Consider the following 59126-nt stretch of genomic DNA (forward strand, 5'->3'; position numbering starts at 1 on the left):
GGAAAGATAGATCAGCCATGATTGAGGGGCGAAGTGGACTCAATAGGCTGAATGGCCTAATTCTGCTCCAATGACTTATGAAGTTTTCGACCTTGATTAGACTATGTCCACAGTTCTGATCTCTGCATTATTAATGGTTACAGGCTCAGGCAGACATGCTCAAAATATTCTCAAAAATGTTGGTGACTTGGGAATAAATATTTATTACACAAGGCTGAACAGGCTGAGGTGCATTTATTTTGAAAAGAGAAGGTTGGAGCAGGGATAGATCAAGTGAAAATATTTTCAAGTGTAGTATAGAAAATATGAGTCATAAATATAATACATCCTTTTATAAATGTTCAGCTAAAGTTGAGCTGAAAGATACAGCGTGGAAACAGGCCCTTCGGCCCACCAAGTCCACGCCGACCATCGATCACCCGTTCATACCAGTTCTACGTGATCCCACTTTCACATCCACTCCCTGCATGCTAGGTGCAGTTGACAGAGAGCCAATTAACCAACAAACCTGCATGTCTTTAGGATGTGGGAGGAAATCAGAGCACCCGGAGGAAACACAATTTTTACTGAAGCCAATTTACCGACAAACCTACAAATCTGTGCATCTTTGGAGTACGGGAGGAAACCAGAGCACCCGGAGGAAACCCATGTGGTCGCAGGCAGAACCTGCAAACTCCGTACAGACAGCACCCGTAGTGAGGATCGAACCCAGGTCTCTGGCGCTTTGAGTCACCAAGTACTAGAACATTCAGAAGACACTTTATACTTTGTGCAGAACACACAATTGTAAGGAGTGAATGAAACAAATAGCACAGATAAAGAAAAGGACACAAAGTGCTGGAGTAACTCAGCGGGTCAGGCAGCACCTCTGGAGAACATGATTTTCAGTCTGAAGAAGGGTTCCGACCCAAAGCGTCACCTATCCATGTTCTCCAGGGATACTGCCTGACCCGCTGAGTTACTCCAGCACTTTGTGTCCTTTTGTGTAAACCCGCACCTACAGTTCCTTGTCTCTACAGCACAGATAAAACACCTGGTTAAGCAACGATGTACTTACTGATAGATGAAGGGAAATGAGTGGATGTTTCTGAGCAACTTTGGCCTATTGGTCCCTCTCTGTGTTATAGACCTAAAGGAACTCTGCATAATGGTTGACAGCTCTGATATGCGTTAACGTGATGTTGTGGGTGGCACGGTGGCACAGCGGTAGAGTTTCTGTCTTACAGCGCCAGAGAACCGGGTTCAATCCTGACTATGGGTGCTGTCTGTATGGAGTTTGTACGTTCTTCCTGTGACCGTGTGGGCTTTCTCCAGGTGCTCTGGTTTCCTCCCACACTCCAAAAACGTACAGATATGTAGGTTAATTGGCTTTTGTGAAATTGTATATTTTCAGTGTGTAGGATAGTGCTGGTGTACAGGATGGTCGCTGGTCGGCAGGGACTCAGGGGGCCAAATGGCCTGTTTCCGCACTGAATCTCTTAAGTCTAAAGTCTAATAAACAATGTTCGTAGCTTGGATTCTAATGGCTTGTTCTTTCTCTTCACAGCGACGAGGTATGTCTTGGATGTCTGACCTGCGGCAAATTGGTTGACTGCATGATAATATTAAGGCTGGTGTTAATGCAATTTAACTCATGGTTCAAAGATCTCATTCACTGTGTGACCTCACACTCTGCATTCCAACATCACACTAACAAAGCTTTCACTGGGATGTTTAGTCAGCATGGTTTTGTACACAGGAGGTCATGTCTCGCAAATCTGAATGATTATTTTGAAGACGTGACCAAAAAGGTTGATGAGGGTAGAGCTATAGATGTTGTGTACATGGACTTCAGTAAGGCATTCGACAAGGTTCCGCATGGTAGGCTGCTCTGGAAGGTTAGATCACATGGGATCCAAGGAGAGATAGCTGAATGGATAGCAAATTGGCTCCACGGAAGGAAGCAGAGGGTGATGGTGGAAGGTTGCTTCCCAGACTGGAGGCCTGTGATTAGTGGTGTGCCTCAGGGTTCAGTGCTGGGCCCGTTACTGTTTGTCATCTACATCAATGATTTGGATGAGAAAATACAGGGCGAGATTAGCAAGTTTGCTGATAATACAAAAGTTAGTGGTTTTGCAGATAGTGAAGATGGTTGTGAACGATTGCAGCAGGATCTGGATCGATTGGCCAGGTGGGCAGAGGAATGATTGATGGAAATTAATACAGAGAAGTGTGAGGTGTTGCATTTTGGGACATCGAACAAGGGCAGGACCTACACAGAAAATGGTAGGCCCCTGGGTAGTGTTGGAGAGCAGAGGGATCTAGGAGTACAAGTGCATGGTTCCTTGAAGGTCGAGTCGCAGGTCGATAAGGTGGTCAAAAAGACTTTTGGCACTTTGGCCTTCATCAGTCACAGTATTGAGTATAGAAGTTGGGAGGTCATTTTGCAGTTAAGATGTTGGTGAGACTGCATTTAGAATATTGTGTTCAGTTTTGGGCACCATGTTATAGGAAAGATATTGTCAAGCTTAAAAGGGTTCAGAAAAGATTTGCGAGGATGTTGCCAGGACTAGAGGATGTGAGCTATAGGGAGAGGTTGAGTAGGCTGGGTCTCTATTCCATGGAGCGCAGGAGGATGAGGGAAGATCTGAAAGAGGTATACAAAATCATGAGAGGAATAGTTCGGGTAGATGCACAGTCTTTTGCCCAGAGTAGGGGAATCGAGGACCAGAGGACATAGGTTTCGAGGTGAAGAGGAAAAGATTTAATAGGACTTAGAGGGGTAACTTTTTCATAGAAAGGGTGGTGGGTGTATGGAACAAGCTGCCAGATGAGGTAGTTGAGGCTGGGACTATCCCATCATCTAAGAAACAGTTAGACAGGTACATGGATAGGACAGGTTTGGAGGGATATGGACCAAGCGCAGGCAAGTGGGACTAGTGTAGCTGGGACATTGTTGGCCAGTGTGGGCAAGTTGGGCCGAAGGGCCTGTTTCCACACTGTATCACTCTATGACTCTATGACTATGACTAACCCTATGTTAGGTGTGTGAAATATTCCTGCACATCCCCTGGCATGGCTAATATGACCCAGAGTTATGTGAGGGGTGAGCATCGTAACTGTCTGCGCCCTTGGCAAATGATCCACATCCTACTGGGTGTAGACTCTACCTGGAACTACAAATTAGGAGGGTAAAGACATACGTTTTCCACTGGAGACAGTTTAAACACATGTGCAATAACAATATCACAACAGCAATATGCCTAAAAACATTGTACATAGAACAGTACAGCACGGGAACAGGCCCTTCAGCCCACAATGTCCATGTCAAACATGACGCCACGTTAAATTAATCTCCTCCGCTTGCATGTGATCCATATCCCTCCATTCCTTGCATATCCATGTGGCTCTCTTAAATGCCACTACTGTACCTGCATTGGATGTCAAAGTGTTTCAGATAGGGCTATGTAAACAAAAAAGTGCTGGAGTAACTCAGTAGGTCAGGCAGCATCTCTGAAGAACGTGGATAGGTACAACTCCTTTGGTTTAGTTTATATTAGAGACACAGCATGGGAACAGGCCCTCTGGTCTGCCGAATCCACGCTGACCAGAGATCACCCGTTCACACTAGTTCTATGTTATCCCACTTTCTCATCAAAATCCCTACACACTGGGGGCAATTTACAGCAGCCAAGCTGCACGTCTTTGGGATGTCGAGGGAAACCGGAGCACCCGGTGGAAACCCACGCGGTCACAAGGCAGAACCCGTAGTGAGGATCGAATCCAGGTCTCTGGCACTTTGAGTCACCGTGTAATAGACCATTCAGGAGACACTTTGCACCGTGCAGAACACACAATTGTAAGGAGTGAATGAAACAAATAGCACAGGTAAAGAAAAGGACACAAAGTGCTGGAGTAACTCAGCGGGTCAGGCAGCACCTCCAGACAACATGATTTTCAGTCTGAAGAAGGGTCCCGACCCGAAACGTCACTTATCCACGTCCCGCGCGGTCACAGGGAGAACATGCAAACTCCACGCACACAGCACCCGAGGTCGGGATCGAACCTGGGACTCAGGCACGATGAAGCAGCAACTCTACCAGCTGCACCATTATGCCACCCGAAAGCTACAGCATAGACACAGGCCCTTCGGCCCGCAGAGTCCTTGCTGATCATCGATTACCCGTTTACACTAGTTTTATGTTACCCGACTTTCTCTTCCACTCCTTACACATGAAGAGAAATTTACAGAGGGCCAATTGACCTACGAATCCGCACGTCTTTGGGATAAGGGAGGAAACCAGAGGAACCAACTCTGGACTTTAAAATACTACTCGAGCATGTGGATCCGTTGGGCCCAAACCTCTCCTGCATTGGTGCTGCGCCCTCTCCTCCCCTCTTCCCCCTTCCTCCTCTCCTCTCCCTCACTCCCGCCTCCCCCTCCCCCTACCTCCTCCCTTCCTCCCTCCCCCATCCCGCCTCCCCTCCCCCTCCTCCCTCCACCCCCTCCCTCCTACCCCCTCCCCTCCCTCCCCTTCCCCTCCCCCCCACTCCATCCCCCTCAACCTCCCTTATCCTCCTCCTCCTCCCCTCCCTAGGAGATAGATTTAAACTTTTAAAATGTGAATAAATTAAAAAATATAACACCGATTTCAATTAAACCTCTTCCATTAGCACCAAAGGGACGACGGTGAGTAAGGTGGGCCTAAAATTGTCGTGCTGTCGTGTACCGTTTTGGCTGTAGTTCAGGAACAAACAAACAAACAAACAAACAAACAAACGAGAGTTTTAGTATATAGATGGGATGGGATTTTGGACCCAGCTTTGCTCTAACTGCTGATTTAGAAGTTACTGCACAATGGCAGCATGTCCTTCTGCTCATGCAGTGATTTACACTAATCTGACTAATTTAACTTGCCTTCCGATCCATCCTCATGTTCTCTGTTTATTTATTACTGCAGAAAAAATCGAAGATGACGTCATCTCGCAGGATGCACCTGAAGGTAACCTGTCCAATTGATTGCTAAGTCTCCCCTTGTCCGCCGTGACGATTCCCCCTGTAACTGAAGGCTTTATCGCACCTGTCTTGCAGAGCTTACTGCTTTCACTTGCCAAAACTGCAATCGAGAAGGAGGAATCAGATCGGATAATGGAGAAGGAGAGGTACATGGCAGAACATTGCACACCACTGCAGATTCACGGTTCCATGGCAGACTTACAGGTTACTTCAATCTCATTTTCTTTAAACAAAATCTAGCTTTGGTAGATCTTGGGAGTCCACACAGATCGTACAAGTATAACATCAGGTGAGAAATTACAGAGAGTTTGATGTAGGCCAGTCCAGTTGAGCTTAATTTAGAGATACAGCGTGGAAAAAAGGCCCTTCGGCCCACCGAGTCCACGCCAACAAGCGATCACCACACATTAACAGTATCCTACACGCACTCGGAACAATTTACAATTTTGCCGAGCCAATTCACCTAAAAAACTTGCATGACTTTGGAGTGTGGGAGGAAACTGGAGCTCCCAGAGAAAACCCACACAGGTCACAGGGAGAATGTATAAATGCCGTGTGGACAGCACCTGTAGTCAGGATTGAACTCGGGTCTTTGGCATTGTAAGGTAGCATCTCTACTGCTGCGCCACCGTGCCACCCCCAGCCCATCGCACAGACCAGACTCCCCGCCATTGACATCATCTATACCTCATGTTGCCTCGATAAAGCAGCCAACCTGGGTTCACAAGTCATAGGAGCAGAATAAGTCTACTCTGCCATTCTATTGTGGCTGTTCCATCTTTCCCTCTCATCCCCATTCTTCTGCCTTCTCCCCATAACCTTTGACATCCTTATTGATCAGGACCCCATCAGTCTCGCCTTAAAAATGCACAAAGCCTTGGCCTCCACAGTCGTCAGTGGCAATGAATTCCACAGATTAATCAAAGGCTTGTCCCAGCCCCGGTCATTCTTTCTTCTCCCTGCTCCCGTCAGGCAGAAGCTAGAGAAGCTTGAAAGCGCGCACCACCAGACTCAGCAACAGCTTCCTCTCTTCTGTTATCACTCACCCATTTACACTATTCCCACACGATCCCCATTTTATTCTCCCCATAGTCTCATCGTCCCCCTCCTCAGATTTTACCACTCATTTTCACACGAGTGATAATTTACAGTGGTGTACTAACTCAACAACCATATACACCTTTGTACCATACCATGTACCATAAGCTCGGGTACTGTCCGATTCACCTCTACCTCATTGCAGACATTGGACTTTGTCTCTAGAACAGATGCGCTACACTGCTGAGAACTATATTCTGCACTCTGTATCTTCCCCTTAGCTCCACCTATTGTACTTGAGTTTGGCTTGATCATATTTCTGTATGGTATGTATAGTATGATCTGATTTTACTGGATTGCTCACAAAACAAAACCTTGGTACACATGACAATAATAAACCTGAGCCTAAACATTATTTGATTTGAGCGGATAGCATGCAAATAAATGATTCTTCACTGTACTTCGGTGCACGTGACAATAATAAAACTAAATGGCGCAGCGGTAGAGTCGCTGCCTTACAGCCCTTACAGCGCCAGAGTTCATTCCCGACTGCGGGTGCTGTCTGTACGGAGTTTGTACGTTCTCCCCGTGACCATGTGGGTTTTCTCTGCGATCTTCGGTTTCCTCCCACATTCCAAAGACGTACAGGTTTGTAGGTTAATTGGCTTGGTATAAATGTCAACTATCCCTAATGTGTGTAGGATAGTGTTAGTGTGTGGGGATCACTGGTTGGTGCGGACTCGGTGGGCCGAAGGGTCTGTTTCTGCGCTGTATCTCTAAACTCAGCTAAAAACTAAACTTAAACATTATTGATTTGATTGAACAGCATGCAAATAAAAGACTTTTTTCGCTATACTTTGGTACATGTGACAATAATAAACTGAAACCAAAGTGAAAGATTTTAGTTTGGTTGCAAAGATCAATGTGGAAGGAGATTATAGCTTTGGAAATAATCTTTGCTATCAATGAAAATATTGCTACATTTATCAATGGTGTTTCTGGAATTTAGTAAAAAAGACAAGGCTGCCATGTTCACTTAAAGACCCCTTTCTTCTCAGGATATTACCTGACTTGTAAAATTTAATATAATTAATCATGAGCCACTAACTCCCACATAAAATGTCCATTGGAGATTTTTACTTTGACACTTCACCTGTTCTGAACTCAATTCATTGCAACTACTTATCCCACTCACCAACTTAGCCCCAGAACGTTTTGGTGTCATTGTGGGAGTATCTTCATTGTATTCTCTCCTTTCAATGGATCCCCTGTTCAGAAACACTTGCCCCCATCTCAAGAAATTGCAGCCATTTTGCAGAAACTTATTTTATCCTCCTCTTTTAGTGGGGCGCTAGTTAACTGGAGATACAGTGTGAATACATTTTCTGGTCCACTTCTGTTGGACAGGGTTTTGATTGAAAGAAACAGCATGGAAACTGGCCCTTCGACCCACCAAGCCAACGCTGACCATCGATCATCCGTTCACACTAGTTCCATGTTATCCCACTCTCTCATCCACCCTCTACACATGGGACAATTTACAGGGGGCCAGTTAACCACACGTCTTTGGGATGTGGGAAGAAAACCGGAGCACCAATGAGAAATAAAAATAGATACAAGAAAATACAGATGCTGGTTTACAAAAAAAAAGACACAAAGTGCTGGAGTAACTCAAGTGGGCCAGGCAGCATCTCTGGAGAACATGGATATGAGACGTTTCAGTTTCGGACCTATCTTCAAACTGAGGAAGGGTCATGTCCTTTTTTTTGTTGTTAAACAGCATCTGCTATTCCTCGTTTCTACCGACGAGAAATGTAATATGACAATTCTTCTTCCGCATTTTAGTTTCTAGTAGTCATTCGCCCATGCCAACATGGAGTGGAAGAATTCAAGAAAGCCGTCCCAGTCAAGCAGTTATTTCTTCCCATTTTAGGCTTGACTGGTCTTGATCCTATGGCTCCCAACCTGCCCATTAATTCCAGTAAAAATGAACGTGTACTTTAAACTGCACTCCGGTTTCAGAATGAACAAAACATAGAGTGGGTACAAGGCTAAATATTCTTACTATCTGTCTCAACAGGAGGTATGCAAAAAGCTTCAGGCGACTATCGATGTGGTTGATGAGGAGAGATATGACTTGGAAGCCAAAGTTACTAAGACAACCAAAGAGGTATGATTATCTTCCCTGAATATGTTCAACTGATCTTTCTTCCTTTATGGAATGCTATGAATAGTTTGTGGATACGACGGAATATGAGTATGGAAGTTGGGATGTTACGTAACAGTCGTACAGGACATTGGTAAGGCTGCATTTGGAGTATTGTGTTTAGTCTTGGCCACCCTATTATAGGAAGGATGTTGTGAAGCTGGAAAGGGTGCGGAGAGGATTTACGAGGATGTTACTAGGACTCGAGGGCCTGAGCTATGGGGAGAGGTTGAGCAGGCTGTGACTTATAGAGGTGCACAAGATCATGAGGATTAGATTGGGTAAATGCAGTCTTTCATTCAGAGAAGGGGAATCAAGATCCACAGGTTTAAGGTGAGAGGGGAAAAGATGTAATAGGCACCTAAGGGGTAACTTGTTTACACAAATGGTGGAACGATAGTTGAGGTAGGCACTATAAACAACATTTCAGAAACATTTGGACTGATACATGGGCCGAAAAGGTTTGGAAGGATATGGGGAAAACGCAGGCAGGTGGGACTAGTGTGGGTGGGGCAAGTTGGTCGGCATGGGAAGTTGGGCCGAAGGGCTTTGTTTCCACGCTGTATAACTCTGACTCTATGGCGCGATGAAGTCACCAAGGATGGGTTGGAATGTGAAACCTGTTTCCATAGAGAGTAACTGAAATAATCAGTGTGGCTACGTTTCATTGAGTCATACAGCATAGAAACAGGCCCTTTGGCCCAACTATTTATGCCGACCAAGATGCCCCATTTAAGAGAGTCCAATTTTCCTAAGTTCAATGAAGATGGTATGGGGATGGATGAATATTGTGTTTTACCTGAATACCTTTGTACCATCATCGATTATTTATGGGAATTAATTTAATTCGAGGTGGGGGGGGGGGGGGCTGGAGATGATACAGGAACCAAGAACTGTAGTGTAAAAAAAGACACAAAGTGCTGAAGTAACTCAGCAGGTCAGGCAGCACCTCTGGACAGCATGGGTAGGTGATGTTTCAGGTCAGGACCTCTCTTCAGGGCCTGGACAGGTTGGGAGAGTGGGTGAGGAAGTGAGAAATGGAATACAGCGCTGCAAAGTGTACGGCCATGTGCTTTGGTAGAAGGATTAAAGACGTAAACTACTTTCTCATTAGGGAGAGGGTTCAGAAATCGGAGATGCAAAGGGACTTGGTGAGACCTGGTGCAGGATTCCCAAAAGGTTAAGTTGCAGCTGGAGTCAGCAGTAAGGAAGGCAAATGCAATGCGATGATTCATTTTGTGTGGACTAAAATATAAAAGCTAGGATGTAATGCTGAGGCTTTATAAGGTGCTGGTGAGGCCGCATTTGGAAAATTGCTCACAATTTTGGATCCGAACCTGAGGAAGGATGTGTTGAAGTTGGAGATTAGGTTAACATATATGGGATATTTGAAGGCACTGGGCCTGTACTCACTGGAGTCTAGAAGGATGAGGGGGGGCATTTCATTGAAACCTACCAGATAATGAAAGGCCTGGATAGAGTAAATGTGGAGAGGATGTTCCTGGTAATGGGAGAGTTTAGAACCAGAGGGCATAACCTCAGAACAAAAGGACATACCTTTAGAATGCAGATGAGGAGGATTTTTTTAGCCAGAGTGTGGTGAATCTGTGGAATTCATTGCCACATTCAGCTGTGAAGGCAAAGTCATTGGGTATTTTTAAAGTGGAGATTGACAGACTTTTGATTAGTACGGGTGTCAGGGGTTATGGGGAGAAGTCAGGAGAATGGGGTTGAGAGGGAAATATAAATCAGCCACGATTGAATGGCGGAGTAGACTTGATGGGCCGAATACCCTAATTCTGTTCGTCTGTTTTATGATCGTATAGTCAGATTGTAGTGTAATGTTGAAAATACACAAAATGCTGGAGTAACTCAGCTGGTCAGGCAGCATCACTGGGGAACATGGATAAGTGACGTTTCGGGGCAGAACCCTTCTTCAGATTGATTGCAGGGATGGGGGGGGGGCAGAGAGGGATGCAAGCGGGCAGAGAGGGACAGTAATAAAGCTTGGCTGGTCATAGCGGCACACAGGCGAGGGGGAGGCTTTGATAGGCAGATGGTTGAACTAAGGCCAGAGATGAACGCACACAAGGTGTGAAACAAAAGAATGAGAGATTTGCAAGTTGTGAAGCCAGAGGGTTGACGAGATGCGAATTGTTTAGCAGTGTAGGTTTAGGGGGAGGAGAGGGGGAGAGGAGAGGCAGTTGAGTTATAGAGTTATAGAGTGTGGAAACAGGCCCAAGCTGCCCACGCCGACCAACATGCCCCAACTGCACTAGTCCCACCTGTCTGTGTTTGGGCCATAGCCCTCAAAACCTTTCTTTTCCATGTCCTTGTCCAAAATGTTTTTTAGACATTTTGATAGTATCTGCCTCAACTACATCCTATGGCAGCTTGTTCCATACGCCCACCGCTCTTTGTGTAAAAATGTTGGTTTGGAACGTTTGCAGCCGAGATTTTCCTTTGGGTTCCGTTTAGGTGTAGATGTGCCAACCCTTGAATGTGTCAATGTTGCAGATCGATGACCTGAATCTGAAAGTCTTTGACCTGAAGGGCAAGTTTAAGAGGCCACCCCTGAAGAGAGTGCGCATGTCGGCCGACGCCATGTTGCGTGCGCTGCTGGGTTCCAAGCACAAGGTGTCCATGGATCTGAGAGCCAACCTGAAGCAGGTGAAGAAAGAGGACACTGAGAAGGAGAAGGTAAATCATCCCCAGTGGAATGCATGGCTGGACCTTGCAGTGCTCTCTCTCATCTCACTATCTGTTATCAGGCAACCGAATTGTCCTCCCACTAGCTGTTTCATGTTCACAGGTTCTAGGAGCAGAAGTAGGCCATCCGGCCCATCAACTCCACCATTCAATCATGGCTGATCTATCTTTTCAGCTCAATCCCATTCTCCTGACTTCACCCCACTATCCCTGACGCCCGTACTAATCAAGAATCTGTCATCTCCGCCTTAAAAATACCCATTGACTTGGCCTCCACAGCTGTCTGCAGCAATGAATTCCAAAGGCTCACCGCCCTCTGACTGAAGAAGTTCCTCCTCACCTCATCTGGTAGCCCAGAATACCAACTGTTCCATACAGTATAACACTACACACAACAGTGGCCAAGTTAGCACACCAATGCCTCTACCTCCTCAGAGGGCTCAGGAAGGTTGGCATGTTCCCCAACAATACTCACCAACTTCGACAGACATGCCATGGAAAACATCTTATCGTGATGCATCACAGCTTGGTTTGGGAACAGATCCATCAACGACCGTGTGAAATAGCAGAGTTGTGGACGTAGCCCAGACCATCACTCAAACCAACCTCCCTTCCATCGACTCCATTTACACTTCACGCTGTCTCGGCAAGGCCACCAGCATAATCAAGGACCAGTCTCACCCGGTCACTCCCACTTCTTCCCTCTCCCCTCAGGCAAGAGGTACAGAAGCTTGAAAATGTATACAGCGTAAAAAACGTTTCACTGCACCCCGCTACACGTGTTTTCATGCTGCATGACTTTTTGACTCAGTGACTATGACCTGATAATTCTCTGAAGATCACGTTAGAGATACAGCACGGAAACAGGCCCTTCGGCCCGCCGGGTCCGCTCTGACCAGCGATCACCCCGTACACTAGCACTATCCTACACACTGGAGACTATTTACAGAAGCCAATTAACCTACAAACTTGCACATCTTTGGAGTGTGGGAGTAAACTGGAGGGCCCTGTGGAAACCCACACGGCCACGGGGAGAACATACAAACTCCACACAGACAGCACCCGTAGTCAGGATCGAACCCGGGTCTCCGATGCTGTAGGGCAGCAATAATTATGGACAGGATAGGTTCAGAGGGATATTGGCCAAACAGGGGCAGGTGGGACATGATGATTTGCGTGGGCAAGGTGGGCTGAAGGGCCTGTTTCCATGCTCGATGACCATGACTCTATGACTCTATGGCTCTCTGACGCTATGACTCTACAGCTGCATGACTGTGCCACCCACATGATGTGCTGCCACACGACATTTTAATCAGCCACGAGGAAATCTGTTCAAATAACTCAATGAGGGCTCTCTTCAACAACCCCCCCCCCCCCCCCCCCCTTACTCCCTCTTGCCAATCCTGGACCCAACTCTGCCATGGGGAATGATCAGCTAGTGATCAATACTGCCATGGGGAATGATCAGCTAGTGATCAATACCTCCTTGTTCTCCAGGCTGTCATTGGGACACCTCCATTGTTGCTTCCAAACCTACCACTGGACTTCTATGCTAACACTAAGGCAGGACCGTAAGATTGCTACCTGTAGGAAGGAAGTGCAGATGCTGGTTTACACTGAAGATAGACACAAAGTGCTGGAGTAACTCAATGGGTCAGGCAGCTTGTCTGGAGAAAAGGAATAGGTGATGTTTCAGGTCGAGATCCTTCTTCAGACTGAGATTCAGTGGAGAGGGAAACTAGAGGTATGAAAAGGTTCAGAACAAATCAGCGCCGGCACCGATGACCCAGGAAAGGTGCCAGCTCCGATTTGTTTTGAACCTGTTCGTATCTCTCATCTCCCTCTCCCTGGGTCTCAGTCTGAAGAAGGGTCCCGTCCCAAAAACATCACCCCATCCTTTTTCTCCAGAGATGCTGCCTGACTCGCTGAGTTACTCCAGCATTTTGTGTGTATCTTCTGAGAGAGTGCTAAGAACCACACAGTGCTACCTTGAAGTGAAGTTTCACCCTGATGTCCAGGTTAATGTTTAGCCCTCAGTAAATTACCAGGAGATTATCACAAGACTATGGCGCACAATTTTAGCACTAAACGTTATTCCTTCTGCCTTGCATCTGTGCACTGTGGACTGCACCATGATACATCTGATTCAATGGTGCTCTTTGTTGTGTGTCCAAAGTCAGATCATGGGTGAGATAATTTGTCGTAACACCACAGACAAAGAAAGGCTGTATTACTGGAGGGTTCCATCGTAAAACAGTTCTTGCTGGAGGCAGAGGTCCAGTAACATAGTGGTCGATTCATGTATTAAAGACAGAGCTCTGTACCACTAATTCAGAGACACAAGTTCAAGTCCCACCACAACACTTGGAGAATTTAAATTGGAGTCACTAAATGAAATTTGGTCATTTAAAAAATCTAAAACTGCTCTCTTTATGCCAGCGATCACCCCATACCTGAGCACTAGCCTACACACTAGGGACAATTTACAATCTCACCAAGCCAATTAACCTACAAACCCCCACGTCTTTGGAGTGTGGGAGGAAACCGGAGCACCCGGAGAAAACCCACGTGGTCACAGGGAGAATGTGCAAACTCCTTACAGACAGCAGCCACAGTCAGGATCGAACCCGGGTCTCTGGCGCTGTGAGGCAGCAACTCTACCACTGCGCCACTGCGCCGCCCCAACCATGAAAGTACTGGATTGTTGTAAGACCCCATGAAATCCACCGATGTCCTTGAGTTAACAAATTTGCTGCTCTTAAACCGTCTCAGCTTTATGTGAGGACTCTACCTCCACCAACATGGCCGACTCCCACTGCCTCCTCGGTTCTGGGGCATTTAGGGATGGACAATAGATACTGGCATTGGTCATGACACGAATAAGCGCATATGGCATCGACCCAGCTGTTTGGGAGAGCTGAGGAGGTGTGAAGTGTAGATGGAGTCTTCTACTTATGGAAGCATGCGCTGTCAAAGGTCATGTCATCGCTTCATGGCATCTCATTCTATAATGTATACAAACCGCTCTTTCCTCAGGACCTGCGGGATGTCGGAGACTGGCGTAAGAATATTGAGGAGAAGGCTGGAATGGAAGGCAGGAAGAAGATGTTTGAGGGTGCTGAATAAAAGATCACTCCATAAAACCAAATGCTGTATTGCAGTTCATGTTTGTAATAAAATACATGTAGGTCAGCTTTGTGCCCAGCTGCGTTGGAAATAATCTGTGCCGATTTAGTTAGTTCCGGCTAGGTTAGATGAATATTAGGCCTGTTAGAATGAAGAGGTTAGGATTCAAATGAGCTTCATCCATTATTTTACTGCCAGGCTTCAAGCAGTGGCTTGTTGATGCAGGACAATAAACATAATCTGTCATTGATTATTGACTTGCCCTTGCTCATTTAATATCAGGAAGCACAAAATGCTGAGGGAAACAGATGGTATTAAAAGGAACAGGGCAACCAGAACATTGGTGAGCAGGTTCAATAACCGGCCTTATCCTTACTGATCAGATTGTAAGAATGTGGAATGAACAAAGCAAAGACCGAGAGAGTTTCGTAAGTTTGAGTATGTGAATCCATAGTCACATTTTATGAAGGGAGATAAATAAAGGGAAGGGGAAAAATAAAAGAGAGAAAGAAAGTGGACAAAGAGAAAGCTGAAGCTTCATCATAGAAAATGCAATGAATAAGATGGTTATGACTTTCTCTAATTAGTTTAGTTTTTAACTGCCCTGAAAACTGAGTATCCTTCTCACATTCATTGATTTTTTTAATGCTGATCAAGGCAATGATTTGCTCTTTCTATTTGGATTGCTACCATCAGCCAAAGAACCTGCCCTCAGCTAAGTTAGCGCATCATTTCCATTTAATTAACGGTGAACACTGTAAACTCAATGTTATTTTGACAGTAGATTATGGCCCATTATGTATCACCATGCAGCCCCATACATGTTAAGTCAAGTCAAGTCAAGTCAAGTCAATTTTATTTGTATAGCACATTTAAAAACAACCCACGTTGACCAAAGTGCTGTACATTTGATTAGGTTCCAATAGAAAAAAAATGAAAACATACAGTAGCACGCAAACAGTTCACAGCTCCTCCTCAATGAGCCTCAAACGCTAGGGAGTAGAAATATGTTTTGAGCCTGGACTTAAAGGAGTCGATGGAGGGGGCAGTTCTGATGGGGAGAGGGATGCTGTTCCACAGTCTAGGAGCTGCAACCGCAAAAGCGCGGTCACCCCTGAGTTTAAGCCGAGACCGCGGGATAGTGAATAGCCCCAAGTCGGCCGATCTGAGGGACCTGGAGTTAGAGAGGGGGGTTAGAAGATTTTTGATGTGGGGGGGGAGTGTCCATTTAGGGCTTTATACGTGAATAGGAGGAGCTTGAAGTTGATTCTGTACCGTACAGGGAGCCAGTGGAGAGAGGCCAGAATCGGGGTGATGTGGTCCCTTTTACGGGTACCCGTCAGGAGTCTCGCTGCGGCGTTTTGGACCAGTTGCAGGCAGGACAGGGAAGATTGGCTGATCCCAGTGTATAGGGAGTTGCAGTAGTCTAGGCGGGAGGAAATGAAAGCGTGAATGATTTTTTCTGTGTCGTTGAATTGGAGGAAAGGTTTGATTTTAGCTATGGTTCGAAGTTGGAAGAAGCTGGCTTTTACCACAGCGTTGACTTGCTTATCAAATTTTAATGCAGAGTCAAATATCATGCCGAGGTTTTTGACATGCGGTTTGACTAGGCAGGATAGGCTTCCAAGACTGCCTGTTATCAATTTGATGGAGTCAGGACTTTTGACAGGAATGGTAAAGTGTCCTTTACTTTAGAATGACATGAAGGTTCATAACAACTTTGTAGAATTACCAGCAAGAACATTTATTTTATGACCTATGTACTCCAGATCTAAAGCGAAAGTGTAAATAAATTATTGAAAGCAGGATTGAATTTTTATTTTAGTTGTGACTAGTCTGAGGCTTCATTTGGTCACATTTGTTCTGCAATTTAGTTTTAGAGATACGGCACAGAAACACAGCACCAGTTCCATGTTATCCCCCTTTTGCATTCATTCCCGACACACTGTGGCAATTTACAGAGGGCAATCAACCTACAAACCCACACATCTTTGGGAAACTGGAGCACCCAGAGATAATCCCCACATGGTCACAGGGAGAACATGCAAACTCCACTTAGACGGCACCCGAGGTCAGGATTGAACCCGGGTCTCTGGCATTGTGAGGCAGCAGCTCTACCAGCTGCACCACTGTGCCGCCATGTCTTACACGAGCAGTCAACGTAGTGGCCAGCATCCTTGTGCAGTGTTCTCACTACTGCCCCTAGTGTCCACAACCTAGGGGTGAACGGGGCGGGAGTGCTGCAAGGTGCATGTGAGTTGGATAAATGCCTCACTTCACCTCAGCAAGTAGAACAATGAAACTCTCAGAACTTCGCCTTAAACGCTCTAACCAGTAACCAACAAGCAACATCGGGATTATTTTCTGTCCGCGAACAAACGACTTCAGGAATGGATGAAGATTGAACAAAGACCTAGTCAAACAGTCACAAGGCATGGAAACAGGCCCTTCAGCCATACTTGCCCATGCCGACCAAGATGCCCCATGTTCCCCAGTCCGACTTGCCTGCTTTTGCCCCACATCCCTCTAAACCTTTCCTATCCATGTACCTGTCCAAATATCTTTTAAATGTTGTTATAGTACCCGCCTCAACTACCTCTTCTGACAGCTCATTCCATATATCCACCCTCTGAGTGAAAACATCACCCATCAGGATCCTATTAAATCTTGCCCTCTCATCGTGAACATACTGTATGTCCTCTGGTTCTTGATTCCCCTACTCTGGGTAAGAGACTCTGTGCATTCACCTTATCTATTCTCCTCATTATTTTATACGTTACCCGTAGATTGTGAGGGTAAAACAAAATACCGTGAACATCCGAGTAACAATAATAAAAAAGTATGATTTAGAGGAAGGTTATTTGCCTGAAAATATTTTCAGAAAATTTTTAGAACAAGTAAAATAGGTAAGGAAGGTTCCTGGATACAATTAACATGGTCATCCTGCAATGGAGACCACATTAACTGCCATGATTCATGTTTTTATCACACCTTTCCCCTCACCTCTTTCGACCCGCTACCTCCCCTCCATCAGTACCCCAAGCCGAAACTTAATTCTTAATTGTTACAATTTCTCATGTAAGTTATAATATTTACTTCAAAGCCAGGAGCCACAGAATAAAAGGACATACCTTTAGAAAGATGAAGAGGAATTTCTTCAGTCGAGAGCGTGGTGAGTCTGTGGAATTCATTGCCTAAAACATTGAGTATTTTTAAAATGGCGATTGATAGGTTCTTGATTATTAAGGGCATCAAAGATTATGGGGAGAAGGAAGGAGAATGGGGTTGAGAGAGAAAGATTGATCAGCCATGATTTAATGACAGAGTAGACTCGTTGGGCTGAATGGCCTAATCCTGCTTCTATGTCTTATGATCATATAAACAGGATTCTATCAGAATGGGGTCAATCAGTAAACTGTAATGTAACCAGAAGGATGGAAGAAATTTTTACGAGGCAAAAAAATCTCAGCAGCAACTGATGCAATTTCTTGCATTTAAGCAAAAAATGTCAGATGCCTGTGGAAGATGGGTCATTTCATCTTGTCACATCAGGACCAGTGTGACCTTGAGATCAATGGTCAGTGTGGATTCAGTGGGCTGAAGGGCCTGGTTCCATGCTGTAGATAGGGAGGACAGCCAGAACATTTTAGGAAAGCACAGTGGCACAGCTGGCAGAGACCCAGGGCCAGCCTAACAATGCCAGAGGCCCAGGTTTGATCCTGATCTCGGGTACTGTCTGTGTGGAGTTTGCACATTCTCTCAATGACCGCATTGGTTTCCTCCCGGTGCTCCAGTTTCCACCCATACTTCTCCAAAAGACGTGCAGGTTTGTAGGTTGATAGGACCTCTGTAAATTGCCCGCTAGGATGTAGGGAGTGGGTGAGAAAGTGGGATAACATTGAACTAGTGCGAAGGGCAGGTTGGCTTGGACTCGGTGGGCCGAAGGGCCTGTCTCCATGTTGTATCACTTAAACTTAAGTTAAATCTCCACTCTGGTATCTTCTTTTCTTGCAGCCCTCAATAAGTAGCATTAGCTACCAATAATTTATGTATCTCAATTTTAAAATGAACAATCAGTGAAATTCCAGTTACTGTTTATAGGGCCTCAAAATTTATATAATTCTTCGTAGAATTCTTTGGGTGGCACAGTTGCACAGCGGTAGAGTTGCTGCCTTACAATGCCAGCAACCCGGGTTCCATCCTGACTACGGGTGCTGTCTGCACAGAGTTTGTACGTTCTCCCCGTGACCGCGTGGGTTTTCTCCAGGTGTTCCAGTTCCCTCCCACATTCTAAAGACGTGCAGGTTTGTAGGTTAATTTTACCATGGTAAAATTGTCCCAAGTGTGTAGGATAGTGTTAGTGCACAGGGTGATTGCTGTTCGGCGCAGACTCGGGAGGCCAGATGGGCCTGTTTACGTGCCATATCTCTAAAGTCTAAAGTTTAAAGTATGGAGCAGTATATCCGAACTACAATGCCCCAACTTGGTTAGCAAGACCCTCGGCCAGTGAAAATAATTTTAACTTACATCAGTTTCCCTTAATAACTTCCCTTGGAATGTTCAGTCAAATCACCAAGAACCTTTACCATATAATCACCATAGAATGGATGCAAGCTTAAGATTGAAACTTTTGCTCGTAACTCAACATTGGGTCAAGGTCTCAATCTAATATATCTGAGCAATACAAGTACATCTGATTCTTCCAATGGAGTGGTGCCCACTGTACCTTTGTGTGTGGTCTAATGGTCTATCTATAATGGGAGAACAACATTTATTTATTTTCTTGAACTCCAGGCCTTTCAATATAAGACCAAGGACTTACACTAATCTGACTAATTTAACTTGCCTTCCGATCCATCCTCATGTTCTCTGTTTATTTATTACTGCAGAAAAAATCGAAGATGACGTCATCTCGCAGGATGCACCTGAAGGTAACCTGTCCAATTGATTGCTAAGTCTCCCCTTGTCCGCCGTGACGATTCCCCCTGTAACTGAAGGCTTTATCGCACCTGTCTTGCAGAGCTTACTGCTTTCACTTGCCAAAACTGCAATCGAGAAGGAGGAATCAGATCGGATAATGGAGAAGGAGAGGTACATGGCAGAACATTGCACACCACTGCAGATTCACGGTTCCATGGCAGACTTACAGGTTACTTCAATCTCATTTTCTTTAAACAAAATCTAGCTTTGGTAGATCTTGGGAGTCCACACAGATCGTACAAGTATAACATCAGGTGAGAAATTACAGAGAGTTTGATGTAGGCCAGTCCAGTTGAGCTTAATTTAGAGATACAGCGTGGAAAAAAGGCCCTTCGGCCCACCGAGTCCACGCCAACAAGCGATCACCACACATTAACAGTATCCTACACGCACTCGGAACAATTTACAATTTTGCCGAGCCAATTCACCTAAAAAACTTGCATGACTTTGGAGTGTGGGAGGAAACTGGAGCTCCCAGAGAAAACCCACACAGGTCACAGGGAGAATGTATAAATGCCGTGTGGACAGCACCTGTAGTCAGGATTGAACTCGGGTCTTTGGCATTGTAAGGTAGCATCTCTACTGCTGCGCCACCGTGCCACCCCCAGCCCATCGCACAGACCAGACTCCCCGCCATTGACATCATCTATACCTCATGTTGCCTCGATAAAGCAGCCAACCTGGGTTCACAAGTCATAGGAGCAGAATAAGTCTACTCTGCCATTCTATTGTGGCTGTTCCATCTTTCCCTCTCATCCCCATTCTTCTGCCTTCTCCCCATAACCTTTGACATCCTTATTGATCAGGACCCCATCAGTCTCGCCTTAAAAATGCACAAAGCCTTGGCCTCCACAGTCGTCAGTGGCAATGAATTCCACAGATTAATCAAAGGCTTGTCCCAGCCCCGGTCATTCTTTCTTCTCCCTGCTCCCGTCAGGCAGAAGCTAGAGAAGCTTGAAAGCGCGCACCACCAGACTCAGCAACAGCTTCCTCTCTTCTGTTATCACTCACCCATTTACACTATTCCCACACGATCCCCATTTTATTCTCCCCATAGTCTCATCGTCCCCCTCCTCAGATTTTACCACTCATTTTCACACGAGTGATAATTTACAGTGGTGTACTAACTCAACAACCATATACACCTTTGTACCATACCATGTACCATAAGCTCGGGTACTGTCCGATTCACCTCTACCTCATTGCAGACATTGGACTTTGTCTCTAGAACAGATGCGCTACACTGCTGAGAACTATATTCTGCACTCTGTATCTTCCCCTTAGCTCCACCTATTGTACTTGAGTTTGGCTTGATCATATTTCTGTATGGTATGTATAGTATGATCTGATTTTACTGGATTGCTCACAAAACAAAACCTTGGTACACATGACAATAATAAACCTGAGCCTAAACATTATTTGATTTGAGCGGATAGCATGCAAATAAATGATTCTTCACTGTACTTCGGTGCACGTGACAATAATAAAACTAAATGGCGCAGCGGTAGAGTCGCTGCCTTACAGCCCTTACAGCGCCAGAGTTCATTCCCGACTGCGGGTGCTGTCTGTACGGAGTTTGTACGTTCTCCCCGTGACCATGTGGGTTTTCTCTGCGATCTTCGGTTTCCTCCCACATTCCAAAGACGTACAGGTTTGTAGGTTAATTGGCTTGGTATAAATGTCAACTATCCCTAATGTGTGTAGGATAGTGTTAGTGTGTGGGGATCACTGGTTGGTGCGGACTCGGTGGGCCGAAGGGTCTGTTTCTGCGCTGTATCTCTAAACTCAGCTAAAAACTAAACTTAAACATTATTGATTTGATTGAACAGCATGCAAATAAAAGACTTTTTTCGCTATACTTTGGTACATGTGACAATAATAAACTGAAACCAAAGTGAAAGATTTTAGTTTGGTTGCAAAGATCAATGTGGAAGGAGATTATAGCTTTGGAAATAATCTTTGCTATCAATGAAAATATTGCTACATTTATCAATGGTGTTTCTGGAATTTAGTAAAAAAGACAAGGCTGCCATGTTCACTTAAAGACCCCTTTCTTCTCAGGATATTACCTGACTTGTAAAATTTAATATAATTAATCATGAGCCACTAACTCCCACATAAAATGTCCATTGGAGATTTTTACTTTGACACTTCACCTGTTCTGAACTCAATTCATTGCAACTACTTATCCCACTCACCAACTTAGCCCCAGAACGTTTTGGTGTCATTGTGGGAGTATCTTCATTGTATTCTCTCCTTTCAATGGATCCCCTGTTCAGAAACACTTGCCCCCATCTCAAGAAATTGCAGCCATTTTGCAGAAACTTATTTTATCCTCCTCTTTTAGTGGGGCGCTAGTTAACTGGAGATACAGTGTGAATACATTTTCTGGTCCACTTCTGTTGGACAGGGTTTTGATTGAAAGAAACAGCATGGAAACTGGCCCTTCGACCCACCAAGCCAACGCTGACCATCGATCATCCGTTCACACTAGTTCCATGTTATCCCACTCTCTCATCCACCCTCTACACATGGGACAATTTACAGGGGGCCAGTTAACCACACGTCTTTGGGATGTGGGAAGAAAACCGGAGCACCAATGAGAAATAAAAATAGATACAAGAAAATACAGATGCTGGTTTACAAAAAAAAAGACACAAAGTGCTGGAGTAACTCAAGTGGGCCAGGCAGCATCTCTGGAGAACATGGATATGAGACGTTTCAGTTTCGGACCTATCTTCAAACTGAGGAAGGGTCATGTCCTTTTTTTTGTTGTTAAACAGCATCTGCTATTCCTCGTTTCTACCGACGAGAAATGTAATATGACAATTCTTCTTCCGCATTTTAGTTTCTAGTAGTCATTCGCCCATGCCAACATGGAGTGGAAGAATTCAAGAAAGCCGTCCCAGTCAAGCAGTTATTTCTTCCCATTTTAGGCTTGACTGGTCTTGATCCTATGGCTCCCAACCTGCCCATTAATTCCAGTAAAAATGAACGTGTACTTTAAACTGCACTCCGGTTTCAGAATGAACAAAACATAGAGTGGGTACAAGGCTAAATATTCTTACTATCTGTCTCAACAGGAGGTATGCAAAAAGCTTCAGGCGACTATCGATGTGGTTGATGAGGAGAGATATGACTTGGAAGCCAAAGTTACTAAGACAACCAAAGAGGTATGATTATCTTCCCTGAATATGTTCAACTGATCTTTCTTCCTTTATGGAATGCTATGAATAGTTTGTGGATACGACGGAATATGAGTATGGAAGTTGGGATGTTACGTAACAGTCGTACAGGACATTGGTAAGGCTGCATTTGGAGTATTGTGTTTAGTCTTGGCCACCCTATTATAGGAAGGATGTTGTGAAGCTGGAAAGGGTGCGGAGAGGATTTACGAGGATGTTACTAGGACTCGAGGGCCTGAGCTATGGGGAGAGGTTGAGCAGGCTGTGACTTATAGAGGTGCACAAGATCATGAGGATTAGATTGGGTAAATGCAGTCTTTCATTCAGAGAAGGGGAATCAAGATCCACAGGTTTAAGGTGAGAGGGGAAAAGATGTAATAGGCACCTAAGGGGTAACTTGTTTACACAAATGGTGGAACGATAGTTGAGGTAGGCACTATAAACAACATTTCAGAAACATTTGGACTGATACATGGGCCGAAAAGGTTTGGAAGGATATGGGGAAAACGCAGGCAGGTGGGACTAGTGTGGGTGGGGCAAGTTGGTCGGCATGGGAAGTTGGGCCGAAGGGCTTTGTTTCCACGCTGTATAACTCTGACTCTATGGCGCGATGAAGTCACCAAGGATGGGTTGGAATGTGAAACCTGTTTCCATAGAGAGTAACTGAAATAATCAGTGTGGCTACGTTTCATTGAGTCATACAGCATAGAAACAGGCCCTTTGGCCCAACTATTTATGCCGACCAAGATGCCCCATTTAAGAGAGTCCAATTTTCCTAAGTTCAATGAAGATGGTATGGGGATGGATGAATATTGTGTTTTACCTGAATACCTTTGTACCATCATCGATTATTTATGGGAATTAATTTAATTCGAGGTGGGGGGGGGGGGGGCTGGAGATGATACAGGAACCAAGAACTGTAGTGTAAAAAAAGACACAAAGTGCTGAAGTAACTCAGCAGGTCAGGCAGCACCTCTGGACAGCATGGGTAGGTGATGTTTCAGGTCAGGACCTCTCTTCAGGGCCTGGACAGGTTGGGAGAGTGGGTGAGGAAGTGAGAAATGGAATACAGCGCTGCAAAGTGTACGGCCATGTGCTTTGGTAGAAGGATTAAAGACGTAAACTACTTTCTCATTAGGGAGAGGGTTCAGAAATCGGAGATGCAAAGGGACTTGGTGAGACCTGGTGCAGGATTCCCAAAAGGTTAAGTTGCAGCTGGAGTCAGCAGTAAGGAAGGCAAATGCAATGCGATGATTCATTTTGTGTGGACTAAAATATAAAAGCTAGGATGTAATGCTGAGGCTTTATAAGGTGCTGGTGAGGCCGCATTTGGAAAATTGCTCACAATTTTGGATCCGAACCTGAGGAAGGATGTGTTGAAGTTGGAGATTAGGTTAACATATATGGGATATTTGAAGGCACTGGGCCTGTACTCACTGGAGTCTAGAAGGATGAGGGGGGGCATTTCATTGAAACCTACCAGATAATGAAAGGCCTGGATAGAGTAAATGTGGAGAGGATGTTCCTGGTAATGGGAGAGTTTAGAACCAGAGGGCATAACCTCAGAACAAAAGGACATACCTTTAGAATGCAGATGAGGAGGATTTTTTTAGCCAGAGTGTGGTGAATCTGTGGAATTCATTGCCACATTCAGCTGTGAAGGCAAAGTCATTGGGTATTTTTAAAGTGGAGATTGACAGACTTTTGATTAGTACGGGTGTCAGGGGTTATGGGGAGAAGTCAGGAGAATGGGGTTGAGAGGGAAATATAAATCAGCCACGATTGAATGGCGGAGTAGACTTGATGGGCCGAATACCCTAATTCTGTTCGTCTGTTTTATGATCGTATAGTCAGATTGTAGTGTAATGTTGAAAATACACAAAATGCTGGAGTAACTCAGCTGGTCAGGCAGCATCACTGGGGAACATGGATAAGTGACGTTTCGGGGCAGAACCCTTCTTCAGATTGATTGCAGGGATGGGGGGGGGGGCAGAGAGGGATGCAAGCGGGCAGAGAGGGACAGTAATAAAGCTTGGCTGGTCATAGCGGCACACAGGCGAGGGGGAGGCTTTGATAGGCAGATGGTTGAACTAAGGCCAGAGATGAACGCACACAAGGTGTGAAACAAAAGAATGAGAGATTTGCAAGTTGTGAAGCCAGAGGGTTGACGAGATGCGAATTGTTTAGCAGTGTAGGTTTAGGGGGAGGAGAGGGGGAGAGGAGAGGCAGTTGAGTTATAGAGTTATAGAGTGTGGAAACAGGCCCAAGCTGCCCACGCCGACCAACATGCCCCAACTGCACTAGTCCCACCTGTCTGTGTTTGGGCCATAGCCCTCAAAACCTTTCTTTTCCATGTCCTTGTCCAAAATGTTTTTTAGACATTTTGATAGTATCTGCCTCAACTACATCCTATGGCAGCTTGTTCCATACGCCCACCGCTCTTTGTGTAAAAATGTTGGTTTGGAACGTTTGCAGCCGAGATTTTCCTTTGGGTTCCGTTTAGGTGTAGATGTGCCAACCCTTGAATGTGTCAATGTTGCAGATCGATGACCTGAATCTGAAAGTCTTTGACCTGAAGGGCAAGTTTAAGAGGCCACCCCTGAAGAGAGTGCGCATGTCGGCCGACGCCATGTTGCGTGCGCTGCTGGGTTCCAAGCACAAGGTGTCCATGGATCTGAGAGCCAACCTGAAGCAGGTGAAGAAAGAGGACACTGAGAAGGAGAAGGTAAATCATCCCCAGTGGAATGCATGGCTGGACCTTGCAGTGCTCTCTCTCATCTCACTATCTGTTATCAGGCAACCGAATTGTCCTCCCACTAGCTGTTTCATGTTCACAGGTTCTAGGAGCAGAAGTAGGCCATCCGGCCCATCAACTCCACCATTCAATCATGGCTGATCTATCTTTTCAGCTCAATCCCATTCTCCTGACTTCACCCCACTATCCCTGACGCCCGTACTAATCAAGAATCTGTCATCTCCGCCTTAAAAATACCCATTGACTTGGCCTCCACAGCTGTCTGCAGCAATGAATTCCAAAGGCTCACCGCCCTCTGACTGAAGAAGTTCCTCCTCACCTCATCTGGTAGCCCAGAATACCAACTGTTCCATACAGTATAACACTACACACAACAGTGGCCAAGTTAGCACACCAATGCCTCTACCTCCTCAGAGGGCTCAGGAAGGTTGGCATGTTCCCCAACAATACTCACCAACTTCGACAGACATGCCATGGAAAACATCTTATCGTGATGCATCACAGCTTGGTTTGGGAACAGATCCATCAACGACCGTGTGAAATAGCAGAGTTGTGGACGTAGCCCAGACCATCACTCAAACCAACCTCCCTTCCATCGACTCCATTTACACTTCACGCTGTCTCGGCAAGGCCACCAGCATAATCAAGGACCAGTCTCACCCGGTCACTCCCACTTCTTCCCTCTCCCCTCAGGCAAGAGGTACAGAAGCTTGAAAATGTATACAGCGTAAAAAACGTTTCACTGCACCCCGCTACACGTGTTTTCATGCTGCATGACTTTTTGACTCAGTGACTATGACCTGATAATTCTCTGAAGATCACGTTAGAGATACAGCACGGAAACAGGCCCTTCGGCCCGCCGGGTCCGCTCTGACCAGCGATCACCCCGTACACTAGCACTATCCTACACACTGGAGACTATTTACAGAAGCCAATTAACCTACAAACTTGCACATCTTTGGAGTGTGGGAGTAAACTGGAGGGCCCTGTGGAAACCCACACGGCCACGGGGAGAACATACAAACTCCACACAGACAGCACCCGTAGTCAGGATCGAACCCGGGTCTCCGATGCTGTAGGGCAGCAATAATTATGGACAGGATAGGTTCAGAGGGATATTGGCCAAACAGGGGCAGGTGGGACATGATGATTTGCGTGGGCAAGGTGGGCTGAAGGGCCTGTTTCCATGCTCGATGACCATGACTCTATGACTCTATGGCTCTCTGACGCTATGACTCTACAGCTGCATGACTGTGCCACCCACATGATGTGCTGCCACACGACATTTTAATCAGCCACGAGGAAATCTGTTCAAATAACTCAATGAGGGCTCTCTTCAACAACCCCCCCCCCCCCCCCCCCCTTACTCCCTCTTGCCAATCCTGGACCCAACTCTGCCATGGGGAATGATCAGCTAGTGATCAATACTGCCATGGGGAATGATCAGCTAGTGATCAATACCTCCTTGTTCTCCAGGCTGTCATTGGGACACCTCCATTGTTGCTTCCAAACCTACCACTGGACTTCTATGCTAACACTAAGGCAGGACCGTAAGATTGCTACCTGTAGGAAGGAAGTGCAGATGCTGGTTTACACTGAAGATAGACACAAAGTGCTGGAGTAACTCAATGGGTCAGGCAGCTTGTCTGGAGAAAAGGAATAGGTGATGTTTCAGGTCGAGATCCTTCTTCAGACTGAGATTCAGTGGAGAGGGAAACTAGAGGTATGAAAAGGTTCAGAACAAATCAGCGCCGGCACCGATGACCCAGGAAAGGTGCCAGCTCCGATTTGTTTTGAACCTGTTCGTATCTCTCATCTCCCTCTCCCTGGGTCTCAGTCTGAAGAAGGGTCCCGTCCCAAAAACATCACCCCATCCTTTTTCTCCAGAGATGCTGCCTGACTCGCTGAGTTACTCCAGCATTTTGTGTGTATCTTCTGAGAGAGTGCTAAGAACCACACAGTGCTACCTTGAAGTGAAGTTTCACCCTGATGTCCAGGTTAATGTTTAGCCCTCAGTAAATTACCAGGAGATTATCACAAGACTATGGCGCACAATTTTAGCACTAAACGTTATTCCTTCTGCCTTGCATCTGTGCACTGTGGACTGCACCATGATACATCTGATTCAATGGTGCTCTTTGTTGTGTGTCCAAAGTCAGATCATGGGTGAGATAATTTGTCGTAACACCACAGACAAAGAAAGGCTGTATTACTGGAGGGTTCCATCGTAAAACAGTTCTTGCTGGAGGCAGAGGTCCAGTAACATAGTGGTCGATTCATGTATTAAAGACAGAGCTCTGTACCACTAATTCAGAGACACAAGTTCAAGTCCCACCACAACACTTGGAGAATTTAAATTGGAGTCACTAAATGAAATTTGGTCATTTAAAAAATCTAAAACTGCTCTCTTTATGCCAGCGATCACCCCATACCTGAGCACTAGCCTACACACTAGGGACAATTTACAATCTCACCAAGCCAATTAACCTACAAACCCCCACGTCTTTGGAGTGTGGGAGGAAACCGGAGCACCCGGAGAAAACCCACGTGGTCACAGGGAGAATGTGCAAACTCCTTACAGACAGCAGCCACAGTCAGGATCGAACCCGGGTCTCTGGCGCTGTGAGGCAGCAACTCTACCACTGCGCCACTGCGCCGCCCCAACCATGAAAGTACTGGATTGTTGTAAGACCCCATGAAATCCACCGATGTCCTTGAGTTAACAAATTTGCTGCTCTTAAACCGTCTCAGCTTTATGTGAGGACTCTACCTCCACCAACATGGCCGACTCCCACTGCCTCCTCGGTTCTGGGGCATTTAGGGATGGACAATAGATACTGGCATTGGTCATGACACGAATAAGCGCATATGGCATCGACCCAGCTGTTTGGGAGAGCTGAGGAGGTGTGAAGTGTAGATGGAGTCTTCTACTTATGGAAGCATGCGCTGTCAAAGGTCATGTCATCGCTTCATGGCATCTCATTCTATAATGTATACAAACCGCTCTTTCCTCAGGACCTGCGGGATGTCGGAGACTGGCGTAAGAATATTGAGGAGAAGGCTGGAATGGAAGGCAGGAAGAAGATGTTTGAGGGTGCTGAATAAAAGATCACTCCATAAAACCAAATGCTGTATTGCAGTTCATGTTTGTAATAAAATACATGTAGGTCAGCTTTGTGCCCAGCTGCGTTGGAAATAATCTGTGCCGATTTAGTTAGTTCCGGCTAGGTTAGATGAATATTAGGCCTGTTAGAATGAAGAGGTTAGGATTCAAATGAGCTTCATCCATTATTTTACTGCCAGGCTTCAAGCAGTGGCTTGTTGATGCAGGACAATAAACATAATCTGTCATTGATTATTGACTTGCCCTTGCTCATTTAATATCAGGAAGCACAAAATGCTGAGGGAAACAGATGGTATTAAAAGGAACAGGGCAACCAGAACATTGGTGAGCAGGTTCAATAACCGGCCTTATCCTTACTGATCAGATTGTAAGAATGTGGAATGAACAAAGCAAAGACCGAGAGAGTTTCGTAAGTTTGAGTATGTGAATCCATAGTCACATTTTATGAAGGGAGATAAATAAAGGGAAGGGGAAAAATAAAAGAGAGAAAGAAAGTGGACAAAGAGAAAGCTGAAGCTTCATCATAGAAAATGCAATGAATAAGATGGTTATGACTTTCTCTAATTAGTTTAGTTTTTAACTGCCCTGAAAACTGAGTATCCTTCTCACATTCATTGATTTTTTTAATGCTGATCAAGGCAATGATTTGCTCTTTCTATTTGGATTGCTACCATCAGCCAAAGAACCTGCCCTCAGCTAAGTTAGCGCATCATTTCCATTTAATTAACGGTGAACACTGTAAACTCAATGTTATTTTGACAGTAGATTATGGCCCATTATGTATCACCATGCAGCCCCATACATGTTAAGTCAAGTCAAGTCAAGTCAAGTCAATTTTATTTGTATAGCACATTTAAAAACAACCCACGTTGACCAAAGTGCTGTACATTTGATTAGGTTCCAATAGAAAAAAAATGAAAACATACAGTAGCACGCAAACAGTTCACAGCTCCTCCTCAATGAGCCTCAAACGCTAGGGAGTAGAAATATGTTTTGAGCCTGGACTTAAAGGAGTCGATGGAGGGGGCAGTTCTGATGGGGAGAGGGATGCTGTTCCACAGTCTAGGAGCTGCAACCGCAAAAGCGCGGTCACCCCTGAGTTTAAGCCGAGACCGCGGGATAGTGAATAGCCCCAAGTCGGCCGATCTGAGGGACCTGGAGTTAGAGAGGGGGGTTAGAAGATTTTTGATGTGGGGGGGGAGTGTCCATTTAGGGCTTTATACGTGAATAGGAGGAGCTTGAAGTTGATTCTGTACCGTACAGGGAGCCAGTGGAGAGAGGCCAGAATCGGGGTGATGTGGTCCCTTTTACGGGTACCCGTCAGGAGTCTCGCTGCGGCGTTTTGGACCAGTTGCAGGCAGGACAGGGAAGATTGGCTGATCCCAGTGTATAGGGAGTTGCAGTAGTCTAGGCGGGAGGAAATGAAAGCGTGAATGATTTTTTCTGTGTCGTTGAATTGGAGGAAAGGTTTGATTTTAGCTATGGTTCGAAGTTGGAAGAAGCTGGCTTTTACCACAGCGTTGACTTGCTTATCAAATTTTAATGCAGAGTCAAATATCATGCCGAGGTTTTTGACATGCGGTTTGACTAGGCAGGATAGGCTTCCAAGACTGCCTGTTATCAATTTGATGGAGTCAGGACTTTTGACAGGAATGGTAAAGTGTCCTTTACTTTAGAATGACATGAAGGTTCATAACAACTTTGTAGAATTACCAGCAAGAACATTTATTTTATGACCTATGTACTCCAGATCTAAAGCGAAAGTGTAAATAAATTATTGAAAGCAGGATTGAATTTTTATTTTAGTTGTGACTAGTCTGAGGCTTCATTTGGTCACATTTGTTCTGCAATTTAGTTTTAGAGATACGGCACAGAAACACAGCACCAGTTCCATGTTATCCCCCTTTTGCATTCATTCCCGACACACTGTGGCAATTTACAGAGGGCAATCAACCTACAAACCCACACATCTTTGGGAAACTGGAGCACCCAGAGATAATCCCCACATGGTCACAGGGAGAACATGCAAACTCCACTTAGACGGCACCCGAGGTCAGGATTGAACCCGGGTCTCTGGCATTGTGAGGCAGCAGCTCTACCAGCTGCACCACTGTGCCGCCATGTCTTACACGAGCAGTCAACGTAGTGGCCAGCATCCTTGTGCAGTGTTCTCACTACTGCCCCTAGTGTCCACAACCTAGGGGTGAACGGGGCGGGAGTGCTGCAAGGTGCATGTGAGTTGGATAAATGCCTCACTTCACCTCAGCAAGTAGAACAATGAAACTCTCAGAACTTCGCCTTAAACGCTCTAACCAGTAACCAACAAGCAACATCGGGATTATTTTCTGTCCGCGAACAAACGACTTCAGGAATGGATGAAGATTGAACAAAGACCTAGTCAAACAGTCACAAGGCATGGAAACAGGCCCTTCAGCCATACTTGCCCATGCCGACCAAGATGCCCCATGTTCCCCAGTCCGACTTGCCTGCTTTTGCCCCACATCCCTCTAAACCTTTCCTATCCATGTACCTGTCCAAATATCTTTTAAATGTTGTTATAGTACCCGCCTCAACTACCTCTTCTGACAGCTCATTCCATATATCCACCCTCTGAGTGAAAACATCACCCATCAGGATCCTATTAAATCTTGCCCTCTCATCGTGAACATACTGTATGTCCTCTGGTTCTTGATTCCCCTACTCTGGGTAAGAGACTCTGTGCATTCACCTTATCTATTCTCCTCATTATTTTATACGTTACCCGTAGATTGTGAGGGTAAAACAAAATACCGTGAACATCCGAGTAACAATAATAAAAAAGTATGATTTAGAGGAAGGTTATTTGCCTGAAAATATTTTCAGAAAATTTTTAGAACAAGTAAAATAGGTAAGGAAGGTTCCTGGATACAATTAACATGGTCATCCTGCAATGGAGACCACATTAACTGCCATGATTCATGTTTTTATCACACCTTTCCCCTCACCTCTTTCGACCCGCTACCTCCCCTCCATCAGTACCCCAAGCCGAAACTTAATTCTTAATTGTTACAATTTCTCATGTAAGTTATAATATTTACTTCAAAGCCAGGAGCCACAGAATAAAAGGACATACCTTTAGAAAGATGAAGAGGAATTTCTTCAGTCGAGAGCGTGGTGAGTCTGTGGAATTCATTGCCTAAAACATTGAGTATTTTTAAAATGGCGATTGATAGGTTCTTGATTATTAAGGGCATCAAAGATTATGGGGAGAAGGAAGGAGAATGGGGTTGAGAGAGAAAGATTGATCAGCCATGATTTAATGACAGAGTAGACTCGTTGGGCTGAATGGCCTAATCCTGCTTCTATGTCTTATGATCATATAAACAGGATTCTATCAGAATGGGGTCAATCAGTAAACTGTAATGTAACCAGAAGGATGGAAGAAATTTTTACGAGGCAAAAAAATCTCAGCAGCAACTGATGCAATTTCTTGCATTTAAGCAAAAAATGTCAGATGCCTGTGGAAGATGGGTCATTTCATCTTGTCACATCAGGACCAGTGTGACCTTGAGATCAATGGTCAGTGTGGATTCAGTGGGCTGAAGGGCCTGGTTCCATGCTGTAGATAGGGAGGACAGCCAGAACATTTTAGGAAAGCACAGTGGCACAGCTGGCAGAGACCCAGGGCCAGCCTAACAATGCCAGAGGCCCAGGTTTGATCCTGATCTCGGGTACTGTCTGTGTGGAGTTTGCACATTCTCTCAATGACCGCATTGGTTTCCTCCCGGTGCTCCAGTTTCCACCCATACTTCTCCAAAAGACGTGCAGGTTTGTAGGTTGATAGGACCTCTGTAAATTGCCCGCTAGGATGTAGGGAGTGGGTGAGAAAGTGGGATAACATTGAACTAGTGCGAAGGGCAGGTTGGCTTGGACTCGGTGGGCCGAAGGGCCTGTCTCCATGTTGTATCACTTAAACTTAAGTTAAATCTCCACTCTGGTATCTTCTTTTCTTGCAGCCCTCAATAAGTAGCATTAGCTACCAATAATTTATGTATCTCAATTTTAAAATGAACAATCAGTGAAATTCCAGTTACTGTTTATAGGGCCTCAAAATTTATATAATTCTTCGTAGAATTCTTTGGGTGGCACAGTTGCACAGCGGTAGAGTTGCTGCCTTACAATGCCAGCAACCCGGGTTCCATCCTGACTACGGGTGCTGTCTGCACAGAGTTTGTACGTTCTCCCCGTGACCGCGTGGGTTTTCTCCAGGTGTTCCAGTTCCCTCCCACATTCTAAAGACGTGCAGGTTTGTAGGTTAATTTTACCATGGTAAAATTGTCCCAAGTGTGTAGGATAGTGTTAGTGCACAGGGTGATTGCTGTTCGGCGCAGACTCGGGAGGCCAGATGGGCCTGTTTACGTGCCATATCTCTAAAGTCTAAAGTTTAAAGTATGGAGCAGTATATCCGAACTACAATGCCCCAACTTGGTTAGCAAGACCCTCGGCCAGTGAAAATAATTTTAACTTACATCAGTTTCCCTTAATAACTTCCCTTGGAATGTTCAGTCAAATCACCAAGAACCTTTACCATATAATCACCATAGAATGGATGCAAGCTTAAGATTGAAACTTTTGCTCGTAACTCAACATTGGGTCAAGGTCTCAATCTAATATATCTGAGCAATACAAGTACATCTGATTCTTCCAATGGAGTGGTGCCCACTGTACCTTTGTGTGTGGTCTAATGGTCTATCTATAATGGGAGAACAACATTTATTTATTTTCTTGAACTCCAGGCCTTTCAATATAAGACCAAGGACTTGGGGGCGGCACAATGGCGCAGCTGTAGAGTTGCTGCTTTACAGTGAATGATACACTACTTCCTGTACAGACCCTCAGCAGATGGCGCCACTTCCACAAGGGCCACAGGAAGTACAGATCCATTTGTATCCTTATCTCTGAAAGAAAAGAAAATTGCATTTATATAGCTATAGAGCCTGGTTTGGGAACAGCTCCACCCAAGACCACAAGAAATTGCAGAGAATTGTGGACGCAGCCCAGACCATCAGACAAACCAACCTCCCTTCCATTGACCGCTATCTACACTTCACGCTGCCTCGGCAAGGCCACCAGCATAATCAAGGACTAGTCTCACCCTGGTCACTCCCTCTTCTCCCCTCTCCCATCAGGCTAGAGGTACAGAAGTGTGTAAATGCACACCTCCAGATTCAGGACAGGTTCTTCCCAGCTGTTATCAGGCAACTGAACCACCCTATCAGGGGCCCTGAGCTGCTATCTACCTCATTGGGGACCCTCGGACTATCTCCGAGAAATTCTGACTTTGCTGGACATTATCTTACACTAAATGTTATTCCCTTTATCTGTACACTGTGCACAGTTTGATTGTAATCATGTATAGTCTTTCTTCAGACTGATTAGCATGAAAGAAAAGCTTTTCACTGTACCAGTACAAGTAATAATAAACTTAACTAGACTAGACTAAACTAAACCTTTTCTTAGCAGGTTCCATAATCTGCAGCCCATTGTAGTTCCTCAGTCTGTGTTGCTATCTCCACTCTTCCTTCTCCCACCTACCAATCAACCCAATCCATGGGTTCAAATAGGGGGTGGGGGCTGGCGAGCAGATAAAACAATGGGGGGTGGGAAGAAGGGGTGCAGTGGAAGGAGTTCTTAATGCAGGCTACCTCCCTGGTACTCGTTCAGCCCAGGTGAAGTCTTAACACAAAACAGTTATCCGTCCATTCCTTTCGCGAAAACTGCCTGGCCCACTGAGTTACTCCAGCACTTAATGTCTTACTAAAGGTGCCCACATCTATTACCAACAATCTATTGTGGAGCAACCTCATTGAAGCACCAGCCAAGAAGGCACATCAACCCCTCTACATCCTTAGACTGGGGACATTCGGCATGTCTCCAATGACTCTTACCAACTTCTGCAGATGAACCATAGAAAGCATACTGTCGGAGTGCATCACAGTTTGGTTTGGGACCAGGTCTGCCCAACAATGCAATAAATTGCAGTGAGCTTCAATGGACGTTAGCTGCTGTGGACCTGTTGGGTCCAAACCTGTCCTGCATTGGTCTAGTACCCGCCCCTCCCCTCCCCTCCCCCACTCTCCCCTCCCCCACTCCTCACTCCCCACTCCCCCCTTCCCCTCCCCCCACTCACCCACTCCACCCCCCCTCAACCCCCCTTATCTCCGCCTCCTCCCCTCACCCACACCCACTCCATCCCCCCTTCATTGGCCGTTGCTCCCGTCACTCGTGCGGGTCCCATCCCCTCCCATCCTTCTGGTCCCGCCTCTTCTGCTCTCCTCACCCCCCCTCATTGGCTGCCACACATGCCAATCAAATGGCAATCTCAAAATGGCAATCTCCCATTGAGATGTCCAACACGGAGGTATTACTGTGGCTGAGGGGCACGGCAAGTGGGAAAGGGATTTATTAAAGTTTAAAATATCAATGACTTTTAAAATATAACAACAATGTGAACGAAACTTGCTACTGCGCACCGCAGGACAATGGTGAGTAAGGTGGGCCTAAAATTATTGTGCTATAGACAATAGACAATAGACAATAGACAATAGGTGCAGGAGTAGGCCATTCAGCCCTATCGTGTACCATTTTGGCTGTATTTCGGGAACAAACATACATACAAACAAACAACTCCTCAAATACAGCTTCAGAGTTTGATCAGAATAATCTATTGATCACTTTGGAATAAATTGGTTACAACATTAAAAAAATACAGATTATAGAAACAAGGAACTGCAGATGCTGGTTTACCATGCAAAGACCCATAGTGCTGGAGTAACTTAGCAGGTTAGGAAAGAAAATCTATTCACTGTACATCAGTACACGTAACAATAATAAACTAAACGATCTATAAAATAAAATAAACTTGGTGCTGTCATAACGTTTAAGAAACATTTTGACAGGTACATGGATAGGAAAGGTTTAGAGGGATATGGACCAAGCGCAGCAGGTGGGCCTAGCGTAGCTGGGGCATGGGCAAGTTGGGCCAAAAGGGCCTGTTTGCACACTCGATGACTAAACTAAAACTGAGAAGCATAATGAAGAACATGGATAGGTGACGTTTCGGGTCAGGACCTTTCTTTAAAATAAGCAGCTTGCTCTCTTGATTTGTCCAGGGTGAAATAGCAACAGAAGTTTTTAATCCAGGAATATGAAACTACCAGAGCACTCAAAGAGTTAAGGATTTGCTGACAATTCGTCTTTCAAAGTTTGGAGAGAGAACTCATCTCAGAGACGTCAGAATTTGTTTCACTTTGGGCAAGAGAGTAGAGGTGAGGGGATCTGAATGCCCCTGTCTGAGGGCCTCTTCTTTGGCACAGCTGGATCGAGAGAACGTCATTTTCAGCTCCATTTCCCCGAGACCGGTTTCCTGTTTGGTGGGGTTTTACTTTCTAACATTACAGGAAGAATTTTTTTAAAAGCCACAAACTAAGGCTCGGCTGAACACACAGCAGGCGAGGAAAACTAGGGGTAATTTTTCTTTTTGATTTGCGAGTGAAAAGGGGAGACAAAGGATGGATGACTTGGAACGCAGGCGTGAAATGCGGAGACAGAAACGCGAAGAGCTTTGGCGTCAAGCGGAGAGGTACGATGTGTTCTTGTTTTGATTGCAGCCCTCTCTCAGCTTCTGCACTTTGCAGAAAGCCGCAGTGCAGTGGCGTTAAAGCATTAATAACCCACAGGAACTGCAGACCCACTTTTGTTACCATTTGGTTTGCTAAACAGTCAAGTGCACTGTTACCTGTTAATTTAACTGATTGTTTTAACTGAATTGAAACATTTGAGTCATAAACACTAACTGGCCACTGGTACCTTCAACTCTGAACTGCTGAATGTTGCAACCCAATGAAGGGGGGTCACAAAATCCAAATATTCTTATGCGCTGTAGTAACTTTAGTAGAAATTGTTCGGATTTTTGCTTTCTTTTACAATGTTGGAGGCTATTTTCCTGAACGTGTAAATACCTCTCACGACTGAAGATGATCCGTGCGTGGTATGTTGTGGATGCTGCTTTAATCAGCTGGGCCTAGCTCTTACTTTGGAAACGAGAACAGAACATTTGTTGCCTGTTTAACCCTTTTTGGCACATTCTGTTAAAGTGGAGAAACTGAGGAAAAGTTTATATCCTTCCGTGGACTCGTGAAGACCCCCTGCATAGCTTTCACCAACATCTCACTCAAATCCCTTCTCACCTCAGAGTGGTGATTTCCTCTTTGCAATTAAGGGTGGCACAGTAGTGTTGCTGCCTTACAATCCAGACACCCGGGTTTGATCCTGACGGCTGGTGCTGCCTGTACAGAGCTTGAATGTTCTCTCTGTGACCCCATGGGTTTTCTCTGTGTGCTCAATAGACAATAGGTGCAGGAGTAGGCCATTCGGCCCTTCGAGCCACCACCACCATTCAATGTGATCATGGCTGATCATTCACAATCAGTACCCCGTTCCTGCCTTCTCCCCATACCCCCTGACTCCGCTATCCTTAAGAGCTCTATCCAGCTCTCTCTTGAATGCATTCAGAGAATTGGCCTCCACTGCCTTCTGAGGCAGAGAATTCCACAGATTTACAACTCTCTGACTGAAAAAGTTTTTCCTCATCTCCGTTCTAAATGGCCTACCCCTTATTCTTAAACTGTGGCCCCTGGTTCAGGACTCCCACCAACATTGGGAACATGTTTCCTGCCTCTAACGTGTCCAACCCTTAATAATCTTATATGTTTCGATAAGATCCCCTCTCATCCTTCTAAATTCCAGTGTATACAAGCCTACTTCTAAATTCCAGTGTATACAAGCCTTCCGTTTTCTTTCCCCACACTGTGCAGGTTTGGAGGTTAATCAGCTTCTGTAAATTGTCCCTGGCGTGTAAGATAGATCTAGTGTACAAGTGATCATTGGTCGGCATGGACTCGGTGGGCTGAAGGGCCTGTTTCCACACTGAATCTCTAAACTAAACTAAACTAAACTAATTACAGAGCTTTTATCCACATCTTAACCCCCTTCTCACCTTAGAGTGTGGATTTTCTCTTTACATCAAAGGGCGATGCAATGGCAAAACTAGTAGGCTGTAGCCTCACAGTGCCGGGGACCCAGCTTCTCTCCTGATCTTGGGTGCTGTCTGCGTGGAGTTTTCACACTCTCTCTGTGACTGCATGGATTTCCTCCGGGTGCTCCGGCTTCCTCCCACATCCCAAAGACGTGCCAGTTTGTAATTGTCCTCTGCAAATTGCCTCTACAGTGCAGGGAGCGGGTGAAAAGTTGGGATAACATTGATCCAGTGTGAACGGGTGACTGATGGTCGGCGAGGACTCAGTGGGCCGAAGAGTTGGTTTCCATGCTGCATCTTTCAATCAATCCATTACTCAATTTTCCGTATCCAAGCTAAAAACCCAAATGGATTTACAGGATTCACGGAGTCAGAGGACCAATTATCATGTGGAGAAAAGACTTAGAAATGTTATTGTGGAGTGCAGCTTTTATAAGCAGTATATCGTGGGGTTTTATCGTTACTTATAAAGGCCAATCTCTTGGTCGTGAAGAATTTTCAATGGGAATTTGTTCTTCCTTGAGATAACATTGCTGAATTCTGTAAAGGTCCTCAGTAAATGGCAGATCCACCCCTTTCAACCACTGCCACCACAGGACACCCCACTTCCCCCCACCCCCTATACCCCCTGCCAACATGATTCAGTTTAGTCTGAAGGAGGGTCCTGACCCAAAATGCCGTTTGTCCATTCCCTCTGCAGATATAGCCTGAGCCACTGAGTTCCTCCAGCACTTTCTGTTTTTCTCAAGATTCCAGCATCTGCAGTTCCTCAAGCCTCCATAGATAGAGTTAGCTGCCTTCTAATATACTCCAGAGCCTTCAGTCTTTCCCCCGATCCCAAATATTTTCGATACGCCGACACCTTTTTAATCAGAGTCCCTCTCTGCCCCCGCAATCTTCCTCCAATACCTGTGATCTTCTGTCCCAGCATCTCTGCATTCCCAATCGCCTCCCTTTAGCACAAACTCCACTTCTCGCCCTCTCCCCAATCTCATTCCTAACCACCCGAGCAAATTGCAGAGGGTTGTAGATGCCGTCCAGTCCATTGCACAGACCAGGCTTGCCACCATTGACCAGCTACACGTCACACTGCCTCGGCAAACAGCCAACACAATTAAAGACTTGTCCGACCCCGGTCATTCCTTCTTCTCCCCGTCACCCTCCATACCTCTCGTTTCCCTCTCCCCTGATTCTCGGTATGAAGAAGGGTTTCGACCCGAAACGCCACCTATTCCTTTTCTCCAGAGATGCTGCCTGAGTTGCTGCTGCCTTGTGTGTCTACCCATCTCTTTTAATTCCTTCCGACAGAATAGACAGAATCTCCAGCCCATATTCAAATACATGACGTTAAATGGACTGTTTAATCACCCAGAGAGGTAGCCCTGCGTGCCAAAGGCTTGCAAAGTCAATGGCTTTGTGCAGGATCTGTTAGCTGCTGGATTTGTTAGCTCCACGGAAAGACGGTTCACTGAAACTTGAAAGAGTAATCCTGCGTGCTGGGAAATGCACCAGTCAGGACGCAGCTGAAACTGATTAGTCTGTCAGGACAGAGTCTTGTGGACCGCTGTTTATTTAGACTAATCCTAGCAGGCAGAGCGTGAGAATTTGCAGAAACTTGGCAAAAGTTTGTGAAAAAATATCCCCATGTTTGCACCTACCATCAGAACTCACCGGTTCTGATGTCAAGTGTTGCTCTTTTTTGTTAAGAAAGCTGTGAATAGTTTAGGTGCTTGGGTTTGTGATGAGGAATAGGATGAAGGAATGGGTGAGACTGCCCCGTTAGTAGATTCTCCCACCCTTAAAGTCACCCTGCCTCCTTCCCCTTCTTCACACACTCATCTCCCATCCCCCAGTTTCCTTTCATCCTGTCTCTCACCTCCTGCCCCTTACACTACTTATATCCCTCCCTCTGGCTTTACATTTCACACCTCTTCTCTCCTTATCTGACAACCTTTTTTCTCCTTTTTTCACCACCAGCCTTTGCCATTTACTTCACCCATCAAACCCCATCCTCACCTGTATCCACCTATCACTTGCCACCCCCGCCTCCCTTTTCCAGCTTCTACAATCACTCTGAGGAATGGTCCCGACCCGACCCGACCCGACCCTGTCTGCCCATTCCCTTCCACAGATGCTGTCTGAACCGTTGAGCTACTCTAGCACTTGAATGGGATTTTGTATTGTTACACATGAGATTTGGGTCCATTGGACTTTGAATCAAAATATATTGGATGCTACAGGAATCTAAACGAAAACTGATTCCAATATTGCTGATCTCTTCCTAATTCAGTTGTACTTAGAATTGTAGACTCATACAATCAAAGCGCATGGAAACAGGCCCTTTGGCCCACTTTGCCATGCTGACCAAGATGCCCCATCTACGCCAGTACCTTCTGCCCATATCGGACCCATATTCCTCCAGCACTTTGTGCTTTGCTCAAGATTTCAGCGTCCTCAGTTTTATTCTGGATCTCTACTATCTTTATTACTTCACGGCACGGTGGCGTAGCGGTAGAGTTGCTGCCTTATAGAGCAAGGGAACCCGGTTTGGTCGTGACTACGAGCGCTGTCTGTACTGAGTTTGTTCACTCTCCCTGTGACCACGTGTGTTACCTCCCACATCCCGAAGACATGCGGGTTTGTAGGTTAATCGGCCTTTGTAAATTGTCTCTAGTGTGGAGGATAGATGCAGTGTGTACGGGCGATCGATGGTCGTCGCGGACTCGGTGGGCCGAAGGGCTTGTTTCCACGCTGTGTCTCTAAAACTAAGGCTAAAACTAAAACTGAGCATCAATAGTTACTGCAGCAGTCTGTGCTCTGACAGCGTTGTTTCACTTGTCATGTGTGCGCTGAATGCACTGCGGAGCTGGCTGTGAATTCTGTCTGTCATCAGTCTCTGATAAATGGTGCAGCAGACAGCAGACAGTCACTCCTACTTTGATCTGGTGGCCAAATTCAATAAAGGACATAATCTAATATAACTTCCAGATTGTACATTCTGTGCAGTTGCCATAGATACTGGGCCTTTATTTAGTTTAACCACAAGTTAAAAACTGTGTGTGACTCTGGTGAAAGGCTTTGAGATAACAGATAGTACTGGGTTAAGGTATGAGGAATGTTTTGGGTCTGTACTCACTGGAGTTTAGAAGGACGGGGAGGATCCCATTGAAATGTACCGAATAATGGAATAATGGATGTGCAGAGGCTGTTTCCGCTAATGGGAGAGTCTAGGACCAGAGGGCACAGCCTCAGAGTAAAAGGACGCACCTTTAGATTGGAGATGAGGAGGAATTTCTTTAGCCAGAGGGTGGTGAATCTGTGGAATTCATTGCTGCAGGAGGTATGGAAGCCTGGAGTAGTCAGCCATAGAACGCAGGACAGCAAACATAGAACAACAAACATGGAACGTAGAACAGTACAGCACAACAACAGGCCCTTCAGCCCTCAGTGTCTGTGTTGAACAAGATGCTAAGATGAGATTTGTAGGAAGGAACTGCAAATGCTGGTTTACAACGAAGATAGACGTAAAATGATGGAGTAACTCAGCGGGCAGGCAGCATCTCTGGATAGAAGGAATGGGTGACATTTCGGGTTGAGACTCTTCTTCAGACCTTCCTTTCTCTCCAGAGATGCTGTCTGTCCCGCTGAGTTACTTCAGCATTTTGTGTCTATCTTCAGCCAAGATGAAATTGGCAGATGGTGCAGGCTTGAGGTGCCATGGGTCTACTCCTGTGTTCACAGGGATGGCACAGTGGCACAGTGGTAGAGTTGCTGCCTTACAGCCCCAGAGACCCGGGTTCAATCCTGACCACGGGTGCTGTCTATACGGAGTTTGCATGTTCACCCTGTGACTGTGTGGGTTTTCTCCGAGTGCTCTGGTTTCCTCCCACATTCCAAAAACGTGCAGGTTTGGAGGTTAATTGGCTTCTGTAAAATCGTCCTTAGTGTGTAGGATAAAACTAGTGCATGAGTGATTGCTGATCGGGAAGAACTCGGTGGGATGAAGGGCTTATTTCCACACTGTACCTCTAAACTAAACAAAACTAAACTTAGACAGCGAGGGCAGCAGATGTAGATTTGCTCGAGTAATGCGCCATGCAACAGTGGTGTGGGCTTCCACTCGGTAAGGCCGGACCTCTACTGGCCTGCTAGGGAAACATTCTAAGATGATGCAACCTCTGCCCTCACCAACACCCCACACAACCCCAACTCCACCCCATCCTCCACAGGATATGAGCAATGTAGTCAGCCTGTGGTTTCTCACAAACCCAATAATGCAAATCAAGATGCAGAGAGGTCGGGGGAGAGGGAGACACAGAGATAAGGAAGGGTAAGGTGTGAAAACAAGACATCAAAGGAGATGGAGATGGAAAATGGAAGATGAAGATGGCAAATGTAGAATAGATCATTCTATATGTTTCACATCTATTCAAAGATGTAAAATAGCTGTGCCACTGTGCGATCCCTGTCAACACAGAAGTAGACCCACGGCACCTCAAGCCTGCACCATCTGCCAATTTCACCTTGGCTGAAGATAGACACATAATGCTGAAGTAACTCAGCGGGACAGACAGCATCTCTGGAGAGAAGGGAACGTCTGAAGAAGGGTCTCAACCCGAATAGATTGAACATTTACATTTTCCTTGAACTTCAATTCTTTTGATGTCTCGTTTTCACACCTTACCCTTCCTTATCTCTTTGTCTCCCTCTCAGCCTGAAGAAGGGTCTCAACCCGAAAACGACACCCATTCCTTCTATCCAGAGATGCCGCCTGGCCCGCTGAGTTACTCCAGCGTTTTGTGTCTACCTTCGGTGTAAACCAGCGTCTGCAGTTCCTTCCATCACACGTAGAGAGGTCTGCAGGCAGCCTCAGCTCACAGAGGGCAGACCTGTTGGATCGGCCAGCGTCAAGGTGGTGCAGCTGGATGAGCTGCCAGCTTGCCAGTGCTGAGCCGCTGCCTCGCTAGCTCCCTTCCAGCGCTATCCCTGACCAGCCGTCTCTCTGCATGGTCTTAGTGCCCAGTGACCACCCAGCCTTGCTGTGATGAAGTCAATGTTTCCTGGGCGTGGGAGAGCAAAGTGCTGGGCACAACCTCCCAGCGCCTGAATGGACTTCTTCACTAATTTAGAATAGAATAGAAGAACACTTTATTGTCACGTGTGACTAGGCACGGTGAAATCCTTTGCTTGCCAACCCAAATAGCGGCTGCCTATGGAGCTGGCAAAGTTACAAAGTGCGCCGGCTCATCCTTTTGTTTCCCCCCACCTCCCTCAAGGTGCCCCCCCCCCCTCGCTGGGTCCTCAGTGTCCTTTGTTCTTTCCCCCCCCCCATTACCCATTGTTCTCCCCCCACCTCCCTCAAGGTGCCGCCCCCCCCCTCGCTGGGTCCCCATTGTCCTTTGTTCTTCCCCCCCCCCCATTGCCCATTGTTCTCCCCCCACCTCCCTCAAGGGGGGCCCCTTCTCGCTGGTTCCCCATTGTCCTGTGTTCTTCCCCTCCCCCCCCCCAATTGCCCATTGTTCTCCCCCCACCTCCCTCAAGGTGCCCCCCCCCTCGCCGGGTCCCCATTGTCCTTTGTTCTTCCCCTCCCCCCCATTACCCATTGTTCTCCCCCCACCTCCCTCAAGGGGGGCCCCCTCTCGCTGGGTCCCCATTGTCCTGTGTTCTTCCCCTCCCCCCCCCCCAATTGCCCATTGTTCTCCCCCTACCTCCCTCAAGGTGCCCCCCCCCCCTTGCTGGGTCCCCATTGTCCTGTGTTCTTCCCCTCCCCCCCCCCATTGGCCATTGTTCTCCCCCCACCTCCCTCAAGGCCCCCCCCCCCCCCCCTCTCGCCGGGTCCTCCATTGTAATTTACAGCAGGAATGCCCCCGTGAATGTTCAGACTCAATGCCCAGGAGCATGATAATGAGTCAGTGGTGGACAATGGCGCTACCGGTAGAGCCGCTGCCGCACAGCGCCAGAGACCTGGGTTCGATCCTGACCACGGGTGCTGCCTGTACGCGGTTTGCATGTTCACCCCGTGACCATGTGGGTTTCCTCCGGGTGCTGGCGGTTTCCTCCCGCATTCCCAAAGATGTTCACGCCATCTTTCATACCATCATGCACAACTCTGCCTTTTATTGTTCAGCCTCCAACCTTGGGTATTCCCTCTGTAAACCTCTTGAGCTATCCACCTCTTAGGTGGAATTCTCTGACTCAGAAGGCAGTGGAGGCCGATTCTCTGGATGCTTTCAAGAGAGGTAGATAGAGCTCTTAATGATCGTGGAGTCAAGGGATATGGGGAGAGGGCAGGAACGGAGTTCTGATTGTGGATTATCAGCCATGATCACAGTGAATGGCTGTGCTGGCTCGAAGGGCCGAATGGCCTAGTCCTGCACCTATTGTCTATTGCCTATTGTCTATTGTCTACTCCTCCCTTAAGAACAACTTCTTTGAACTAGCTTTACTCACATTGAATTTAATTAAATACATTTTATTAGCCAAGTATGTATACATACAAGGAATTTGCATTGTTGCTTTATTGCAAGGATAAAAACACAATATATAGTAGACAATTAAAAAGAAAACATTATAATTTAAACATATGAAATAAAATACCAGAGCAAAAGGAGGCTGCAGACTTTTAGCTGTTGAGTAGAGCCACTGCTTGTGGAAAAAAAGCTGTTTTTATGTCTGGCTGTGGTTGCTTTGACAGTCCGGAGTCGCCTTCCAGAGGGAAGAGTTTGTGGCCAGGGTGAGAGGGGTCAGAGATGATCTTGCCCGCTCGCTTCCTGGCCCTTGCAGTGAACAGTTTGTCAATGGGGGGGAAGGTTGCAGCCAACAACCTTCTCGGCTGATCGAACGATGCGCTGCAGTCTCCGATGTCAAGCTTGGTGGCTGAGTCAAACCAGACCATGATGGAAAGGTGAGGACAGACTATATGATGGTAGTGTTAAACTGGACCATCATTGCCTGTGGCAGATTGTGTTTCCTTAGCTGCCGCAGGAAGTACAGTATAACTATAAAGTACAAAGTACCTTTATTGTCATCCAAAACATGTTTTTGGACGAAATTACATGACCCACAGTCAACAATGAGAGGTAATAAAAGAGAAAGCAATAAAACACACAATCACAAAAACCAACATAAAACAAAAAACATCCATCACAGTGAGTCTCCTGCAGTCACCTCCTCACTGTGATGGAAGGCCAGAATGTCTTTTCTATTCCCTGCCATCTTCTCCCGCGGTCAGGCGATGGAAATTGCCACGTCGGGGCAGTCGGGGCTCCCGACATTGAAGCCCCCGCCGGGCGGTGGAAGATCCCGCGGCCTATTCCAGGCCACGCCGAATGGTGAAAGGTCCGCAGCGGGCCGACCCAAGCCCCGTGATACGGGGCGGACGAAGACGCTTCCACTGCCGGAGCTCCCGAAGTCGGCCCCCACCCAGGGGCCTGTGAGCTTCCGATGTCCACAGGGCCCGCGGCCCTCGGCCGAAACCTCCGAAGGTGAGTCGCAGCCGCACTCGCAGCGCCACCACAGCCTCCGAAGGCAGCCAGCTCTGCAGGTGGTGAGTACAGTCCGGTCCGCGGGCTCTGCGAACCAGAGCCCAGGTGGTCCCAGCTGGAGGCCGCCAGCTCCAGGTGTTTGGCCGATGGTAGGCCGCAGCGGGAACGGAGACACCAACCAGAAAAAAGGTTGCGTCTCCGTTCGGAAGAGACAATTTTTAGAGTCCCCCCCTCCCTTGTTCGGCACAGAGCTTGAGGGTAGAGGGGGAAACATTGTCCGGTCCTGGAGATTTCCGTCTTTTCTGTCTCCTGAATAGCCTCTCCACCTCCTCAGTTTCTATTGTTAGTGATGGAGGTGGCCAGACTAATGTTGGGCAGCAAGGAGGGGGTGTGTAGTGGACGAGGGCCCAGTCTGGAGTCAGGCTGTGAGTAGGTGTTAAGTGGTGATTGGGGTGGAGTGGGTGGGGGAGGGGGGGAGGGGGTACCTGGGTTATGTTTCTGCATTTCAAACCTGCAGTAGAACTCGTTCAGGCCGTTGGTCAGCTGACGATTGTCCAAGGATTGTCCAACGATTTCCTCTTGTAGTTGGTGATTTCTTGCAAACCCTTCCACACTGAAGAAGAGTCATTAGCTGAGAACTTGCTCCTCAACTTCTCAGAGTACCTTTCCTTGGCGGCTCTGATTCCTCTTCTCAGCTTGTACTTGGCCTGTCTGTGGTGGTACTCTGTCTGTTGTCTAAGTGCATTCTTAGTTTAGTTTAGTTTAGTTTAGATATACAGTGCAGAAACCGTGCCCTTCGGCCCACTGAGTCCACACCGACCAGCAATCCCCGCACACTGACACCATCCTACACACACGAGAGACAATTTACAATTTTACCGAGTCAATTAGTCTACACACCAGTACATTTTTGGAGTGTGGGAGGAAACCGGAGCTCCCGGATAAAACCCACGCAGGTCACGGGGAGAACGTACAAACTCCATACAGACGGCACTGTAGTCAGGATCGAATCCGGTTCTCTGGCGCTGCAAGACAGCAACTCTACTGCTGCGCCAAAGTGCCTCTGATCTCTGAAGAACATGGACATGTGATATTTCGGGTCGGGAGATTCTGAAGGGTCCTGAGCTAAAAGGAATCTAACGAAGGGTCCCGACCCAAAATACCATCTATCCCTGTTCTCCACAGTTGCTGCCTGACCCACCAGCACTTTGTGTCGTTTTTAAATCTTAAATAAAACCTTGAGACGCAAAGATTTGCAATTTGCAGGCACCGTCTCTCCTATTCCATTAACTCCCCTCCAATGCTAATCTGCCTTAACATGACACGGACACCTGTTAAGACTATCGATTACCAAATATTCAGCAGCTTGGTTGAAATGTGACTCTTTCTGACCCGCTGATTAATAGCTGCCATTTAGCATTCAAATTGTAAATGGTGCCAAGAGTGAGTCAATGTTCCTGAAGCGTGGAAAAATCCACGTTGCTGCTACTGACTAGGATCATGGATCAGATTGTATTTGGCTGGGCTGTACCAATGAAGGCGGTAACGATATGTTCGATCATACAAGTAAAGTATATCAATCTGAAGCTACCAAATTATTCAGAGGCCAAAAGAGGCAGTAAACCTTGATTAATGAATGCCATCGGAAACATGAGTAGGTCATCTAATCTCCCAGATCCACCATGCCATTAAATTCGACCTGATTTAAGTGACATCTCGGCTCCATTTTCCTCCCATTTGGCTTCACGTCCCTTGATACCGTTTCCTAACAAAAATCCATTGAGCTCACGTCGTGGATGACCCGAACGGAGGCGACGGCTGCTATAGGTCTTGGTGGCCAGCCGCAGTTTGGGACTTTGTAAATGGCACCAAACCCTGGCGACTCTTGCACATGGACTCAGTCGGCTGTTTCTGTACATTCTATACTTAATGTGGGATTGTGTTTATGCACGACAATAATTTTACCGAACTGTATGCAAAAAAAGGGAATTTCACTCTACCTTGGTACATGCAATCATTCAGAATGGATCAGGCAACTGAGCCACCCCACCAACAACCAGAGCGCAGTGCTGAACTACTACATACCTCAGTGGAGACCTTCAGACTATCTTTGATCGGACATTACTGGACTTTATCCTGCACTTTTAACATTATTTACGTTATTCCCTTTATCACGTATTTGTACACTGTGAATGGCTCGATTGTAATCACGTATTGTCTTTCCGCTGACTGGTTAGCACGCAACAAAAGCTTTTCACTGTACCTCGGTGCACATGACAAAAAACTAAACTCAAACAACTCATTTCAACCATTGAACCATCGATCCTTAAGAAGTTCAATGGTGCCAATATCTCCATCCTTTGCAGTACAGTCTTGCAGGTCCCCCTCAGGCTACAGTATGTACGAAAATGCACTTCCTGATCCCCCTATCTAAATGGCGGTGATCTTGTTCTGAAAATTAGTTCCTACTTTACTTCATGAAAAGCAATTGGTTTCATGTGTTTCTATCCACTTGCATTGTTTTTTTAAAACCATTTTAAGGATCTTGACGCCAACATTCACTTCATCCAGACACAGTGGAAGATTAGTGCAATAGTAATGTAGATAAAATGGGCACAGGGATTGGAAGATTTGTTACATATCTATGTGATGATATTCAGCCTTAGAGTCCTAGAGTCATACAGCACAGAAGCAAGCCCTTCGACCCAACTCGTCCTTGCCGACTGAGATGCCCCATCTAAAGCAAGTCCCATTTGTTGGAATTTGGCCCAAATCCCTCTGAACCTTTCCTAACCTTGTACCTGTCCAAGTGTCCTTTAGCTTAACCAGTTAACCTTAACTTGACAGAGGCTATGAAGCACAGGGGCAGGAGGTCTTGGGGTGGAAATCTTTACTGGGAAGAAGCTGCTCTTGAACTTGGAGGTCATTGTTCTCAGGCTCCTGTTCCGTATTCTTGGTTGGGGCAGTGAGATGGGAGCGTGGCCAGAGTGGTGTGGGTCTTTGACGATATTAGTTGCGTTTGTGAGGCAGGGCCTTCTGTAGAACCTTTTGATGGTGGGGTTAGATCTACAAAAACCCGAGAGGGGTATTAACCCAGCTCCAGGTTAATGACTGCATGAGATGTTTTTCAGATGCAGTGCATTATAGTCAACCAATCTGTTCTATCCATTTGCGCCTGCTCACAAGAGAATTTCTAACCCCTTCTGTTGATCTATGTCCAGTCGTTCATGTTTAACTTTCCTTTGGGCATCTTTAGCATTTAATTTTCCCACGTGGCTGGCTGTCCTGCGAAGTATCTTTACACTGTGAGCTAATATTTTCTTCCCAACTGTGACACTAATGTTATAAAGGCATCGACTGAAAATAGCTATGCTTCACTCCACAGAAGTGCAACTGCCCCATACACATCAAAGTGCAAGCTGCTCTATATGCACTCCACTTCCATAGCAATTAACAAACTCAAATAAACAGAAACCCGCGCCCAGACAAAAAAGCTTCGCACAGTGGTCTGTGTAGCAACATCATTATTCTTGTAGTCCCATAGATTCCGTTTCTTTGTTGTCGCCTCTCCATCGTTTTTGCTCCTGCTCTGTTTCAGGACGAGTAGTATCACTGCTGTGTCTGATGGCTTCCCGCCAAGGTAATCATTTTTTTGCCTGACCCTACTAACTCAGAGACTGCCGCTGGTATTTAGAGGAGGGGGGGGGGGGGGGAGGAGACTGCCAAGTGTAGTGTGAAGTTACAGTGGTCTGAAAGAGGCCAAGGGAATCATTGCTGAAATATTCATCTACTTCAGCACTACGGGTCATGTTCAGCTCTCTGGCCAACTTGTGGCGTTCAGTCGTTTCCTCTGTGTTTTATCTGCCCCATCTCCTGGAAACATGCCTTTTACTTCTTGAACTTCAGACTGAGAGAGCCAAAGAAACTTTTGGGGGAACAGCAGGGGTTGTTTTTTTGTTCTGCATTAGAGTTCATTTTACTTAATGGGAATTAATACTGGTAGCTGCATTAAATTGCATTTCAGATTTGTATTTGAGATTTAATTTTTTCACCTCTTTTTCTTGCACCATAGGCAACACTCTGGCCTCCCGCTTTGCTTCCTTGCACATGTAATTGCTTATTTTAGTCCAGAGAAACAATGTGGAAACAGGCCCTTCGGCCCACCGAGTCAATGCCAGCCAGCAATCACCCCATACACCAGCACCAGTTTACACACCCCAGGGACAATTTCCAATTTTACCGAAGCCAATTAACCTACAAACCTGTACGTCTTTGGAGTGTGGGAGGAAACCGGAGCACCTGGAGAAAACCCATGCAGATCACAGAGAGTACATACAAACTCCATACAGACAGCACCCATGGTTAGGATCAAACCCATGTCTCTGGCGCTGTAAGGCAGCAACTCTACCGCTGTGCCACTGTGCTGCCCATGATTGCTCCCCCTAAACATAACATGTTGGCAAGTAATTTTCACGAAATTAACTTATGGAATGGATAAACTACTGTGAACTAATGGAGGCGCAAGGATTTCGTTTTGTTTATTATTATCACATGTACCGAGGTACCATGAAACGTCTTTTGTTTGCATGTCATCCAGTCAAAGCAAAGACTATACATCAAGCCGTCCACAGTCCACAGATAAAGGATAAAGAGTACAACATTTAATGCAAGATATGACATTGAAGTCCGATAAAGTCAAATTAAAGATAGCTCAAAGGTCTCCAATGAGTAGATGGGAGATGAGGTCGGTGGTGATAGGATGGTTCAGTTGACTGATAATAATTGGTGTGTTAACAGTTTGCCTTAAACTGAGACTTTTTATTTATCCCCCTTGGTCTCAAATGTAGAATCTTTCTCTATGCACAAGTGCTGGAACGAGCTTGCACAGAACACCAATTTAAGATAGAAATATAATTTAATAAACCAAATCGATCAGCATTACTGGTCCATTAAAAAACACTAAATTTCAGCATAATTTCAGGTCCGATGACTTAAATTCTTGGTAAACATTCTGGGAAACAGTCTGAAGCCTTTGATGGACGAGTTTTGAATTATATTTATCTGGTGCAATCTATTTTTACAACTAGCTTTACTGTGATTTAATCAGGAATCAAACCATGATGAAGGTTAAGATGATCAGTATAAAGTGAATTCTATACCAGATAGTAATAATTAAAGTTTTTACATAATCAGTTGAATGTTTTTGTACAGCTTTTTCATAGAATGTAGAACATAGAACAGTGCAGCACAGGAGCAGGCTCTTTGGCTCACAATGTCAGTGCCAAACATAATGCCAGTATAAACTGACCATATCAAAGACGTGCGGGTTTGTAGGTTAATTAACTTCTGTAAAATACCCCTAATGGTGTAGGGAGTGGAAGAAAATGTGGGATAACATGGAACTGGTGTTTGGGTGACCGATGGTTGTCTTGGACTCGGTGGGAAGAAGGACGCAGTATGTCTAAACTCTAACATCCTGGGCCTTCGCACGATCCATATCCTTCCATTTCCTGCATATCCATGTGGAATTCTTTGCCACAGAAGGTTGTGGAGGCCAAGTCAGTGGATATATTTAAAGCAGAGATAGATGGATTCTTGATTAATATAGGTGTCAGAGGTTATGGGGAGCAGGCAGGAGAATGGGGTTAGGAGGGAGAGATAGATCAGCCAGGATTGGATGGTGGAGTAGACTTGATGGCCTGAATGGCCTCATTCTGCTCCTATCTTATGATCTTATGGTCTTAAAATCTTAAGATCTTATGATCGTATGATCGTATGATCTTATGATCTTATGTGCCCTTCCAAAAGCCTCTTAAACGCCACTATCGTATCTGCCTCCACACCACCCCTGGCAGCGCGTTCCAGGCCCCCACCACCCTCTGTGTAAAAAGACGCCCGCCCCACACATCCCCCTTCTCTTTGCTGCTCTCAACTTCAAGCTATGCCCTCTAGTCTTTGACAATATCCCCCCTTGGAAAACAGGCTCTGACTGTCCACGCTATCTGCGCCTCTCATCATTATACATACTCCTGTCAAATTAGTCCATGTTTTAAAATAGCCTGAGTATGAAAATGATAAGACATTAATGGAGGAAGACAGTATAAATGATTGAACGATAAATGATTGGAGGAAGAAAGTATAAATGATTTAATGATGCCGTCATAAAACCACATGTCCCTTGTTTATGAACATGCGTTGTGAGATTCTTCTGCTTAAAGAGGGTGGGTCAGTCTTACAGATGATGCCCACGCATTAAGCTGCTCTGGGAATATTAATCTTTCCATCTATGGGCAAGTCATCTTGACATGTACGGGGGGTAGCTCCTGGACATTCCAGCCTGAGATCAGTCGCTATAGGGTTTCACCGAGGAGTTCAGATGCGAGTCTGCAAGGAGATTTCTTGCTAATTCTGTCACATGGTCCAGACCCTTGGCATGAACGAGAAGATCAGGTGCTATCTTTAGACCGACCGCATTCGATACCATTCATGGAAGAACGGCCGTGACACCGAGTTTCACAAGGCATTCCATGTGACCTCCCGGGAAACAGCTTGAGGTAGAACCGAAAAGAAAAGGAATGAGTTTAGTTTAGTTTGGTTTAGTTTATTGTCATATGTAACGAGGTACAGTGAAAAACTTTAGTTGCATGCTAATCAGCCTGTGGAAAGACTGTACATGATTACAACCAAGCCGTCCGCAGTGTGCAGATACAGGATAAAGGGAATAACGTTTAGGGCAAGATAACGTCCAGTAAAGTTGGATGAAAGATAGTCCGATGCTCTCCAATGAGGTAGATAGCCGCTCTCTAGTTCGGTTGTCTAATAACAGCCGGGAAGAAACTGTCCCTGAATCTGGAGGTGTGCATTTTCACACTTCTGAATGCCTGTTGCCTGATGGGAGAGGGGAGAAGAGGGAGTCCAGGGTGAGACTGGTCCTCGATTATGCTGGCGGCCTTATAATCAATGGAAGTGAGACTTGGTTTGTGTGATGGCCTCAGCTGCCTCCTCAATTCTCTGCAATTTCCTGTGAGCTAATCCCAAATCATGCTGTCATTCATCCCAATAAAATGCTTTCTACGGTGCTTCTGTAGATGTTGGTAAGAGTTGTTGGGATATGTGCCGAACTTCCTAAGCTTTTCTAAGGTAGTAGAGGAAAGAACTGCAAATGCTGGTTTATATCGAAGATAGGCAAAAAATGCTGGAGTAACTCAGCGGGCCAGGCAGCATCTCTGGAGAAAGAGAATTGATGACGTTTCGGGTCGGAACTCTTCTTCAGACAGCTGGTAGAGGTGGTGGAGGGGGAGGGGGGGGGGGGAGTTGGGGGAAAGAAGTAGAGGCATTGGTGTGCGTTCTTGGCTTCAATACAGCTATCCAGAACAAGTTGCTGGTGATATTTACTCCTAGGAACTTGAAGCTTTCAACCATCTTTACTTCAACAGCATCAAGGTATACCAAGGTATACATGAGCTTATTCCCAAGCTAAGCTTGCAGTTTTTCATATGGCCAAATATAACTAACCCTTTATAATATAAGAAAATAACTGCAGATGCTGGTACAAATCGATTTATTCACAAAATGCTGGAGTAACTCAGCAGGTCAGGCGGCATCTCGGGAGAGAAGGAACGGGTGACGTTTCGGGTCGAGACCCTTCTTCAGACTGATGTCGGGGGTGGGACAAAGGAAGGATATAGGTGGAGACAGGAAGATAGAGGGAGATCTGGGAAGGAGGAGGGGAAGGGAGGGACAGAGGAGCTATCTGAAGTTGGAGAAGTCGACGTTCATACCACCTGGCCGCAAACTGCCCAGGCGAAATATGAGGTGCTGCTGCTCTAATTTCCTGCGGGCCTCACTATGGCACTGGAGGAGGCCCATGACAGAGAGGTCAGACTGGGAATGGGAGGGGGAGTTAAAGTGCTGGGCCACCGGGAGATCAGTTGCGTGAACCCTTTATAATGCTGGGCCTGGTACATTGTCTTTGTGAAGATTTTCTTGGGTCATAAAGAAACTGTAGGTTTATTCGACACAAGGAACTGCAGATGCTGGTATATCAAAAAAAGACACATAGTGTTGGAATACCTCAGGCAGGTCATGCGGGACAGGCAGCACCTCAGGGAGAAGGCTGGAAATGAGGTGGGAGTCGGACAAAGCCTGGCAAGTGATAGGTGGATATAGGTGTGGGGGACACTAAACTCTGGAGTAACTCTGAAGGTTATGGACAAGAATTTAAATTACTGAGTGATTGAAATCTTCTAAAAGTTACACACGAGCTTTAGCGACAGAGTTACAAGTAAATGACTTGTAATCATTGAGTTGAAGCAGTACAACAAATGTTGGGGAAAAAAAAGAGACAAAATGCTGGAGTAACTCAGCAGGTCAGACAGCATCTCTGGACAACGTGGATTGATAACGTTTTGGGTGGGGACCTCAAAATAGAGTCATAGAGTCATACAGCGTGGGCGGCACGGTGGCACAACGGTAGAGTTGCTGCTTTACAGCGAATGCAGCGCCGGAGACTCAGGTTCGATCCTGACTACGGGTGCTGTACTGTAAGGAGTTTGTACGTTCTCCCCGTGACCTGCGTGGGTTTTCTCCGAGATCTTCGGTTTCCTCCCACACTCCAAAGACGTACAGGTATGTAGGTTAATTTGACTGGGTAAATGTAAAAATTGTCCCTAGTGTGTGTAGGATAGTGTTAATGTGCGGGGATCGCTGGGCGGCGCGAACTTGGTGGGCCGAAAAGGCCTGTTTCCGCGCTGTATCTGAAATAATATGAAACTGGCCCTTCAGCCCAACTTGCTTGCCCATGCCAACCAACATGGCCCATTTACACCTGTTTCACCTGCCTGCATTTGGCCCATATCCCTCTAAACCTGTCCTAATAGCAAATGTTGATGTACCGTGCAGATTATTACAATAAATTTCAAAATTATACCGGGCACGTTTCCTTTCAGTTGGTTCATCTGTATTGTTCTGGGAATTGGAGAGAAGATGAGTGTATCACTGACAAATGTGCTGAGAAATAATTTCTGATCCTGTCAGGGGCTGTATTTCACACTGCAAATAACTATCGACACATGGACCCACATTCATCAGCAACCAAACCCTTTCACTTAGTTATTCAACTCGTTTTTCAATTGAAGTTGCCTAAATGGATTTCCATGCTATCTCTTAAATAACTCATTGAACACTAATGTAATTTAGAGAACATAGAACACTTTGAGATGTCAAGAACACTGGACCACCAGGGAATAAGGAATACCCGGAAACATACATTAACCAGCATCTGCTGTTCTTTGTTTCTACCAGGAAACAATTTGTGTTTGACCAGATGTCTGGAAACCGACCCATCCAATGTGCAAATAATTATTACAATACATTTGCAAACCTTCATTCTCATCTGTTCTCCTTTTCCAAATCCGTTACATATTAGTATATAACTTACGTAGCATACATCTTACATCTTAGTGTGTTTATATATATATATATGTGTGTAGGAAGGAACTGCAGATGCTGGTTTACACCGAAGATAGACACAAAATGCTGGAGTAACTCAGCGGGACAGGCAGCATCTCTGGATAGAAGGAATGGGTGACTTTTTGGGTCGAGACCCTTCTTCAGACTCCAGCATATATATATATATATTATATATATATATATATATATATATATATATATATACACATATATATATATATACATATACATATACATATACATATATATACATACATATACATATACATATATATATATATGTGTGTGTGTGTGCGTGGAGAGGAACTGAGGATGCTGGTTTATACCAAAGATAGACATAAATATAAACTGAGAATATAGACCCAAAGAACAGAAGATGCTGGTTAATGCACTCAAGGACACAAAGTGCTGAAGTAACTCAGCGGGTCAGACAGCATCTCCATGTGATTAGAAGTTGCCAGTGTAATTTTCTAGACCTGTTGCTTTGGGCTTTAGGGCTAGGAGCAGCCAGCGCTGCCCTCGCAGCTGCGGCTTGCCTACAGTCCGTTTGTCTTTTGTGTTTTTTGTTGTTTTTGTCTGAATTGTAGTTTAAATATGGTGTAGTGTTTGCGGTTGTGTGTTATGTGGGGGGGGGGGGGGGGGGTTATGTGTTATGTGGGGGGGGTGGGAACTGGGAACTGTAACATTGTCTCTCCCGAACGGAGACGCGACCTTTGTTCTGTGTCGTGTCTCTGTTCACGCTGCGGCCTACCACCGGCCATGCACCTGGAGCTGGCGGCCTCCAGCTGGGACCACCCGAGCTCTGGTTCGCAGAGCCCGCGGCCCGAACTCACCACCTGCGGCGCTGGCTGCCTTCGGATGCTGCGGGAGCGGCTGCGACTCGTCTCCGGAGGCTCCGGCGCGGGCCGCGTGGACGTCGGAAGCCCGCAGGCCCCTGGTTGGGAGCCGACATCGGGAGCTCCGGCAGCGGCAGCGGCAGCGGCAGCGGCAGCGGCAGCGGCAGCGGCAGCGGCAGCGGCAGTGGCAGCGTCTTCGCCCGCCCCGGATCGCGGGGCTTGGGTCGGCCCGACCTTTCACCGTCCGGCGTGGCCTGGAATAGGTAGCGGGATTTTCTCTGCCCGGCGGGGGCTCCAATGTCGGGAGCCCCGACCGCCCCAACGTGGGAACTCCAACAGCCTGACCATGGGAGAAAACGGCAGGGGAAGAGAAAAGACATTCTGGCCTTCCATCACAGTGAGGAGGTGACTGGAGGAGACTCACTGTGATGGATGTTTCTTTTGTTTGGTTTATGGTTGTATGTGTTATTGCATTTTTATTGATTATTCTTATTGGTCTTATTGTTGAACTGCGGGTAATTTTTCATTTCACTGCACATTTATGTGTATGTGACAAATAAACGACTATTGACTATTGACTATTGAAACGACTATTGACTAAAAGGTACAGTTTTAATCTGCTCTATAGAGAGGGGTTATAACAGGTATATAACAGGTATAACAAAGCTTTATTTGTCGTTCGGTACCGAAGTACCGAACGAAACTACATAGCAGTCATAGAAAAAAAAAAGAACACAAGACACATAACCCCAACACAAACGTCCATCACAGTGACTCCAAACACCCCCTCACTGTGATGGAGGCAACAAAACTTCCCCTCTCTTCCCCACGCCCACGGACAGACAGCTCGTCCCCGACCGACCCGCACAGTCCCCGCACCGGGCGCTGAAACGTCTCGCGGCCGAACCGGGCGATGAAAGGCCCGCGACCAAGCCCTGCGCAGCTAAGTCCCGCAGCCGAGCCGCACCAGCGGTGAAAAGTCCCGCAACCGAGCCGCACCGGGCGGTGTTAAGTCCCGCAGCCGAGCCGCACCAGCGGTGAAAAGTCCCGCAGCCGAGCCGCACCGGGCGGTGTTAAGTCCCGCAGCCGAGTTGCACCGGGCGGTGTTAAGCCCCGCAGCCGAGCTGCACCGGGCGGTGTTAAGCCCCGCAGCCGAGCTGCACCGGGCGATGTAAAGTCCCGCAGCCGAGTTGCACCGGGCGGTGTTAAGCCCCGCAGCCGAGCTGCACCGGGCGATGTAAGTCCAGCGGCCAAGCCGCACCGGGATGTAAAGTCCAGCGGCCGAGCCGCACCGGGGGATGTTAGGCCCCGCAGCCGAGCCGCATCCCGCGCCGTGAGGAAGAGAAAAGTTCCCCACACCCACCCACCCACACCCACCCCCCACACACCACCACCCCCTCCCACACATACACAACCAAAAAAATATATATAAAAATCATCCCAACACCGACACTCAACAAAAAAAAGACGGACAGACTGCTAGTCAGCCGCTGCCGTTAGGTGCAATTTCACATTGCCAGCTCAGAAGATGGTGGGCATACGGAACAAGCTGCCAGAGGAGGTGGTTGAGGCAGATACAAGAACGACCTCTTCAGACAGAATCTCTGGAGGACATGCATAGGTCATGTTTCAGGTTGGGACCCTTCTTCAGATTGACAAGGAAAACATTGGTCCTTATCTCCTCACATAGTTTTTTCTGGCATTGTTTTTAGTTTTGGTTTTTCAATTTTATAGATAGAACATGGAAACAGGCCCTTCAGCTCAGAGTCCACGCTGACCATCGATCACTAGTTCTATGTTATCCCACTTACTCATCCACTCCCTACACACCAGGGGCAATTAACCTACAAACTAGCAGGTCTTTGGGATGGGGAAGGAAACTGGAGCACCCGGAGGAAACTCATGGTTGCAGGGAGAACGTGCAAACTCCACGCAAAGACAGCACCCGAGGTCAGGATTGAACAGGGGTCTCTGGCGCTGTGAGGCAGGGCCTCTCCCAGCTGCACCCATAACGAAGTTTGCCGTTGTAATTTGCATGGCAACCAAAAGAGGGCGCTGGATATTAACGTCTGCTGATCAGCAGAGGGTACTCTAGAAAGTGCCGATTTCATTGCACATTGATGCTCTCAGCAACTACACTTTTATCAATGTATAAAATCTCGCCTGTGAGGCTTGCATTTGCACATTAGCCATAATTGTTTCCAAATGTTCACTTGGGGTGACGGATACACTTTTAATCTACTGCTTACATTTTTTCAATCCTTTACACAAGATGTCAGATTGAATCATTGAGGAAGTGTGGGGACATTTTAGCAGCCATTTCAAACCCACAATTTGCACGTTCACACTTTACAAGCAAACCTATAATAACAACAGGAGGGAGACAATACATTTTATACATTCCTGGAACGTAGGTGCCATTGCCAAAGCTGCTATAGGTATTTGTTTATTATTCTCACGGATACTGAAGTTCAGTGAAAAGCTTTTGTTAGATGCTATCCAGTCACATCATGCCAAACATGAATACATTCAAGCCATACACAAGTGCAACAGGTAGTGCAAAGGGGAACGTTTGCAGAATATAGTGTTTCGCCATTGTAGCTTTACAGCAACCGAGAAAGTGAAATTTTAAAAAGTGCAAGGTCTGCAATGACGTAGGTTGGAAGATCAGAACTACGTTTTTAGCTTATCAGGGAGGGCTCATAGCCTGATAACTTGGGAGACGAAGGTCTGGTGGTACGTGCTTTTAAGCTTTTGTATTTTCTACCGGATGGGAGAGGGGTGAAGGAGGAATGACTGGGGTAAAAATGGTCCTTGATTATGTTGGCTGCTTTCCCGGGGGAGAGTGAAATGTAGAAGGATTCGATGGTGGTGAGTCTGGTCCGTGTGATGGACTGGGCTACATCCACAACTCTGCAGTTTCTTGCCGTCTTGGGCAGAGCTGTTGCCAAACCAAGCTGTGGTGCAACACAATAGGATGCTTTCAATGGTGCATCCGTAAAATACAGTAAGAGTCTTTGGAGATATGCTGAACTTTCTCAATCTTCTGAGGGAATAGAAGTGTAAATGTGCTTTCTTGGCCAGAGCTTCAAAGTGGTTGGTCCATAGTTAATATTCATAAGATGTAGGAGCCACATTACCGGCATGGTGGCACAGTGGTAGAGTTGCAGTCTCACAGTACCAGAAACCCAGGTTCGATCCTGACTACGGGTGCTGTCTGTTCAGAGTTTGTACGTTCTCCCCGTGACTGTGTGGGTTTTCCCCAGGAGCTCGGTTACCATCCTATCGCCAACAAGAAAGCGGTCCCGACCTCCCAGCTACCTCATTGGAGACCCTCAAACTATCTTTATTGGACATTGCTGGATGTTATCTTGCACTAAATGTCATGATTGTATTCATGTATAGTCTTTTTGTTGACTGGATAACACGCAACCAACCAACTTTTCAGTGAACCTCAGTACACGTGACAATAAGCTAAACTAAACTGACTAACAAAAAAGAGGAGGACATATCGTTGGGTATTAATAGTGAGGTTGCAAGATGGATTCAACAATGGCTGAATGGGAGATACCAGAGGGTAATGGTTGACAACTGTATGTCAGGTTGGAGGCCAGTGTCTAGTGGAGTACCCCAAGGATCTGTGTTGGGTCCACTGTTGTTTGTCATTTACATTAATGATCTGGATGATGGTGTGGCAAATTGGATTAGTAAGTATGCAGATGATACTAAGATAGGTGGTGTAGTTAATAATGAAGTAGATTTTCAAAGTCTACAGAGAGACTTGGGCCTTTTGGAAGGGTGGGCTGAAAGATGGCAGATGGAGTTTAATGCTGATAAGTGTGAGGTGCTGCATTTTGGTAGGACAAATCAAAATAGGACGTACAGGGTAAATGGTAGGGAATTGAGGAATGCAGTGGAACAGAGGGATCTGGGAATAACTGTGCATTGTTCCCTGAAGGTGCAATCTCATGTGGATAGGGTGGTGAAGAAGGCGTTTGGTATGCTTGCCTTTATAAATCAGAGCATCGAATATAGAAGTTGGGATGTAATGTTGAGATTGTACAGGGCATTGGTGAGGCCGAGTCTGGAGTATGGTGTGCAGTTCTGGTCGCCAAATTATAGGAAGGATGTCGACAAAAT

General features: G+C 46.2%; 2 protein-coding genes across 4 annotated transcripts; both read left to right on the forward strand.

Annotated features, from left to right (window-relative positions):
* The first annotated feature begins 2614 nt into the window (after nt 1–2614).
* On the forward strand, nt 2615–14075 carry LOC144602116 (troponin I, fast skeletal muscle-like). Of its 2 annotated transcripts, XM_078414828.1 has the most exons (6): nt 2615–2635; nt 4941–4982; nt 5072–5200; nt 8115–8204; nt 10758–10940; nt 13986–14075. In XM_078414828.1, the coding sequence occupies exons 1-6, from the start codon at nt 2615–2617 to the stop codon at nt 14073–14075; spliced, it is 555 nt and encodes a 184-aa protein (XP_078270954.1). The 2 variants fall into 2 exon arrangements, with proteins under 2 accessions (XP_078270954.1, XP_078270953.1); XM_078414827.1 differs by lacking the exon at nt 2615–2635 and having other exon boundaries at nt 4914–4982.
* A 3696-nt stretch (nt 14076–17771) lies between these two features.
* Nucleotides 17772–28100, forward strand: LOC144602117 (troponin I, fast skeletal muscle-like). Of its 2 annotated transcripts, XM_078414830.1 has the most exons (6): nt 17772–17786; nt 18965–19006; nt 19096–19224; nt 22139–22228; nt 24783–24965; nt 28011–28100. In XM_078414830.1, the coding sequence occupies exons 1-6, from the start codon at nt 17772–17774 to the stop codon at nt 28098–28100; spliced, it is 549 nt and encodes a 182-aa protein (XP_078270956.1). The 2 variants fall into 2 exon arrangements, with proteins under 2 accessions (XP_078270956.1, XP_078270955.1); XM_078414829.1 differs by lacking the exon at nt 17772–17786 and having other exon boundaries at nt 18938–19006.
* Nucleotides 28101–59126: the final 31026 nt, after the last annotated feature.

This window comes from Rhinoraja longicauda, chromosome 18, assembly GCF_053455715.1.
Source record: "Rhinoraja longicauda isolate Sanriku21f chromosome 18, sRhiLon1.1, whole genome shotgun sequence".
In the NCBI taxonomy this organism is placed as follows: domain Eukaryota; kingdom Metazoa; phylum Chordata; class Chondrichthyes; order Rajiformes; family Arhynchobatidae; genus Rhinoraja; species Rhinoraja longicauda.

What these genes read in the sequence shown, in the direction of transcription:
- LOC144602116 (XM_078414827.1), top strand. Translation starts at nt 4,914, where the DNA reads ATGTTCTCTGTTTATTTATTACTGCAGAAAAAATCGAAGATGACGTCA. An exon ending in GTTCCATGGCAGACTTACAG is followed by an intron (nt 5,201 to 8,114) that starts GTTACTTCAATC and finishes CTGTCTCAACAG; the next exon opens with GAGGTATGCAAAAAGCTTCA. An exon ending in TTACTAAGACAACCAAAGAG is followed by an intron (nt 8,205 to 10,757) that starts GTATGATTATCT and finishes TCAATGTTGCAG; the next exon opens with ATCGATGACCTGAATCTGAA.
- LOC144602117 (XM_078414829.1), top strand. Translation starts at nt 18,938, where the DNA reads ATGTTCTCTGTTTATTTATTACTGCAGAAAAAATCGAAGATGACGTCA. An exon ending in CTCGCAGGATGCACCTGAAG is followed by an intron (nt 19,007 to 19,095) that starts GTAACCTGTCCA and finishes CCTGTCTTGCAG; the next exon opens with AGCTTACTGCTTTCACTTGC. An exon ending in AGGACACTGAGAAGGAGAAG is followed by an intron (nt 24,966 to 28,010) that starts GTAAATCATCCC and finishes CTCTTTCCTCAG; the next exon opens with GACCTGCGGGATGTCGGAGA.